General features: G+C 38.7%; 2 protein-coding genes across 4 annotated transcripts in view; one reads left to right on the top strand and one right to left on the bottom strand.

The window, feature by feature from the left end:
* The window catches only part of LOC306859511 (endothelin receptor type B-like), an 11,973-nt gene extending 7,246 nt beyond the window's left edge, over positions 1–4,727 (bottom strand). For both annotated transcript variants that reach the window (XR_013783309.1, XM_079400564.1), the window contains exons 1-3: positions 4,519–4,727; positions 2,010–2,487; positions 343–470 (exon numbers count right to left, since the gene is read on the bottom strand). Coding sequence is in view for 1 of the 2 variants with exons in the window: in XM_079400564.1 (XP_079256690.1) it covers positions 343–470; positions 2,010–2,441 (560 nt within the window). In the remaining variant the exon portion in view is untranslated. The remainder of the gene's footprint in view (positions 1–342; positions 471–2,009; positions 2,488–4,518) is intronic.
* Positions 4,728–13,134: 8,407 nt separating this feature from the next.
* On the top strand, positions 13,135–60,984 carry LOC306859586 (calcitonin gene-related peptide type 1 receptor-like). Of its 2 annotated transcripts, none has more exons than XM_079400688.1 (13): positions 13,135–13,223; positions 21,066–21,154; positions 22,813–22,966; positions 27,525–27,632; positions 28,353–28,465; positions 28,551–28,642; positions 29,167–29,290; positions 37,947–38,106; positions 39,775–39,835; positions 39,940–40,003; positions 51,359–51,577; positions 52,360–52,401; positions 60,495–60,984. In XM_079400688.1, the coding sequence occupies exons 2-13, from the start codon at positions 21,101–21,103 to the stop codon at positions 60,582–60,584; spliced, it is 1,281 nt and encodes a 426-aa protein (XP_079256814.1). In that variant the 5' UTR covers positions 13,135–13,223; positions 21,066–21,100; the 3' UTR covers positions 60,585–60,984. The 2 variants fall into 2 exon arrangements, with proteins under 2 accessions (XP_079256814.1, XP_079256813.1); XM_079400687.1 differs by lacking the exon at positions 60,495–60,984 and adding an exon at positions 54,961–56,195 and having other exon boundaries at positions 13,166–13,223.
* Positions 60,985–65,648: the final 4,664 nt, after the last annotated feature.

The following is a 65,648-nucleotide window of genomic DNA, read 5'->3' as shown; positions in this document are numbered from 1 at the left end:
CTGGTATTTATCACGTCCTGGGGACCAAATGTCCCCACAAGGATAGTAATACCAGTAAATCTTAATCTTGTGGGGACATTTTTTGGTCCCCATGAGGAAACAAGCTTATAAATCATACAGCATAAAGTTTTTTGAAAATCTAAAAATGCAGCATGTTTCCTGTGAGGGCTAAGTTTAGGTGTAGGGTTGGTGTAGGGCAATAGCACATACAGATTGTACAGTATAAAAACCATTACGCCTATGGGATGTCCCCATAAAACATGGAAACCCAACATGTGTGTGTGTGTGTGTGTGTGTGTGTGTGTGTGTGTGTGTGTGTGTGTGTGTGTGTGTGTGTGTTACCTGTCCACACTGAGCGCGCACAGATTGAGAACCGTTATTCCGACTGATGCTTTCTGTAGAAACGGCATGAGTTTGCACAGGAACAGACCGAACACACTGTCATCGAAGGGCCACCGCATCGCCAGCAGCTACAACACACACACACACACACACACACACACACACACACACACACACACACACAGACAGACTGTTAAAGAATATATCACCTGTGTGATATATTTAAAGACAAACAAATGAAGTGTGTGTGTGTGTGTGTGTATGTGTGTGTGACTGAATGTGTGACGAGTGTTGGACTGATAACTGTCCCAAAATAAGTCTGACCCACTTCTAAGAGTGACCCACTTCTGCACGTTTACCTCAGTGTTGTTATTGTTAATTAACTAAAGCTATTAAAAACCACTTTCATTAATTTAAATAAAGCTGAAATATTTTTAAACAGTTTTCAAAATAATAAATTTTTCAAATTTCATATATATGATAAAACATTATTAAACACATTTAAACAAAGTTAATGTTTACTTGAAATATACAATTATACTTATGTTCATATATTTATTTTAAAATAAATGTATTTATACGTTATATATGTTTATATGTGATTTATATATAAGACATTTAAATAAGACTATAAATAGTACAATATAATATATATTACTGATCATTTTGTGATTATATATTAAATATATGATAATATAATAATAATACATAATAAATATTTTCTATAATTAAACAAATACATTTATTTTATACTGTATTCACCTTATTTATATGTCATTTATTATTTATGATTTATTATTATGTATAATTTATATGTAATATTTTGATATCACATATATGCATTTGTATGTATGAACCAAAATCAAATCAGAAATAATTGAACTAAAATTAGTTTAATACTGAAATAAAAATAAAAAAATTAAAACTGAAATAAAAAATAAACCTAAATAGAAGTCTAATAAAAAGTGTATTATTATGATAATAAATATAATAAATATTATTATAATAATAAATGCAAACTTAAACTTAAACTAAAAATGAATTAACAATATTAAAAGACAATTTTTTAAATTATAATATAAACAATAATAATATTTAGAATATTCTAATATATTATAACACCAAACTCCCATTATTTACATGCTATGTCAATCATTTTTTGAGGACAAGACCAAACGCAAGATTGACCCAAAATGATCGCAAATTAACACACACACACACACACACACACACACACACACACACACACACACACACACACACACACACACACACTCACTCACACACACACACACACACACACGTGATGGAGTGATCTTGACGTCTGTGTTCGTCATCTTTGATCACAGGAATAAATTACATTTTACAATATATTCAAATAGAAAACAGTTATTTTAAATAGTAAAAATAAAAAAAAATAAAAATGGACTGTTTTTGCTGTACTTCGGATCAAATAAATGCAGACTTCTTTAAACATGAAAAATCTTGCTGTTCAAAAACTTTTGATTGGTAATGTATATTAACTATAGACTAATAAAACCCAAACCACCATTATTTACATGATTTGTCAATCATTTTTTGAGGATGACACCAAAAGCAAGTTTGTGCCCAAATTATCGCTAATAAACGCGCACACGTGTGATGGAGTGATCTGATTGGTTGGTTACCTTATAGACGTTGATGGGTATATCGATGGCGATGTAGATGAGGTCTCCCAGCGCCAGGCTGGCGATCAGAGCGTTTGGGCCATTCCTCATGGTCTTGTTGAGGTAGATGATCCTCAGCAGCGTGGCGTTTCCCACCATGCCCACCACGAAGATGAGGCAGGACAGGACGGTGTTGATGTATTTGAACAAGCCCTCGATGTAGGTCCTCCTCAGACACGCCGGGGGCAGCGACAGCGGCCGGACACGAACTGACCCGACAGCTCTGGGGTCAGAGGTCACGCGATTTGACCCAGAGGGCGGCGTCGGAGACCGGTGGCCTGAGCTGGGGTCAGCGGAGAGCTGGAAGCCATCGGATGAGTTTGATTGACAGTTTCCTCCACCAATCAGGACACAGGATACGGCGGCCATTAGCAGGATTTTGGGGGGCCGCATTGTTGATCAAAGACTCCTATTGTCAAGAGTTCAGTGGAAAGTGTCTCTACAGGATACAAACAAAGAGAAACTGTTCTGGGTTCGACACAATGCGACTTTATGGGCGGCGTCTGTGAGGCGTTCCCTCAAAAATCACATTTAGAGTCATAGTTACAATGGACGTCAATGGGGCGAGACTTTAAACTTTAACATTTCCCCACAAGACTAGTGTGAACCAATCAATCATCTAAGAACATATACAGCCACTACACTGCAAAAAAATTATTTGTTTTCTAGTATAAATGTCTATGCATTTACTTGGCAAGTAAAATGACTGAAAATATTATCCAAATTTTGTTAGTTTTTGCTTAAAATAGCAAAAATATCTGCCAATGGGGTAAGAAAAATAATCTTAATTCAAAGATATTTTACTTGTTTTAAGCAAAAACTAACAACATTTGGATAATTTCAGAAAACAAGACATACGTAATATCTTAAGTATTTTTACTTGTCAAGTAAATACATCTTAATTCCAAAATTTGTAGATATTTATACTACAAAACAAGACAAAAAAACTAAGGAAGAAGATAATTTATTGCAGTGATAGACATGACAACTTTCGTTTGATATGCAAAAAATACAATAGATGTTTGCGTAGAGAAAAATCCAATCAGTAAAACGGCTAAATTGCTGAAAAGGAAGATTTGGCTGCTTATATAATGAGTGCTGCATTTGCAAGAACTTCAAACAAAAATCGTTTTGTTAATGTTCCCATTAAGATACAAAAACGTTATTCCAGTTCTTTTTAATGTTCCAGACATTTTAATGTTCTCAGAATGTCAAGTTTTAAATGTTACTATTCAACATTCAAAAGTAACATTCCTGTAATGGTTGCAAAATACTAAAATGGAATGTTTTTTTTTTTATATAAATGTCATTTTTTAATGTATTATAAAATGCAAAAACACATTTAGGCTTTTGGTGCTCTTGCTCCATAGCCTTACATTGCCTAATATTTTATCAGTGGCAGCTGATAATATAACTCAGACGATGCACAAAATGTAACAGTTGGTCACACACGTCAGTGATTGTGTCCCAAACGCTTCTCTGGAAACTTAATGGAAAGCCACAAACACACTGTTCACATCAGTTCAGCCGAATCACATCAAACGAACTGATTCACTTTGAACTCCAGCAGCAGGATTCGCTTTAGCACCAGATCTTGTGCGTTTGCTCAGAAACGGAAAGTCAGTCTCTTCTAGATCTACTGAGATCTCTTAATGTCTCAGTTATTTCTCATAGACAGCAATGAGACTGAAATTGCTGAAGTTTCTCCTGATCACAGTAATCTCAGGTCAGTTCATATTAGAGTTTTTGTTATTATTTTGAATTAGATTTTATTTTTAGAATTTGTTTTCATTTTAATTTTAGTTTAAGTTTTCGTTTTAGTGATTTTATTGCACGTTTTTGTAATGTTTCCTTTTTATGTATATATAATTGTAATTACATTTTAGTACATTTTACTAATTTTGTTGCTTTTTTTGTAACTTTTAATTATTTAATAATGTGTGTATATATATGTGTGTATATATAAAGTTTTAGTAAAATTTTAGCTAAAGTTTTAGTCATTTTGCTGCATGTTTTTGTAGTTTCTGTTAATTTTTAAAAGAAAATTGCTTATACATTTTTTTTTTTTTTTTTTTTTTTTTTTTTTTTAGTTATTTAAGTACTTTAAATAAAAAATGAGACATGTTCCCTAAGAAATTATCTGGAATATTTTTTATGATTAATTTTTATATAGTTAACATTCATGTAACGAAAATCGTTTTAGTTATGGTTAGAGTTTCAGATAAAAACCTCATTGTCTCAATCTGTGCTCAAATCTAAAAAAATTCATAAATGATCTGAACTGCTATCCAAATTAATTTTATAGCTCTGTTTATAGCTCTTAAAGGCTGTTTTTATCTTTATTACTTCCATCTGAGACTAAGTTAAATGCTCAAACAAGTAAAAAGCATGTGTAAAGTAGTACAAAACCGTGATGTAGTCAGAAAGCGAGCAGACAGACGTGCTGTGACGCGCACAAACACACACTGACCTTCAGAATGACGCTGATACACTCTTCCGTCTGTCTCTGTCTCTCCTCGTGGACTGAAGCTCTGTGAGCCGAAAGCGTCCCGAATCTTCAGTGACTAAATCCAGAAGAGCAGCCGGATCCGGTCTGACGGAGAGGGTCATGCAGATCTGTGTGAGTGTGTGAGAGAGGAACAGATGAGTTATCTTTGAACACCCTCCTCTCTCTCTCTCTCTCTCTCTCTCTCTCTCTCTCTCTCTCTTATGCGTAGGACATGGCCTTCCTGACTCTGGCTCTGATTTCAGTTTTAAGACACACAGAGACCACCCTACACTCTCATCAGGACCTTATCTAATCAAACAGAATAAACACTTCTGAAGAGTATGTGGTAGTCCATTTTTGTGGACATGATGTTTACCACGTTTTTTTTTTAACCAGTCATAAGTATGGCATCAATTTAATGCTTTTGAAAGAGTCTCTTCTGCTCAGCAGGGCTGCATTTATTTGATCAAGAAATACTGTAAAAAATGAGAAATATTATTAGAATTTAAAACAGTTGTTTTCTATGTGAATATGTGTTAAACTGTAATGTATTTCTGTGATCTGCACGTATATTAGAGTGATTTCTGAAGATCATGTGACACTGAAGACTGGAGTAATGATGCTGAAAATACAGCTGCAGATCACAGAAATAAATTACTGTTTAACACATATTCACATAGAAAACCGCTGTTTTAAATTGTAATAATATTTCACATTTTTACTGTATTTTTGATCAAAGAAACGCAGCCTCGGTGAGCATTATGTTTCAAACACTATTATCTTACTGCCACATCACTAGTGCCCGCTAAACACTGCTCCATTCACATCAGCCCAGTGTAAAAGCTTTAGTTAGATTATTATTAACCTAGTTCTAAATCAAACGCTGATATCCGCAGTGATACTAGTGAATGGACTATAGAGACAGGTCAAAGGTCACTCTGTGCCCAGAGCCAAACCACTGAAAGCAATTACAGGCCTGACCTCATAAACTCTGACCTGCAGGGGGCATCAGCACACACACACACACACACACACTCATGCACACTTATAACAGAGAGAATTTATTAGAGAGAATAGATTGTTCTGGAATCTGCTTTATTAATGCAAGCCTCCATGATTTTAGTATCATTGAGGTGATTTCATATGTTTTTATTCATATTCTGAATGCAGTGTATTGTTGTTGTTGTATGTGAAGCACAGCCAAAGCACAATTTCCAGCTAAGGCTGAGCAATAAATTATAACTAAACGAAACTAAAGTATAATTAAACTAATATTTTAATATTTTCAATTTTATAGAATTATAATTAAAGCTTTAGCAATTTTTTAAATAATTTGTAAAAAAAATAATAATAAATATATATATATATATATATATATATTATTATATTATTAATGTAGTTATTATTATTATTTAAATACGTTAATCTAAATGAAAAATGCTGCTTTGGCAACTAGCTGAAATAAAATAAGTTTTTTTTTATATAATTTTTAAAGTTTCATTTAAAAATGACACTCATTTAAAGTGTCATTTCAAGTAACAAACGTTTTTTTTTTTATTGTTTTAGTTTTAGTCTACTATAATCCTGCCATGACTTTAATAAAACAATCACACATCAAAAGACTTATAAACTGTTTTAGGTTCATTTTAGGTCAAAAAACAAATTGCCTTTTTCTTAATCAGACTGTGTTTGTATCTCAATTACAATCATCTGCTACTGGTAGGAAACACCAAAGAGCGGAAAATGTGTGTGTGTGTGTGTGTGTGTGTGTGTGTGTTCTCATATGGTTAACAACACACGTCACATGACCAGAACAGATGCCCAATATGATGCCAGCATGAAGCTTTGAGGGTCTCTGAACGGAAATAACATGAACAACATATTAAACCAACAAAGACTCAGTTTTACACAATACTCTAAATCTGAACCATGACTTTCAGTGTTCAACATCTATCATAAAACCAGCCGCAATTGATAAAGTGCCTTTTTGTGTTTGATTTAGTGTTTGCATTAATGCTGTTACAGCTTCATATACTGTACCTGATGCTAGATGATGAACAAACATCTGAATGACTGAAGGTGAATCAGCAGAAGTTCTGCATTAGCTCTGTTTATTGTGTTATATCTCTAACCGTGTGAATAAAGCAGCTTTGATCTGAAGTCTGAGAGGAACAGAATAATCAAACCACAAACACGCTAAACGACACCAAACGCTCTGAAGTCACAAACCAATAAAGATTTTCCATATAAACTGTAGTCACTCCGCGCTCACAGAGATATTGAGGTTGTTTACTGCCCGAGGAAATTCACAGATATTATAGATATTTATTAAGTCTGAAGTGTGTTAAACGTTTGAAAACTTGGGTGGCTTTACAGAACAACACGTGTGTGTGTGTGTGTGTGTGTGTGTGTGTGTGTGCTTCATATCATTCAATCTGTTTTGTGTTCATCTGCTTCTCTCATTTGCTCTTTCTACATTGACTATCAAGACAATCAGATACAACAGTAATTTTTATTACAATACTTCAGTGCTATGAGAGACTGGATGCTTTCAACTGGATTCTGACTAGATTCATGTTAAGGACATAAATCTGTCATAAATAAGACAATGATGCTAATTGTTCTCAAATTATATCTGTGATCCATTCAAGCGACAAATTATGTATTGAAGTGTTGAAAATGTGTTTTAGCTTTTTTTTTCTTTCAAAGATTTTTTTGTTGTCCCACTTTATCAAATATGATTGAGAATGTGGGACAGTATGCTTTGGGTAATCTGGGACAGTCTTCAAATGGGGGAAATATGCATTTAGGGACTTTATAATATCTAATGACCAGGGCTATTGGGAAGCCTGGTGGGAAGTCGTGGCCTAATGGTTAAAGAGTCGGACTCATAATCCAAAGGTTGTGGGTTCGAGTCCCCGGCCGGCAGGGATTGTAGGTGGGGGGAGTGAATGTCCAGCGCTCTCTCCACCCTCAATACCACGACTGAGGTGCCCTTGAGCAAGACACCGAACCCCCAACTGCTCCCCGGGCCCCGCTGCATAAATGGATGCCCACTGCTCCGGGTGTATGTTCACGGTGTGTGTGTATGTGTGTGTGTGTTCACTGCTGTGTGTGTGTGTGTGTTCACTGCTGTGTGTGTGCACGTTGGATGGGTTAAATGCAGAGCACGAATTCCGAGTATGGGTCACCATACTTGGCTGAATGTCACTTCACTACACTATTGGTGATATTGTGTTTGGCATGCATAAAGTATGGTGAATATAGGCTTTTTTAGGCCTAATACATATGTCCCAGATTACAAAGTGACCTGTCCCAGATGATCAAATTCAGGCAGATTGATTTTTTTATTTAAATGTTTTGGGCACAAAAACACTAACAGGTGTGGCTCTCCTCTGGGCATAATATCTACATTCTTTCTTCAGGTGTGGTTAGAAAACATCTTAGGGATTACTTATCTGAGTCTAATTTGAACAAAGAAAAGAGAGGTTTAGAGCCAGTAAAAAGCTTCAGACTGGGTTCGCAAGTGAAAATTTGATTTAGATCGGAACTTCGGAGCAGGTTGATGAATCGTTTGATTCAGATCATGTATGGCGAATCTTCTTTTCTGATTTCTTTTTTAATTTATCAGTATAAACCATGAAACTAAGGCACAGTACAGTTATAAAAACAAAACACAGGGAAAAAAATAAAGAAAAAGAAATTAAGTATACACAAGTCCCTTAAGGAAATTGACCATGATTTTATTATAGTAAAAGTGTTGCATGTTTTTTTGGTGTATTGATTACTATTTATATAAATACAGTTTTACTACCAATAGGCGACCATGGCTAAGCTATGGCTAGTGTGAAAAAACGATGGTTCATTTGTGGTTACCATGTAGCCTGACAATGTTTTTTTGTTTGTTTTTGTTTTTTGTAGTAGTAGTAGTAGTAGTAGTAGCTAGTAGTAGTCTAGTAGTAGTAGTAGTAGTAGCTAGTGGTAGTCTAGTAGTAGTAGTAGTAGTAGCTAGTAGTAGTCTAGTAGTAGTAGTAGTAGTAGCTAGTGGTAGTCTAGTAGTAGTCTAGTAGTAGTAGCAGTAGTCTAGTAGTGGTCTAGTGGTAGTAGTAGTAGTAGCTAGTGGTAGTCTAGTAGTAGTAGTAGTAGTAGTAGTAGTAGTAGTAGCAGTAACATAACCATGGCTAATTTGTGGTTGCCATGTACCCTAACTATGTTTTTCTCTCTCTCTCTCTCTGTTTTTTTTTGTAGTAGTAGTAGTAGCTAGCAGTAGTCTAGTAGTAGTAGCAGTAGTAGTAGTAGTAGTAAAACCATGGTTAATTTGTGGTTGCCATGTACCCTAACTATGTTTTTCTCTCTCTCTCTCTCTGTTTTTTTTTTTTTTTTGTAGTAGTAGTAGTAGCTAGCAGTAGTCTAGTAGTAGTAGTAGTAGTAGTAGTAGTAAAACCATGGCGAATTTGTGGTTGCCATGTACCCTAACTATGTTTTCCTCTCTCTCTCTCTCTGTTTTTTTTTTTGTAGTAGTAGTAGCAGCTAGCAGTAGTCTAGTAGTAGTAGTAGTAGTAGTAGTAGTAGTAAAACCATGGTTAATTTGTGGTTGCCATGTACCCTAACTATGTTTTCCTCTCTCTCTCTCTCTGTTTTTTTTTTTGTAGTAGTAGTAGTAGCTAGCAGTAGTCTAGTAGTAGTAGTAGTAGTAGTAGTAGTAAAACCATGGCTAATTTGTGGTTGCCATGTACCCTAACTATGTTTTCCTCTCTCTCTCTCTCTGTTTTTTTTTTTGTAGTAGTAGTAGCAGCTAGCAGTAGTCTAGTAGTAGTAGTAGTAGTAGTAGTAGTAGTAAAACCATGGTTAATTTGTGGTTGCCATGTACCCTAACTATGTTTTTTTCTCTCTCTGTTTTTTTTTTTGTAGTAGTAGTAGTAGCTAGCAGTAGTCTAGTAGTAGTAGTAGTAGTAGTAGTAGTAAAACCATGGCTAATTTGTGGTTGCCATGTACCCTAACTATGTTTTTCTCTCTCTCTCTCTCTGTTTTTTTTTTTTTTGTAGTAGTAGTAGTAGCTAGCAGTAGTCTAGTAGTAGTAGTAGTAGTAAAACCATGGCAAATTTGTGGTTGCCATGTACCCTAACTATGTTTTTCTCTCTCTCTCTCTCTGTTTTTTTTTTGTAGTAGTAGTAGCAGCTAGCAGTAGTCTAGTAGTAGTAGTAGTAGTAGTAGTAGTAAAACCATGGTTAATTTGTGGTTGCCATGTACCCTAACTATGTTTTTCTCTCTCTCTCTCTCTCTGTTTTTTTTTTGTAGTAGTAGTAGCAGCTAGCAGTAGTCTAGTAGTAGTAGTAGTAGTAGTAGTAGTAAAACCATGGTTAATTTGTGGTTGCCATGTACCCTAACTATGTTTTTTTCTCTCTCTGTTTTTTTTTTTTGTAGTAGTAGTAGTAGCTAGCAGTAGTCTAGTAGTAGTAGTAGTAGTAGTAGTAGTAGTAGTAGTAAAACCATGGCTAATTTGTGGTTGCCATGTACCCTAACTATGTTTTTCTCTCTCTCTCTCTCTGTTTTTCTTTTTTTGTAGTAGTAGTAGCAGCTAGCAGTAGTCTAGTAGTAGTAGTAGTAGTAGTAGTAGTAGTAGTAAAACCATGGTTAATTTGTGGTTGCCATGTACCCTAACTATGTTTTTCTCTATCTCTCTCTCTGTTTTTGTTTTGTAGTAGTAGTAGTAGCTAGCAGTAGTCTAGTAGTAGCTAGCAGTAGTCTAGTAGTGGTAGTAGTAGTAGTAGTAAAACCATGGTTAATTTGTGGTTGCCATGTAGTTTAACAATGTTTTTCTCTCTCTCTCTATCTTTTTTTTTTGAGTAGTAGTAGTAGCTAGTAGTAGTAGCTAGTAGTAATCTAGTAATAGTCGTAGTCGTAGTAGTAGAAGTAGTAAAACCATGATTAATTTGTGGTTGCCATGTAGCCTAACTATGTTCTCTCTCTCTCTCTCTCTTTTTTTTTTTTTACTAGTAGTAGCTAGCAGTGTTGGGGGTAACGCATTACAAGTAACGCGAGTTACATAATCAGATTACTTTTTCAAGTAACTAGTAAAGTAACGCATTACTTTTTAATTTACAAGAAAATATACTTTCATATTTTTTTTCAAAAAAGTAACACCAGTTACTTTGTTTTCCCATTTATTGACTGACAAGTCTCCTGTCCCCATGCTGAGAGAAATCAGAAGTACAGAGGCGTTGTGTGTGAACATGTTACTGTAGATCTAGACTAGATGTGAATGTGCATTCATTCATCTCACTCGCAAAAACAGATTTAGTATTCATCAAAATGAATTAAAACAGTGAAATGCAAACTCAGAATATGACGCAAACCTGCAATAATTAAATATGTTAAATAACACAAATGCATGAAATCCCATTTTATTAACCAATGTCTTTGCTGCTGACCTTTGATGATCCAGTTCATCATCAACCATACTAATAAACAAAAATGACTTTAGATAAACTAACAATTGTGCTTCATTGTTTTTTTATTGCTGAAGAGTGTTGAACCTTCTTCTCCTGTGTTCTACTGTACAGACGTGAATTTACTCTTCCTTCAGTCTGAGGTTTATTCATTACACTTTTTGGTGTGAAAGGGCTTTTAAATTTGCTATAAATAGAACTTGTTATATTAATAACAAACAATCAAGCCCTGCTCATATTTAAAAAAGTAAAGCAAAAGTAACGCAAAAGTAACGTAACACATTACTTTCCATAAAAAGTAACTAAGTAATGTAATTAGTTACTTTTTTAGGGAGTAATGCAATATTGTAATGCATTACTTTTAAAAGTAACTTTCCCCAACACTGGTAGCTAGTAGTGGTCTAGTAGTAGTCTAGTAGTAGTAGTAAAACCATGGCTAATTTGTGGTTGCCATGTAGTCTAACTATGTTTTTCTCTCTTTCTCTTTTTTTTTGTAGTAGCTAGTAGTGGTCTAGTAGTAGTCAATGCTTTTGGATTGACAGAACTTTCCAGATCAACTTTGAATAAAGACAAGAGAGATTTTAGAGCCAGATCTACTCAAAATCAGCCAAGGAAACATCTGGAACACTCAAAATACAGCATGAATCAGTAACTAAACCAGACTGAGGTTCTGTTCCAAACCCTAGTGAGCTCCCTTCATGAGCAGCTGCATACTAACTCAAATCAAACCTTGTTAGTGACCTCATTAGTAAAGCTGATGCGATTCAGGTGAACAGATGATTCCAATAGACATCAGAACACACAATAGTCTAACAAGCATAAAAATATAAAACAAAAATAAATAATAAATTAATTAAAACAAAAGTATTGCATACAGCAGTCCATGTTTAATTAGACTGAACTATTTTCAACCAATAATTTACATTTTCTTCCATATTTTGGACCAAATCTACTCGTTCATCACTAAATGCTTACAGTGTTATAATGTTTTAGCTGTAGACCTCTGTAGTGTTCTTAGTGTTTCTTTAAGGGAGACATTGCATAGGGGAAACAAATGAACTAATAGATATCACCACCCTTACACGGTTCATTGATTACATTAAGAATTACAAACATTTTTTGTATTAAGTGTTTTTTGAAATGCTATGTTGAAATATGCAAATGAGGTGTTATCTAATTAAATATATGCTAATTTGCATACATTTCTACAACAAAAATCTCAACATTGGATGAAACCAGGTTCTAAATTCTTTAAAGGTTTTTACAGAGGGGATTTTGGATATCTCTTTTTTTTTGCATTAGAATGTTTTAAAATACTATAGTAATTTATAGTAAATACTGGTGTTTTTGAACCATGCTATAGTAAAATACTTGAATTAATTTGTTGTGATAATTCTATAGTTGCTGTGGTAATATAACCACTATAATAATATAAACAAATGACTTTACCCAATACTGTACTAAGTTTTCTACAACTATAGGGTATATTATACTACAATACACTACAGTTTACTGTAGTAAAAACTTAGGTATACTACAGTATTTATTACAGTTTATCAGTTCACTATAGTTAATACTACAGTATGCTGTAGCATTCATTAACATATGTGGATACTATAATATATACCAAAAACACTTTTGGCAAATTATAGCCTATATGAACAAACCCCTCAGGAAAAACCTTCAGAAGATAGATGTATGTTTGGTGTAAGTAAGTGCTGCTGAAGTGGAGGTTTTTGGCTCAGTGCAGGAGAAAAATCTCATTTTGAGAAAACAGCCAACAGATATGTATTGCAATAGAAATCTACAGACAGAAATAGATAAAGTGGTATATAAGAAACATTGACAGGTGCATGAAAAACAGTGTTTTTGCCTGCAGTGTCTCGCCTTTAAAAAAGTGACCCTGTGGGGATTAGTGGATTACTGCATGTATTTTATGATTATTTGGGTATTTTGAGTGTAACATCACCACCAATAGCCGCGTTTTGACGGCAGGTGGCGCTATTGTACTAACATCACGCGCTACTGAAAACATACTTAAATGCTCCTTTAATTTGTTTCAAACAATTCATTGAAGTGTAATAAATGAAATCCCTGATATTGATAATTATGCAAATGTAATATAATAATGGCAGATGATTGATGTAGCGCTGTATCAGGGGAGGAGACGCGCCGCCTGTAGTCTCCTGAGAGCCGCAGATCTTCAGACGCTCATGAGGACCAAACACACTCAGAACGGTACGAAACTTCACTGCTTTCATTATTTCTCATTTATCATGGCGTTTTCTTTCTATATAGTCTTTCATAGCGTTGTTTCATAAACGTAGCAACTGTGAAATGAGTGCTTGTCAGATCTCTGTCTGTGCTAAACTCGGCGAAAAACTAATAATGATTTAATAACGTGTTGAATGTATTTGGTATTTTGGTACAGAACGATATTCAACAGTTTTTGCATTAATATTAGATGCTTAGATGAGTTTCAGCAAAAACTTACCATGGCAGGACACTTTAAATATCATATAGTAATCATTTTAAAATGTCTTAAGTGTAAAAGTGAATTTATGTTAATGACAAATAATTTAATATCGATTTGAAAGCATTTGTTAATTACTGCAAAAGTGGTTTTTACATTGCAAGGCTACTAATATAATATGCTTATATACAGAGAGAGATTGCATAGTTAAATAAACGGTTATTTTAATATTAATCTGCTTTTATTTCTTTAGTTGGAGATTCCACAAAAAAATACCATGGGTTTTTGGACATGTACCATGTAGGATCATTTAAATATCATTGTATATGAATATGGAAATCAATCAGTATCATGGTATCGCAATGTTAATGTGCTATGGTGCAATCCACAGTACTTATAACAAAGGACTTATATTTCAAATGCAGATTCGGAGACTCTTTCTCTCTAAAAATGCAGTGAATATTGTGACAAATACAGAATGCATTCAACAAAATAAATGTACGTCTGTAAATGGCTTATTGACATGCTGCTGTTATGTGACTGTTATTGTTTTGTGGTCAGTCTGGCTGTGTTGAAGACTCTGTAGTGAACCTCTCAGCCATGTCCACTTTCAAGGGCACTAAAGAGGCATCACAAGTGCCGGAGGGCACAGTGCCCACCCTGTGCTGCTGGGACATGTTGCCCTGCCAGGCAGCTGTTTGGTGTATTAATAGGGTCTGTTAGTTTTACGCCATCGCTTTCACAACCTCGAAAGAGCTGAACTCAATTTGTGAGTTTACTTTGTGGCTTTAATCTAACAAACTAGATTTCTGAAGACGTGCAACTCCCTCGCAATGCAATGTGGTTGCCAAGGTGTTTTTTGTTTAATTCTAGTCGTTAGAAGAATAGAATGTACTTTTTTATCTTAACAATGTGGTTCTGTTCCAAAAGCTAGTTTGCAGACTAGATAGGATGCATTTTAAGGCATCACATGCATTTTTTCCGATTATGGTGCCTTGTTTTGGCCAAATTTAAAGGAAATATTACACATTCCTTCACATAGCAAGGTAATCATGTAATGCACAGCAACTACAGTGGAAAAAAGGAGAGAAATGTTAATTATAAATTCTAATAATAATTTAAATAATTTAGAATTATGATTATAAATAGAATTTGGTCCAAAATATGGAAGAAAATGTAAATTATTGGTTGAAAATAGTTCAGTCTAATTAAACATGGACTGCTGTATGCAATACTTTTGTTTTAATTAATTTATTATTTATTTTTGCTTTATATTTTTATGCTTGTTAGACTATTGTGTGTTCTGATGTCTATTGGAATCATTTGTTCACCTGAATCGCATCAGCTTTACTAATGAGGTCACTAACAAGGTTTGATTTGAGTTAGTATGCAGCTGCTCATGAAGGGAGCTCACTAGGGTTTGGAACAGAACCTCAGTCTGGTTTAGATGCTGATTCATGCTGTATTTTGAGTGTTCCAGATGTGTTTCCTTGGCTGCTGGTCTCCATATAGGGAGATTTCACAGTTGTAACAGGTCAAGGTCTCTCATTTGGCTCAACAGATCACTGTCCTGCAGCTAAACGCCATCCTGGAGAATCAGGAGGGATTTCACTGCAATTCAGAGTCAGACCTTAGACAGGCTCTATAATGGCATATCCTGTGTCTGAGGCTAAATCACTAAATATTGATAATGCAGTGGTGTATATTATATTATTCAAACGAACCGCCGTCGGCCACCAATCAAAACCTGCTAATAATCAATTCTTTTCCATAAGACTCTCAACTTGATGCTCACATAAACCAATCACATTTTAATAATGCAAAAGGTAGGCACCTTTATAGTTTCAGCTCCTTTTAAATTTTGGTTACATAAAATTAAAGTTTAGAATCAAATCTCTGCGTATTTCAAATTGAAATTTGATTCAGATTCGAAAATCAATTTGAATCGAATCAAGAGATTCTAAATGATTCCCCACACTACTACTAATCACTCAGAACACCCTGACAATGCCCTAAGAACCAGAACACTCTGACAACGCCATACCATCCAGAACACCCTGACAACGCCCTAGCAACCACTCAGAACACCCTGACAATGCCCTAACAACCAGAACACCCTGACAATGCCATACCATCCAGAACACCCTGACAACGCCCTAGCAACTACTCAAAACAGCCTAACAATGCCCTACCAATTAGAACACACTGACGACCCCCTAACAACCACTCAGAACACCCTAACAATGCCTTACCAATCAGAGCACACTGACAATGTCCTAACAACCAGAACACACTGAGAACGCCATACCATACAGAACACCCTGATAATGCCCTAGCAACCACTCAAAACACCCTAACAATGCCCTACCAATCAGAGCACACTGACAACGTCCTAACAACCACTCAGAACACCCTAACAACGCCCTACCAATCAGAACACATTGACAACGCCCTAGCAATCACTCAGAACACCCTTAAAAACACCCAACCAATCAGAACACACTGACAACACCATACCATCCAGAACACCCAAACAACGCCCTACCAATCAGAACACACTGACAACGCCGTACCACCCAGAACACCCTGAAAATGCCCTACCACTCAGAACACCCTAACAACGTCCTACCAATCAGAACACACTGACAACACCATACCATCCAGAACACCCTAACAACGCCCTACCAATCAGAACACACTGACACTCTACCAACCACCTACAATGCCCAACCAACCACTCAGAACACCCTGACAATGCCCTAACAACCACCTACAACGCCCTACCAACCAGTCAGAGCACCCTGACAACACCCTACCAACCAGAGCACCCTGACATCGCCCTACCACTGAAAACACCCTAACAACGGCCTACCACTCAAAACACCCTGACAACACCCTTACAACCACATACAACCCCCTACCAACCACTCAGAACACCCTGGTAACACTCAAAACACCCTGACAACACCCTACCACTCAGAACACCCTGACAACACTCTAACAACCACTCAGAGCACCCTGACAACGCCCTAACAACCACTCATAGCACCCTGACAACTCATAGCAACCATCAGCAGTGACAGTGAGTTTTGCACAGAAAAACAGAACTCACATTTTGTACTGAATTTGTACAAATCTGGTTTGTTTTACGTAGAAATTGTTTAAATATTTTATGTGTCAGGTAATGAAGGACAGTGTGTCAGTGTGTGTGTATGTGTGCGTGTGTGTTTGGTCTCTTTCTCTCAGTGGTCTGGTTGTAGTTTACTGGCTCTCCTCCAGTCATACACTGTTATTTTTGGACTCAGCAATGGGAAAATAAGAATGCGTATAATCTTTGACTAAGAGGACGTCTCACACACACACACACACACACACACACACACTGATAGAGTTGTAATCTATCAGTTATTCGTGTAATTAGTGTGAATGTAAAATGATCAGGATTGTGTTTGATGAGGTTTTGGCGTTGGTTCTGCTCTAAAACCTCAACATCATGTTCCTGTTTTCTGGAATCTCTGGATTCGGAGCGATCGGCGCTCGTGAGACACTGAGGTGTTTGGAGGTGATTTGTCGGTTTCGTCTCGTTTGTGCAGGTGCAACAATGGCTTATTTTTGTCCTCATGATACAGAGCAGGATGGAAACTCACAGACAGCACAGGAAGTCAGGCCTCTCTTCTCTTTCTGCTTCCTGTTGCTCCTCAGAACAGAAATAACTTTCTCCATGAGGAACCAGAAGCTTTTAACTTACAGTCTACAGTCAAACACGGTCAGGCTATAAAAATGCACAGATATGGAATAAATTATTTCAATATTTTAAATGAATATTTATTTAAATATATTTAATATTCAAATATTACTATTTAAATATATTTAGCATTCAAATATTACTATTTAAATATATTTAATATTTAAATATAAAAAACATCATGCTAGTGATTCCAAACTCATTACATCTTGCAATATTATTTAATAAAATTTTAGTTAATTTTGAATATTAGCATTTATTTAATGACATTTTATCTTAAACATTCATGCATTTTATTTTATTGCTGTATTTATAAAAGCAATTAGCATAATGCCATGTTACAGTGATTTTATTTACTTTATTTTTAAAGTATATTATTTATATTAATATTATTTAAATCTTAAACAAAATGTAATGCTAGTAATTCCAAACCATTAGTTTCCACGTCTTGTATAAAATAATTGTTTATTTTGAATATTATAATTGTTTTCTATAATTTTGTATTAAACAGTTATGCATTTTGTCATATTGCTGAAATTATATAAGTAATTGGCTTGTGATTCAATTAATTAATTAATTAAAATATAGCTAATTAGGTGTGTGCGTGTGTGTGTATGTATATATATATATATATATATATATATATATATATATATATATATTCAACAAAACATTAGGCTAGTGATTCTGAACACCTGCGGATTTTGTAGTATTATTTAATAAAGTAATTGTTTATTTAGAATGTTATCATTTATTTTGTGTAATTTTATATTAAACATGTATTTTATTACTTTTTCCATTTATGAAAGCAATTAGCTGTAATGGCATATGATACAGTGATTTATTGATTTATTTTTACAAATAAACTGAAAATTTAAATATTAAAAGAAATGTTATGCTAGTGATTTCAAACACCTTTAGTTTGCACATTTTGTATTACTATTTAATAAAATAATTGTTTATGTATTTTATCATATTGCTCCCCGTTTGTGATGATATCATGTGTTACAGTGATTTTACCGCGGGATGGTTCGTGTCATGCCTGTGATGCTGATATAACACTCATCCTCTGGTGGTTTGTGGTGGTAATTAAAGATCCTGGGATGTTTGTCCAGTGGATGTTTCTCATGATGGTGACCTTTGACCTGAAACTCATGGGAAAGCCTGGCTGTGTAATGTTCACAAACACTGGTTTCTCCCCTCGAGACGCTGCAGAGAGCGAACCAACAGGAAACCAAACGCTTCTCAGAGCTCAAATAACACAGACAGTAGCTAACTAACTACTCACTGCTCGTTCTGTCCTGTGGTTTGAGTAGTTTAGTTTGACCCACAGTTATTACAGAAAGCTGCTGATAATAATCCACTCCACGTGTTTCCTTTCTTTCATCGCAAACACACTCAGACAGGAGAAAGAGTGACGTGATTGTTGTTATGAGCGACTGAGAATAGTTTAGTCTGACGAGTTAAAGATATGAAGCTGTTTTATACAGATTTTGTCAACATTTTAGATGAATCTATGTTTAAACCATTGCTGCCCACTGAGGTGTGTTTAATTTAAATTGCTCTTATATAAAATATCATAAGGGATGTTATTTATTAAATAATAATGTTTGTTTTAATAATTAATAATAATCTGTAATAATTAATAATAGTATATAATCATTTGTTGTTGTACATACATTTTTAATTTAAAATATACATTTTGTTAAATAAATATTTTGTGTGTGTGTATCTATAAATATAATATTAGTTATATAAAACTAGTTATGTCATATATAGAATGATACATGTAATTAGTATCGTTAATATTAAATCTAGTAATATACACAAAAGATAAATAAGATTGATCATTCATACATTTTATTTATTGAAGAAAATTATTAAATTAATAATAATAATATTATAATAACTTGTTATATAGTACATATTTAATGCTACATAAAATTAATATTAGATCTATAAATATACAAAATATACAAAAAGATACATTTATAATTCATATAAACATTTTGTTTTTATAGAAACATTATTTTTTTAAATTATAATATTTTATTTATTAATAATTAGTTATTTTATATATGTATGTGTGTGCTAAATATATGCTACATGTATTTAGTACAATTAATGTTGAATTTATTAATGTACATAAAATATACATACTGTATATGATTCATATATACTTCTTTTTTACAGAATTATATACATTTTATGTATGTTATTATGTTTTATTTATAATGGTTTTTTTTTATAAAATGTTTTAAGATAATAACAACACTAATTATAATATTATTTACTATATAATAGTTATGTATTATATATTTAATGGTACATGTATTTCATGTAATTAATATTAGATCTAGCAGAAGCACACATCTACAAAACCATACACTAATTCTCAACCTTTGACTCAGTTTTCAATTTCATAAACACATAATTCTCTATGTAACACAAAAATCTAACAGGAATTAATATTATGCAAAGGTGTTTGCAAATGTTTGCTTTTGAGATGTGTTTGTGATATTTTAAACGCAGTGCTTCATTTTGCAAGAGATATGAGGTATTTTGCATTTTGTGTGCAATTCTTGGATTTGTGTGTAAAGTTGTGTAAAGAGAGAGGCAAAGTTTTGAAAATGAGCAGTTGAAAACAAAAACTGTAATATGCATGAAACTTTAGACTTAATGGGATAGTTCACCCAAAAAATACAATTGTGTCATCATTTACTCAGCCTCAAGTAGTTCCAAACCTGTCTGAATGTCTTTGTTCTGCTGAACACAAAGGAAGATATTTTGAAGAAAGTTTGTAACCAGGCTGTTTTGGGGCACCATTGACTTCTATAGTAGGAACAAAAACAACTATGGAAGTCAATGGTGCCCCAGAACTGCTCAGTTTCCCACATTCTTCAGAATATCTTCCTTTGTGTTCAGCAGAACAAAGACATTCATACAGGTTGAGGCTGAGCACATTTTTGGGTGAACTATCCCATTTCCGGTCGAAAGGGCACGCTGGCGCGTTTGGCTGCCACTCCTCTCTCCTGTTTCGTTTAACTTGTTTCTGTGATTTTTGAGCCAGTGAAGACTGTATATGTCTTTTTATTCTACTGTGATGTGGAACGCTGGATTACTGCTTTTATTTTTAAGTGCTGTTTGTTGGAATTTACTCTCCTGTTGCCTGGCCCAGGACGTACACCACTGACACCGCTGCAAGGCTGAATGGCTCTCAGGTACACCGCTCGCCAGTTGCTGAACCTGAAGGGAAACTCAGTCTTGGAGTATGACATGCGTGCTTTCTGCAGTCGTGTTGGAATACTGCGACCTAAGCGTTACATACATCGCTCGTCAAGGCGTAGTTTGTTATGCTCAACATCTAAACCTGTCGCTTATCCGACATTTCTGCGCAAACCCCAAAGACTCCTGTTTAGACCTACAGGGGTTAATTTTAAGAACTTATCCACACTCAAGCGTGTGGAGGTTGTCTCGGCCTCATCTGCTCCCTCGTGTCTTTTTTACTTCATATTTGTAAAGAGTTTTGAGATGCTACTTTTAAAGGCGCTATATAAAATAAAGTTTATTATTATTATTATTATAAAGCCCCGAATGGTGTTGTTTTGTGAAGAGTTGATCATGAATGTGTTGGTCAGCTCCTGAGGTCTGGTGAGGAGCAGGTTTAATGTGGAAGCGCGTGTTTAATGGAGTGTGGTGTGAATCTGCGGCCGCAGGGCTTTGACCGCAGTGTTTACAGACTCACAGCAGCATCCTCTCCCTGAGTAAACAAGCGTGTTCTCATGAACGTCTCACACTAATGTCACTGATCCTGCACTGAAGCACAAATGTTAAGATGCAGATGTTTGTGTTTGTGCTGCAGACACAGATGCTCTCTAGCGCCAACTTCAGATCATCATGACACCAAACCCCTCAGTCCTGCTGCTGCTCACTACACTGCTGGACACTCACGTGAGTCTCAGCAAATATCATATTATTATTTATCAAACAATAAGCTGTTTAAATGTAGATTTATTAATGATGAGTTATGTTGTACATATTTAAGACTATATGTGACCCTGGAGCACAAAACCAGTCTGAAGTCGCTGGGGTATATTTGTAGCAATAGCCAACAATACATCGTATGGGTCAAAATTATACATTTTTCGTTTATGCCAAAAATCATTAGGATATAAGTAAAGATCATGTTCCATGAAGATATTTTGTAAATTTCCTACTGTAAATATATCAAAACTTAATTTTGATTAGTAATATGCATTGCTAAGAACTTCATTTGAACAACTTTAAAGGAGATTTTCTCAATATTTTGATTTTTTTTCAGATTCCAGATTTTCAAATAGTTGTATCTCAGCCAAATATTGTCCTATCATAGCAAACCATACATCAATGGAAATATTATTTATTCAGCTTTCAGATGATTAATACATTTCAATTTCACAAAATTGACACTTATGACTGGTTTTGTGGTCCATGGTCACATATGTATTTGTATATTTAATAATATTCTAAATTTTTTCTTATTTCTATTATTTCATTTTAAAATGCCCCTATTATGGGTACTAAAAGGTTCATATTTTGGTTTTGGGAGTCCCCAACAACAGGTTGACATGCATGCAAGGTTAAAAAACACTTTCATTGTCTTATAATATGCATTTATTTTTTCCTTACATGCTCAAGGACTCCCAAACGATTTGTTTAACGATTAATTTTTCCAAACCCCTCCTTTGCGTCACGCTAATCTGCGATGATTGGTCGATTGGTCTCATTTTCATTTCATGTAATGCCTGATAAAGCAGTGTTTGTGAGGCAGTGCTGCTTTGTGTACAGCGTTACCGGGGAAAGAGCTCATTTTTTTCTGCTCTAAAAGCGGCACCTAGTGGCAAAAAATGAATTTGCATTTTCATTCAGACCAACAAGTGGGCGGCAATATGCTAATGGCTCATGTTGAAGTCAACATGTCTTGGGATTAGTTTTAAAAACGACTCGTTTCAATGATTCAGAGTCGACTCTTTCTTTTGCGAGACAATAACTTTATACACGGTGCACTTTCAGATTTAAAACTGTGCTGGATGTTTTCATTCAGCTGTGTTACACCGCATGAAAGATCATTTTCCAAAATCCATTAGAGGCACTTTAAGTTACACTCGGTATTATAACGAATAAAATCCATTTATGTTATGCAAGGCAAAAGGCATTTCCAGCACGAAATGACCGCTGCTGACGCGAAACACCACATTAAAGACTTTATAAAATGTATATAAACCTTTATTTCCTGGAAAGAGTGTTTCTCTGTATTCTCTGTGATTTCTCTGTAACTCCGCAGCTGGTTGTTTCGTCGGAGACAAGCTCAACCCAGCGGTTAGGTAGAAAAAAATAACCCAGCATTAAAAATGTCCCAGCGCCTGGGTAAAAATATTAAAAACAACCCAATAAAATGACCCAATAGGCTGAATCCAGCATTTGGGTACAAAAAAAAATAATAATAATAATCCAGCATTTTTTGAGTGTAATGATAAAAGCACTCAACAGTATTGAATCAGTTCATGTGCGCTGGTGTTAGTGAGTGAGCTCTGATTGTGAAGTGTGCTGTTTTCTGTGTAATGTCGCAGCTGTGTCGCGGTGAAGACATGTTCGTGGCGGCGGAGCAGGTGAGCGATATCCCAGAATCCTCTGCTGACCTGGGTGTGACGGGCAAGCAGATCCTCTCGGCTCAGTTTGAGTGTTACCTAAAGATCATATACGATCCGCCGCACAGAGACCCGGGTGAGACACACAAATACAGAGCAATAGCGATCATTAAAACATTACATTAATACTTGTGAATACACGATACAAGGATTCTGAAGGCTTTCTTAAGAAGCAGAATTGCATAACATATTAAGTTTTTTTTCAGTGAATGTATTTATTATATTAGCCTAATATATTATTCATTTTTGGCCCCTCAGCATCTTTGTTAAATATATCTTTAAAACAAGATCACACTATCTGTGGTGTTATTGTTAACAAAAACTTAAAAAAAATAGTCGTCATTAATTTAAATAAAGCTGAAATAAAATACAATATAAATAAAAATATATAATAAAAAAATAAAAAAACACATGAACATTAGAAACATTGCCTTGGCAAAAAAACTGAAATAAAATAATATTATTATTATTATTATTTTGTCATTTATTTACTAAAACTTAAACTGAAAAACAAAATTTGGAATAAATAGAAATATTTAAAAAATAAATAAATGGCAAAAGCACACGCAAAAATGTCTAAAACTTAAACTAAAATTAAAAACGAAATTAAAATGCTAATTTAAAATATTCGAAATAACAATGCTAAAATAGCCCTGGCAATATTTGTCCATAAACAAGTCTGATTTATTTTCTTTTAATGGTGTGATATTCTGTTATAGTGTGATATTGTTACGTGTCTGTTTCTGTTTAGTCCCCTTTTGACCTTATTTGGTAGTTCCTGTTCTGGTTTAGTTAATTAGTAATCATCGTTTAGTCCTGTCACCTGTTTTGTGTTAATTATCTAGTTTGCTCCTTTGTTCCCCGGTCTTTATAAGTCCTCAGTTCTCCTTATGTCTTTGTCAAGTCATAAAGTTACGTCGTCTAGAGATTGTGTTCTTGTATTATGAAACTCTTGTGTTATTAAAGATCCGTTTTTCGACCTACCTGCTGGTTCCTGCAGTCCTTCGAGGAGCGTACCATAACAGATATAATGAATTAGTTTAATTTTTATATTTTCTGTTTTTGTTTTCATTTCAGCTAAAGTTTTTTTGAGTGTTTTGAGCAAGTTTTTGTGTTGGTAAATGTCTGAATAGCTTTTATTATTTTTTATTCCAGTTAAACTAAATGAAAATGAGAAATGTTGCCTTGTCGACTAATTGAAGAAAATCTTTTAAGGGTTTACTTTATTTAATTTTATTTTATATTTCAGTTAAAGATTGTTTTATTTTAATTAATTTAAATATTTTTTTAAAGTTTAGTTTAATTATAAAACCCCTAAACTGCGTAGCAAAGCAGCTTCAATAAAGACTCAGATTTTCTTCCATTAATATTGATATCTACCTGTAATGTAATTGTTTCCTGTGTTTGTGTCCGGTGGGAATGATAATGGATTCACATCATGATCGTTCAGTCTTTTATGGAGGGACTTGGAGGAAGCTGATAATGGTTTAATGAACATACAGTAATAATTAGTAAGTAACCATAATGGTCAGATTTAAACTCATAATCTAATGGTCTCTTTGTGGCTGGTGTGGAGATAAAACTCCCAGAATCCACTGCAGCGTGGCTGTTCTCTCTTCTGAAAGACAGGAAGTGATCTGTAGCGTCAGAGTTTGTTTCCTGTGATTGTACACTGGAGAGTTATAAGGAAACTCGCCTTAGTCTCGAGTGTTTCTGCTTCATAAACCAGGGTTTATTCTGTTAATGTACTTACAGAAAAACAGCTAAACATAACAGTCTTTGTTCAGTGAATATTTTGTATACATTTTGAATTATAACAATGCATTATTATTAACACTAATCATTATTATTATTATTAGTAGTAGTAGTAGTATTTTCTTACCCCATTGGCAACTTTGTTAAATATGTTTCAAAATAGTAATAATAATAATAATAATAATAATAATTATTATATTATTATTAATTTAATTATTATATATTTTATTTTATTTTGATATATATTATTTATCTTTCTTACCCTATTGACAACTTTGTTAAATGTATGTTTCAAAATAATAATAATATTATTATTAATAATAATAATGATGATTATTATTATTATTATTGCTATTAAATATATATATATATATATATATATATATATATATATATATATAATTACTAAATAATTAATACAATTATACACATAATAATCACTCAAATTAAAACTGCAAAAAAAAATCTAATTTAAATATTATTAATGTTATTAATAATAATGAATGTTATAATAGTCCATCCATCCATTATCTCCCACTTATCCGGAATCGGGTCGCGGGGGCAACAGCCTAAGCAGGGAAACCCAGACTTCCCTCTCTCCGGCCACTTCATCCAGCTCTTCCAGATGGATCCCAAGGCGTTCCCAGGCCAGCCGAGAGACATAGTCTCTCCAATGTGTCCTGGGTCTTCCCCGAGGTCTCTTCCCGGTGGGGCATGCCCGGAACACCTCCCCAGGGAGGCGTCCAGGAGGCATCCTAGCCAGATGCCCGAGCCACCTCATCTGGCTCCTCTCGATGCGGAGGAGCAGCGGCTCTACTCTGAGCTCCTCCCGGATGACTGAACTTCTCACCCTATCTCTAAGGGAGAGTCCAGCCACCCTACGGAGGAAACTCATTTCGGCCGCTTGTATCCGCGATCTCATTCTTTCGGTCACTACCCACAGCTCGTGACCATAGGTGAGCGTGGGAACGTAGATCGACCAGTAAATCGAGAGCCTAGCCTTTCGGCTCAGCTCTTTCTTCACCACGACAGATCGATGCAGCGCCCGCATCACTGCTGACGCCGCACCAATCCGTCTGTCGATCTCCCGCTCCATCATTCCCTCACTCGTGAACAAGACCCCGAGATACTAAAACTCCTCCACTTGGGGAAGGATCTCATCCCTGACCCGGAGTGAGCACTCCACCCTTTTCCGGCTGAGGACCATGGTCTCGGATTTGGAGGTGTTGACCCCCATCCCAGACGCTTCACATTCGGCTGCGAACTGCTCCAGTGAGAGCTGAAGGTCCCGGCCCGATGAAGCCAACAGAACCACATCATCTGCAAATAGCAGGGACCCGATCCTGAGGTTACCAAACCGGACCCCCTCAACACCCTGGCTGCGCCTATAAATTCTGTCCATAAAAGTTATGAACAGAATCGGTGACAAAGGGCAGCCCTGGCGGAGTCCAACCCTCACAGGGAACGAGTCCGACTTACTGCCGACTATGCGGACCAAGCTCTGGCACCGGTTGTACAGGGAGCGAACAGCCCTGATCAAGGTGTCCGACACCCCATACTCTCGGAGCACTCCCCAAAGGAGTCCCCGAGGGACACGGTCGAATGCCTTTTCCAGATCCACAAAACACATGTAGACTGGTTGGTCAAACTCCCATGCACCCTCCAGGACCCTCCTAAGGGTGTAGAGCTGGTCCACCGTTCCACGTCCAGGACGAAAACCACACTGCTCCTCCTGAATCCGAGATTCGACTATCCGACGAACCCTCCTCTCCAGCACCCCTGAATAAACCTTCCCGGGGAGGCTGAGGAGTATGATCCCCCTATAGTTGGAACACACCCTCCGATCCCCTTTCTTAAAGAGGGGGACCACCACCCCGGTCTGCCAATCCAGAGGCACTGCCCCCGATGTCACCGCGATGTTACAAATGCGTGTCAACCAAGAAAGAACACGTCCCTAGAGCTAGCTTCTGCAGCCGAGGATCGGACCGCCAAGGTCCCCGCCTTTGGCTGCCACCCAACTCACACTGTACCCGACCCCCATGGCCCCTCCTATGGGTGGTGAGCCCATTGGAATGGGGACCCATGTCGTTTTTTTGGGCTTTGCCCGGCCGGGCCCCATGGGTATAGGCCCGGCCACCAGGCGCTCGCCATCGAGCCCCACCCCCAGGCCTGGCTTCAGAGGGGGACCCCGGTGACCCGCGTCCGGGCAAGGGAAAACATTTCTCCATGATCTTTCTCTTCATTAGGGGTCTCTTGAACCGCTCTTCGTCTGGCTCCTCACCCAGGACCTATTTGCCATGGGTGACCCTACCCGGGACATAAGCCCCGGACAACATAGCTCTTGGGATCATAATAACACGCAAACCCCTCCACCACAATAAGGTGTCGGCTCCAGGAGAGGTCTATAATAGTATATAATAATATATAAAATAATAAAAATAATATAATATATAATAATTTATAATAAATAAAAATAACACTTTGAGCTTGATATCAAAATCTGTTCTCTGAAAACAAGTCACATTTATTTTGCTTTAATGATGTTTCAGTATTTCACTGGTAAAAAATTCAATATTCTCAAGTCAAGTCACATTTATTTCTATAGTGTTTTATACAATACAGATCGATTCATGATAAACATTAAAGTATCAGTGTTAATGTAGTAAAATTAGTCAATTATGAAACTAATTCATTTGCAGCAGTTAAGCAGCTCCAGAGAAGACAATAGGGTGATTATTCAGATCAGTGAAGATGGTTTTCTTTACTATGGTGTGTGTGTGTGTGTGTTTGTGTGTGTGTGTGTGTGTATCTGTCTGTCTGTCTGTGTGTGTGTGTGTGTGTGTGTGTGTGTGTGTGTGTCTGTGCGTCGCCCCCTGCAGGCCCGTACTGTAACCGCACCTGGGATGGTTGGCTCTGTTGGGGAGACTCCACCCCCGGCACCGCTGTCCAGTTCTGCCCCGCCTACTACAAGGACTTTGATCCAACCGGTGAGCTGATGATGCCTGTCAATCACAGCCATGCAGATCAACCAACAGCAGATCATATAAATGTTATTCCATAATTCATATATACCACCAACATTACATGCAGTGGGGTCCAAAAGTCTGAGATCTTGTTGAAATCTGGGATTTGTTATTTACATTTTTACATTTACCTACATTTAGTCATTTAGCAGATGCTTTTATCCAAAGCGACTTACAAATGAGGACAATAGAAGCAATCAAAACCAACAAAAGAGCAATAATATGCTATGTATATATATATATATGCTTTTTGGTTATTATTTTTTGATTGCTCTTAATTTAACCATTAAAACAGAATTAAAATGGAAAAAAAATATTAAAAAAAAAAATATTAAAAAATAAAATGGATTTCTAGAGCCCTAGAGTGTAATTTTTCAATAAATTGTTGCTAAATTGTATTAGTTTCATGATTCCAACTAATTAGTTGGAATCATTTTTTTTTGGTTTACCAATGAAAATGGAATTTGGGGGAATAATAAAACTGATTTAAAATTACATGTATTTATTTATTTATTTTATTTACTTAAATTAAACTTTTAATGAGTTGTTGTTAAATTATTTCATGATTAAAAACACTTAATTTAACCATTAAAAGATAATTAAAATAATAATAAAAAAGAATCTGGAAAAAAGTGAATGTGGCAAACAATTTTCCCAAATGAAGTGTGTGACATTTCTCGTCAGAGAAAGTGACCAAAGTGTGTGACTCGGACGGTCAGTGGTTTCGTCATCCGGAGAGCAACCGTCTGTGGTCCAACTACACACAGTGCTTAGAGTACACTAAACAGAAACACAAGGTCAGAGCTTCACTTTTACACATGAAATCAGTGATTCTTAATCCTGCCTCCCATCACATGTGTGTGTGTGTGCTTTCTCCTGCAGCTCATGTTAGTTAATTATTATCTGGTGATGGTGGGACAAGGGCTGTCCATCATATCGCTGCTCATCTCCATCTGCATCTTCTCATACTTCAAGTACGTCATGAAGACTGATGATGTTTCTGTCAGTCTGTGATCAATAGAGCAGAATACACGAGACAGTAGTGGATCTTTATGTGATAGTTTTTGAACAAGATTTTTAATTTATTTTTAAAGAAGTCTTTTCTGCTCACCAAGCCTGCATTTATTTGATCAAAAGAACAGCAAAAGCAGTAAAATTTGCAGGGATGCTCAACTGTGTTCAACATTGATGATAATCAGAAATGTTTGTTGAGCAGTAAATCAGTATATTAGAATGATTTCTGAAGATCATGTGACACTGAAGACTGGAGTAATGATGCTGAAAATACAGCTGCACATCACAGAAATAAATTACAGTTTAACACATATTCACATAGAAAACAGTTATTTTTATTTCAAATTTGACTGCTTTTGCTGTATTTTGGATTAAATAAATGCAGGCTTGGTGAGCAGAAGAGACTTCTTTAAGAAGCATTAGAAATCTTACTGTTCAGCAGGTTTTGGCTGGCAGTGTAAGTGATTGGTTGTTGTCTGTGCAGGTGTTTGAGCTGCCAGCGAATCACTCTTCATAAAAACATGTTCACCTCCTTCATCCTGAACTCGTTCGCCACCATTGCCTGGTTCTACTTCGTCACCGGAGATCAGCGGACCAGAACGGATTCGGTAGGTGCATATATATTGTATATGACAGTGTGTATATATATGAGCCTCATGAGCTGTGTCTCATAAACACTTACTGTAACATACTGTGCAGTTTTCCAAACTGAGTCATGGGAGCCACAAAAAACAGAGAGGAGAAAGCATTACAAGTTCAAGTTCAAGTTCAAGTTCCGTTTATTTCTAAAGCACATTTACTAACGGCCGCCAGCCGACCAAAGTGCTGTACAATAATTACAGTATAGATACACAAGAAAGAAACACAATCAATAATCACTTAGAAACAATAAAAACAGGATGAATTACATGTTAAAAGCCGAGACAAACAGATGAGTTTTGAGAGCAGATTTAAACTCAGATAAAGTGGAAGCCATTTTAATTTGGGTCGGGAGATTATTCCAGAGAGTGGGGCCAGCCACTTCAAAGGCTCTATTCCCCTTTTTTTTCAAGCGGGTTCTGGGAATCTGAAGGAGGAATTTGTTTCCCGATCTAAGTCCTCGCTTAGGAGTGTATGGGTGGAGTAAGTCCGTCAGATAAGATGGTGCAAGATTATTTAAAGATTTGTAGACAAGTAATAGAATTTTATATTCAATTCTATACTGAACAGGTAACCAATGTAGAGATCTCAGAAGGGGTGTAACATGATCAAATTTTTTACATCCCTTCAGGAATCTAGCTGCTGCATTTTGAACGACTTGTAAACGGGAAATTTGAGTCTTTGAAACACCATAATATAGAGAGTTGCAGTAATCCAGCCGAGATGTAATAAAGGCATGGATAGCAACCTCTAAAGAGGCATTAGAAAGAAAGGTTTTAATTTTAGAGAGAGATTGAAGATGAAAGAAACTAGAACCTACTACAGAGCTGATTTGTCTGTCAAATTTCAAGCCGTTGTCGATTTCCACACCCAGATTTCGCACTCGGGATGAAATAGCTAAATTTAAGAACTCAAGATTAGGTATATTTTGTGTTCTAGTTTCAGAGGGGCCAAAAACAATAACTTCCGATTTATCTGAATTTAGAAAAAGGAAATTTTTTGAGAGCCATGATTTTACGTCATCCAGACATGCTGATAAACTATTAAGAACATGCTTTTTTTCCGTGGTCAAAGGCAGATAGATTTGCATATCATCAGCGTAACAATGAAAAGAAACGCCGTGTTTCCTAAAGATGGACCCCAAGGGAAGTAGATAGAGAGAAAAGAGAGTAGGTGCAAGAACAGACCCCTGGGGTACACCACAGGTTAGCTTGCGTAAAGAGGAAGAGAAATTTCCTATTTTAATTGAGAAAGTTCTATTTGTTAGGAAAGATTTGAACCAATTTAAAACCGCCCCTCCCAGACCCACATAAGACTCCAAGCGAGAGATGAGAATTGCATGATCAACAGTGTCGAAGGCTGAAGACAGGTCCAGCATAACTAAAATGACAGAATCACCAGAATCAGTGGCCATTAGAATATCATTAAGAACTCTTACAAGGGCAGTTTCAGTACTATGCAGTGATTTAAAGCCTGATTGAAAAGTCTCATAGATGTGATTATTAGTTAAAAACGACTGGAGTTGTAAAGAGACAATTTTTTCCATCACCTTAGAGATGAAAGGTAGAACAGAAACAGGCCGAAAATTTGCTAAAATAGAAGCATCCAGTGAGGGTTTCTTTAGCACAGGGGTGACTGTGGCCATTTTTAAACTATCAGGGATGAACCCTGATTGCAGACATTTATTGAGTAGAGATACAAGCCCTGATCCTACAGTATCAATTATTTGCTTCAAGTAGCGAGGGTGTATAATATCATGGGGGCTTGGGGAGGGTTTTAGTTTTGTGATTACTTCCTTTAAAGATTGCAGGGAGATAGAATTAAAAGTGGTCCAAGAGGCCGATGGACTCATTAACGTCATCATTTCATCATTGGTCACTTGTATTTGAGCTCTCAGATGAGTAATTTTGTCCCCAAAATGATTCAAGAAATCTTCACATAATGCACTGGTAGGATTCTGGAAAGTCTGTACAGAAGGATTTAGTACCGAGTTTATAACAGAGAAAAGAACTCTAGGAGTTTGATGATGTTTCTCGATCAAATTAGAAAAATAGAGAGATTACAAACGTGTCAAAATTAATGTCTGCACTTAAAAATAAAACAAAGAATATCTGTTTTGTTTAAAAATCATATATATGTTATTTAAATAAAATCTGCTTTGTTAAAAATTATATAAACTAAAACCGTTAAAAAACATGTGCGTTACTTGAAATAAAATAAATGTTAACTGACATAAAATATTTAAAAAAAAACAACAAATTATTTTACTTCAGTTTTGTTTCAGCCATTCTCATGTTTTTTTTTTTTAGTTTAACTCGATTTACTAAAATAACTAAAACTGAAATAACTGACAAAAACAAAAGTTAATTTACTGAAACAAAATCATAAATATTTGTTAAAAAATCATATATATTTTTCTATATTAAATTAAACTAAAACCATAAAAATATTTTTTGTTTCCATTCAGTCGGTCACTCCGAGTGACGTCGGATGACCGGCGAAATTGGGATCTCGCCAGAGAGACCAATCCACTTTGAGTGTAACTAGAAACAATGGACTTTGGCATGCGAACATTGCATTCAGCTGCCGCTGATCACAGCGTGAGTATAAGAGGCAGCAGGTGCACCCATTAATTCATCCTTTCGCTTCGGAGCCGAGTGGCGGTGCATCACTGCTGCTCTCCTATCCTGCGAGTGAGAAAGAGCGAGCGAGTGCAGCAGTGGTCGCGATCCCACAGGAATGAAAAGCGATTTCCTTGAGGACGGTCACACTAGGAGTGTGCGGTTGCCAGCTCCCCTAGGGGTGTAAGAAAATATTGATACACGTGTTGTTTGGCAATACTGAATCGATTCTCCAAGACGGAATATCGATATTTAAAAAAAAAAAAAAAATCATACAAGGTTCATGGCAGTTGTTTTGGCAATTTTCTCCCCTCAGGGGCCTGTAAGTATTCGTCAGGTCTAACTGGCAGTGCTTATAGAGCCTGTGGGGAGGTGACCTCTGCCCTCCACGCCATGGCGTTACTGCAGGTCCACCAGGCCAAAGCCCTGAAAGACCTGCACGAGGGTGGTCACGACCTGGCAGTTCTACATGAGCTGCATGCTGCGACGGACCTCGCACTTCGAGCGACGAAGGTGACCGCACAGTCTCTGGGTCGTGCGATGTCCACGCTAGTGGTCCAGGTGCACCATCTCTGGCTGTGTCTTGCTGACATGAAGGAGCAGGAGAAGGTACAGTTCCTGAATGCTCCCGTGTCAAAGACCGGCCTCTTCGGCGACACTGTCGAGAGCTTTGCCCAGCAGTTCTCGGCAGCACAGAAGCAGACTGAGGCGATCAAACATATCATGCGCCACCCCGGCAGCAGCCTGTCAGCCTGGTCGTTGCCGTGGACGCCCCCCTGCGGCCGTCCCCGCAGCAGCCTTCCACCAGGCAGCATTGTGGAGCCAGTTGCAGGCAGGACGCTCAGCCTGTCCAGGCGCCCGCCAAACCTGGCGCCAGGCGCAAGTGCAAGAGGCCCTGAGACGGGCGACCCAGAGATGGAGAAGACTGCTCGTCGGGAGATGGTGACCGCACCACTCCCTCTCCCGGAGGAGGGCCGGGTGGAGAATCTTTTGTTTCGTTTTGTTTTTGTTCCGCCGCTGGCCCAGCAGCCAGCGGTACCCAAAACATCAATAAAAGAGCGGTTTCCTCAGTCTCTGGGTCTCAAGAGGAGGAGAGTGGTGAACCGTGCATCACGGGATCACTTCCCTCTTCCTCTCTCGCCAGGCAGCAGGTGGTTGCACCCCTCCTGCCCATTCGTGGAACCAGGTAAGGGCGGTAGCACTCGAGCCCCCGCATCAAGTCGTCAAACGCCGGGCTGTCACAAGCCTCAAGCCGGGTTCCTGTGTTTCCTCTCGCACGAGGAGGAATCAGGTGAGTGTTACACTACACACCCAGACCCCGCCCCCTGCCGTTACAGGCCAGGCCATCACAGGCCCCAGGGCGGGTCCCTGTGTTCCACCTCGCTTCCCCTCTGTGGGTAGATCGGTGGCCCCGCTGGTCCCGCTGGCACAGTCTCTCGGAACCTGGCTATCGCTCCCCAGTCTGTCTCGGTGGCTCCTGCGGACCATCAGACTCGGCTATGCGATTCAGTTCGCCCGGCGTCCCCCCAAGTTCAGGGGCATGCGGTTCACTTCAGTCAAGGCTGTCGATGCCTCTGTCTTGCGTGCGGAAATCGCAGTCCTGCTGGCAAAGGACGCGATAGAGCCGGTCCCTCCAGCCATTATGAGGTCGGGGTTTTACAGCCCATACTTCATTGTGCCCAAGAAAATCGGTGGATTACGACTGATCTTGGATCTGCGAGTTTTGAACCGTGCACTTCCCAAGATGCCATTCAAGATATTGATGCAGAAATGCATTTTCGGGTGCGTCTGTCCCCTAGATTGGTTTGCAGCGATCGACCTGAAGGACTTTAAGGTCTCGATTCTCCCGCGACACAGGCCATTCCTGCGGTTCGCGTTCGAGAGTCGGCATATCAGTACAATGTCCTGCCCTTCGGGCTGTCCCTTTCGCCTCGCATCTTCACCAAAGTCGCAAAGTCCCTTGTTCCCCTGAGAGAACGGGGTGTGCGCATCCTCAGCTATCTCAACGACTGGCTCATACTTGCACAGTCTCGAGAGCAGTTGTGCACACACAGGTGCTCAGGCACCTCAGCCAGTTGGGCCTTCGGGTCAACTGGGAAAAGAGCAAACTCGTGCCAACGCAGAGGATCTCTTTTCTCGGCATGGAGTTGGATTCGGTCAACCAGACAGCACGCCTCACCCAGGAACGTGCTCAGTCGGTGCTGAACTGCCTCAAGACTTTATCAGGCAGGACGGTGGTCCCACTGAAACTCTTTCAGAGGCTCCAGGGTCATATGGCTGCAGTTGCGGCCATAGTTCCGCTCGGTCTGCTCCATATGAGACCGTTTCAGCACTGGCTCCTTGGCCGAATCCCGAGGTGGGCGTGGAAACGCGCTACTCACCGGGTTCAGATTACACCGGCCTGCCACAAAACCTTCAGCCTATGATCAGATTCCTCGTTCCTTCGGGCAGGAGTGCCCCTGGAGCAGGTATCCAGGCATGCTGTAGTATTCACAGATGCCTCGGCCACCGGCTGGGGAGCCACGTACAACGGACATGCAGTGTCAGGGGTATGGACGGGTCCCCAACTGCGTTGGCATATCAATTGCCTCGAGCTGCTGACAGTACGCCTTGCCTTGAGCCGCCTCAGAGGGCGCCTTCAGGGCATGGACGTTCTGGTCTGTATGGACAACACTGCGACCGTTGCGTATATCAAATGTCGCAACTCGCCCGCCACCTCCTCCTCTGGAGTCAGAAGCATCTGAGGTCCCGTCGTGCCATCCACATCCCCGGAGTGTTCAATCGGGCAACCGACGAGCTGTCTCAAGCAGCACTTCCAGGAGATTGGAGACTCCATGCCCAGGCGGTCCAGCTGATTTGGAATCGGTTCGGAGTTGCTCAGGTAGACCTGTTTGCATCTCCGGACACCACCCTCTACCAGTGGTTCTACTCCCTAACCAAGGCAACGCTCGGCACGGATGCACTGGCACACAGCTGGCCACAGGGCCTGTGCAGATATGCGTTCCCCACAGTGAGCCTACTAGCACAGACACTGTGCAAGATCAGGGAGGACGAGGAGCAGGACCTCCATATTGGCCCAACAGGACCTGGCTCCCAGAACTCATGCTCCTCGCGACAGCCCCTCCCTGGCCGATTCCTCTGAGGAAGGATCTGCTTTCTCAGAGACAGGGCACCCTCTGGCAGGGACTCCACGTGTGGTCCCTGGATGGGACGCGGAGGTTCTATGTGACCTACCCCAGGAGGTAGCACTCACTATCGCTTCAGCACGTGCACCGTCCACAAGACGGGCCTATGCTCTGAAGTGGAACCTGTTCGTTGAAAGCCGTGCTTTCCTTTTTGCAACAAGGGTTGGAGCGTAGGCTTTCCCCCTCCGCCCTTAATGTTTATATTGCTGCTATTTCTGCCGTAGAGGGGAGGTCGGTGGGGAAGCACGATCTGGTTGTCAGGTTTCTTAGGGGGGCCAGGAGGTTAAATCCTCCTAGGCCTCCCTCCCTACCTTCTTGGGATTTGGCATTGGTGCTAAGAGCCCTACAAACTGCCCCCTTTGAGCCCTTGCAGTCAGTCGAGTTGAAGTTTCGCTCTATGAAAACCCTACTCCTGACTGCGTTGGCCTCGATCAAGAGGGTGGGGGACCTGCAGGCATTTTTGGTCAACGAATTGTGCCTTGAGCTTGGGCCGACTGACTCCAGTGCAACACTGAGGCCCCGGTCCGGCTATGTGCCCAAGGTTCCTACCACTCCCTTCAGGGACCAGGTAGTGAACTTGCAAGCGCTGCCCCTGGAGGAGGCAGACCCAGCCCTAGCTTTGCTCTGTACTGTACGCGCACTGCAACAGTACGTGGATAGAACTCAGAGCTTCAGGACCTTAGAACAGCTCTTTGTCTGTTACGGAGCAGAGTCTCCAAGCAGAGGATGGCCCACTGGATAGTGGATGCCATCACCTTGGACTATGAAGCACAAGGTGTGCCCTATCCGCTCAGGTTGCATGCTCACTCGACTAGGGGTGTCGCATCGTCCTGGGCGCTGGCTCGTGGTGCCTTGCTAGCAGACATCTGTAGAGCTGCGGGTTGGGCAACTCCCAAAACGTTCGCTAGGTTTTATAGCCTACATGTCAAACCAGTTTCCTCCTGTGTTCTCACCTCAAATGGGTAGTGGTACTGAGAGGCCCGGCTCAAAGTCGGCTTGCGGCGTCCTTACGCCTAATTCTCCAGAAAGTTCCTTAATCAGGCAAACCCTGTCGAGTTCTCCAGCACTCCGGCGTCCGGACGTGGCGGAGCGTCCGGTGCCAGGCCTTTCAGCCAATGAATTCTTGAAATCTGTTGTGAGGCTAGTGCCCATATGAGAGACCCTGTCGGGATGCCATATGTGTATTCCACGTTATGCTTAATAGAGCCGTTTTTCCCCTGGCAGACCATGTTCTGCCATCTCTAATGATGCAGCCTAAGCCATCTCAGAGACTTCCATGTGCAATAGGGCCCTACGGGGTTACTTCACATGTCTAAATGTCACTTAACCCCCTCTGGGAGAAGGTGACTCCGCAGTGTGCCTCTTCCAAGCGGAAGGGCACGCTTTCTAGTGTTATCCAAGCCCTACTGTTTGGGTTGCTCAAGGAACAACAGTAGTTGACCTCCTCTGTGTAGAGCCCGGTCCTATCGTCTACCTTATAGGAAGGATCAGGAGGCCTACACAGGGCACTGGAAGGGGCAGCTCCTGTGGCGCTTTGGTAGGGATCCCAATTTCGTCGGTCATCCGACCTGTCTCGGAGAGACAGACTGAATGGGAACGTCTCGGTTACATATGTAACCCTCGTTCCCTGAAGGAGGGAACGAAGACGTCACGTCCCGTCGCCACAGTCGCTGTACCACTGCTGAGCTGCCGGGTCACCGGCTCGGCTCCTCAGCGAAAGCATGAATTAATGCGGTGAACCTGCTGCCTCTTATACTCACGCTGTGATAAGCGGCAGCTGGATGCAGGGAACTCCAGGGATCCTTCAGGGAACGAGGGTTAAATACGTAACCGAGACGTTACTTGAAATAAAATTAAAGACAAAAACAAAACAAAAAAAATCTACTTATTTTACTTCAGTTTTACTTCAGCAAATTCTCATTTTTGTTTAATTTAATAAAGTACCAAAATAACTAAAACTAAGTAAACTAAAACTAATGAATAAAAAGTAATAAAAAAATATATGGACATATTTAAAAAAAAACAAAGTACTTTGCACTCATGTACAGATGTATTAAAATATACTAAAACCTTTGCTAAAATTCAAGTAAAAACAGAAATACATACTGTATACAGATTCCTGTGTTAATTACAAATAAGCTTTCATAAACATTAAAAATATAAAAAAATAAAAAACAGTAAACGTTTCCTAGATAATATATTGTATAGTCATTTTAATGTTTAATATTATAATAATTTCACATTTCAACCATTTGTTTTTGTACAATTACAAAGTAAATATATATACATTATCTGATTTAATAACCTGTCACCATAATTCCTTGTGTATGTGTGTGTAAAAATGCTTGGCAATAAATCTCATTCTGAAAAAAAAAAGGGGAAAAAACAGTCATAAAGGTAATATTTTTTAAATTGAGATTTATACATTATCTGAAAGCTGAAAAAATAAGATAATAAATAATCCATTGATGTATGGTTTGTTAGGATCGGACAATATTTGTCTGAGATACAACTATTTGAAAATCTGGAATCTGAGGGAGCAAAAAAATCTAAATATTGAGAAAATCTCCTTTAAAGTTGTTCAAATGAAGTTCTTAGCAATGCATATTACTAATCAAAAATTACGTTTTGATATATTTACGGTAGGAAATTTACTTAATATCCTAATGATTTTAGCATAAAAGAAAAATGGATAGTTTTGACCCATACAATGTATTGTTAGCTATTGCTACAAATATACCTGTGTTACTCATGACTGCTTTTGTGCTCCAGGGTCACATATGTGTATATTTCATGCTCATGTTGTTGTTGATGCTCAGTCTCAGATCGGCTGTAAGCTGCTGGCCGGTATCATGCAATACACCTCTTGCTCCAACTATTTCTGGATGCTGTGTGAGGGCATCTATCTGCACACGCTCGTCATCGTGGCCGTGTTCGTGGGAGAGCAGCAGCTGGGCTGGTATTATGTCCTCGGCTGGGGTTTGTACTCCGATCTGATGCTGCATCCGAGTCTTCATCAATTCATCTCTGACCGTCTCATGACCAGTGTTGGGTGTAACTATTTACTAAGCAATTAGTTACTGTAATTTAATTACTTTTCCCTTGAAAAAGTAAAGTAAGGGATTGCTCTTATTTTTTTAGTTTAATTACAGTTACTTCTTATGTGAATGAACTTAATACTGTGTATAGACTGTAGAATGTTTATATACAATACAATAGAATACAATAGAATAGTGGATTTAACATCAGGTTAACTTGGTATGAATATTACTGGGATATTGGCTGTTTATCATTACTTAAAAAACACATTTTAATGTCTTATTCTGAAGACCTTATTCTAAATCCTTAATCCTATTCTTAAACTTTACATCTACTTAACTAAGTATTAATAAGCAGTAATTAGGAGTATTATAATGAGGCAAAAGTCATAGTTAATAGTGAGAATTGGACTCTAATCTAAAGTGTGTCCAGAATAATTGATGTAGTTACGTGAAAGAATTAAAAGAAGCGTTTCATGTCTGTCCTTGTGTCATTCATTAACTTTGGTAGAGGATTTAGAAAATAATGAGTAATAAGTAATTAAATAATTTTTGGATAGAGTAATTTGTACAGTAATCGAATTACACTGTTGAAGATGTAATTAGTAACTAGTAATTAATTTCTTTTTAAGAGTAACTTACCCAACACTGATCATGACCTCACTCGCTCTCAGAAATTACTCATTTACGTATATTTCTTATTTTACTTATAGCCAAACTTATATTTCTGTGTCAGTTTTAGATAGTTGCTTATCAATTTATTTGTGTTTATACAGTTTTTTTTATTAACATATTTTATGTTGTGGTGTGTTTTATACATCACATAAGTATTTCTGGGGTTTAGGAGGTTGATTTTACCAAAATATAATTACAATAAGTTTAATAGTATAATAATTTTACCCCCCACACACACATAGACACATACAGATTTTTATTTCAGCTATTAACTGTAAATTTGTGTGTACACTGCCGTTCAAAAGTTTGGGGTCAATAATTGTTTTTTTTCATTTGAAAAATTAATACTTTTATTCATCAGGGATGCATTCAATTGTTCAAAAGTGACAGTAAACACATTTATAATGTTACAAAAGATTTCTATTTAAAAAATAATTGCTGTTCTTTCTATTTCACCTTTCTATTCATCTGTGAATCCTGAAAAATTAAATGCATCACAGTTTCCACAAAAATATTGTGCAGCACAACTGTTTTCAACATTGATAATAATCAGAAATGTTTCTTGAGCAGTAAATCAGTATATTAGAATGATTACTGAAGATCATGTGACACTGAAGACTGGAGTAATGATGCTGAAAATACAGCTGCAGATCACAGAAATAAATTACAGTTTAATAGATATTCACATAGAAAACAGCTGTTTTAAATTCTAATAATATTTCACAAATTTTACAGTTTTTTTTTTCTGTATTTTTGATTAAATAAATAAAGCCTTGATGAGCAGAAGAGACTTCTTTAAAAAAAACATTAAAATCTTATTGATCCCACAGTTTTGAATGGCAGTGCATACATCTTATAATATAATATAATCTTCTGTTGACTTCATAATTTTTGTTATTTCACTGCAAATATATTTGATTCTGTTTTTTTGCAGGTTTCCCAGTGATCCCTGCTGTCCTGCACGCAATGGCCCGTGTACTCTTCCACGATGACAGGTAAACATCACATTTCTGGATTTCACACTTAAAATTGAACTCTAAAGATGTAAATGTTCACTTTTTAACCCTCAAATGCCTAATATTTGACGTTTATACTCCAGGTGTTGGATCATGAACACAAACCTGCTGTACATCATACACAGCCCCATACAAGTCGCTCTGCTGGTGAGCTTCATCATCATCATCAGTTCTGTGGAAAGTTACTTTTAAAAGTAATGCATTACAATATTGCGTTACGCCATTAAAAAGTAACTGAGTTACTTACTTTTGCGTAAATTTTTCTCATTTGGGCTGGGTTTGCTTGTTTGTTTTTAACATAAAAAGTTTTATTTTTGGCAAATGTAAAAGCCCTTTCACACCAAAAGTGAAATGGCTTTTGGTGTGAAAGGGCTTTTCAGCGGCGCCATCTTAGCAAGATGGCGCCGCTGTGTTCGGACGCCGTTAGGTTCGCTCCACTGAGAATTTGCTTCTACCTTCCTTTTTACTTAGTTTTACTTTCTCTTTTTACACATCTCACGTCGGCACTGATCACCTACAACATAGAAACACTTTTGGACATTGGAAACCGCTACACCAACCTGTTTCAGGACACTTTATCCACGAATCCTGCGTGGCCTCTGGAGATTCTTTGGAACGCGGAGATAAACAACACCCCCCCGAGGCGACGGATCAAGAAACACCGCGGGAAGCGCGCTGGAATTCGAGTCAGACTCAGGAAAAGGGCTCACAGTCCTCCTCTCCCAAGCATTCTCCTCGCTAATGTCCAATCCTTGGAGAATAAGATGGACGATCTTAGAGCCAGGATTAGTTTCCAACGGGACATTAGGGACTGTAACATCCTTTGTTTGTCAGAAACGTGGCTTTCGTCCTCGGTCCCGGACACTGCTGTAATGCCGAGTGATAACTTCTCTGTCTTTCGGACGGACAGAACAGCAGAGGCCGGTAAATCCAGGGGTGGAGGAGTATGTTTCATGATCAACAAGAAATGGTGTGACCCCAGGAATATCTCCATTCATTATCTGCCGCCCATTTTATCTGCCCCGGGAGTTTTCATCGATCATTGTTACTGCTGTGTACATTCCACCACAGGCGGACACTGGCTTGGCTTTGTCTAAGCTTCACGATGTGCTCAGCGGCCACATTAACAAACATCCTGACGCTGCCTTCATCATCGCGGGGGACTTTAACAAAGCCAACCTCAAGCAGGTCATGCCGAACTTTTATCAACATGTATCCTGTCCAACTAGAGGACCAAACACACTGGATCATTGCTACACTCAGTTCAAGGATGCCTACAAAGCCCGCTCACTACCGGCTTTTGGCAAATCGGACCATGCCGCCATCTTTCTAACACCGAGATACAAACAAAGGCTCGTTCAGGAACCTCCGGTGCAGAGAGTAGTGACGCGCTGGTCCTCCCACTCAGAGACTATGCTGCAGGCGGCGCTTGATGACGTCGACTGGGACATGTTCCGGGCGAGTTCTTCTGACGTCAGCGAGTTCACGGATGTAGCATTAAGCTTCGTAAACACGCTAACCGAGCTAGCTACAGAAACAATAACGATAAGGACATTCTCCAATCAGAAACCGTGGGTGGACAGAACAATCCGTGCCGCGGTTAACACACGCACCGCCGCTTACAATGAGGCTCTTCTGTCTGGGAATACGAGCGAGTACAAAGCATCGTGCTATGCTCTCCGACGCGCAGTAAGAGCCGCCAAACACAGATACAGAGAGAGAATTGAGTCTCATTTCCAGCTCAACGACTCTCGACGGATGTGGCAGGGACTGAGGACCATCTGTGACTTCGGAAACAAATCCGCGGAGGTGAGAGCAGATCCGTTGCTGGCCGACGAGTTAAACATTTTCTACGGCCGCTTCGATGGCAACGGCGGCGGCGCGTTTCTGCCGACCAGCGCGTCTGGAAGCAACAGGCAGAGCAGCGATGATCCTGTAATCACCGTGTCGGAGGATGAGGTTCGGAGGGCGCTAAAGAAAGTGAACGTCAGGAAAGCAGCCGGACCTGATGGGATAACCGGCCGTGTTCTGAGGTCCTGCGCCGATCAGCTCGCTGGTTTGCTCACTTCTATCTTTAATGAGTCCCTTGCTACCGCCGTGGTTCCCACCTCATTCAAAAAATCCATCATTATCCCTGTGCCAAAGAACAATAAACCCTCTTGCCTGAATGACTATTGCCCAGTTGCCCTCACATCTATAGTCGTGAAGGTTTTTGAGAGACTTGTAAAGAGCCACATTTGCTCCTCCATCCCTGATACTCTGGACCCTCTTCAGTTTGCCTATCGCCCAAACAGATCCACGGACGATGCCATTTCTCACGTTCTCCACTCTTCCCTCACACACTTGGATAGCAACAATGGAAATTATGTAAGGCTGCTATTCATTGACTATAGCTCAGCTTTCAACACTATAGTCCCCATCAAGCTGGCATCTAAACTCACAGACCTCGGCCTAAACTCCTCACTCTGTGACTGGATTCAAGACTTCCTCACCGGCAGACCTCAAGTGGTGAAAGTTGGCCAGTTCACCTCAAACTCCATCACTCTGAACATAGGAGCCCCACAGGGCTGTGTCCTGAGTCCCCTGCTCTACTCTCTCTACACGCATGACTGCGTGTCCTCTCACAGCTCCACATCCATTGTTAAATTCGCTGATGATACTGTGGTTCTGGGCCTCATCTCCAACAACGATGAGACCGCATACTTGGACGAGGTAGAGAAACTCACATCATGGTGCCAGGACAACTGTCTCTCTCTGAATGTGAGCAAAACTAAAGAGCTGATCATGGACTTCAGGAAGAGACAGCAGCAGCCCTACACTCCTCTTATGATCAGTGGGTCCCCTGTGGAGAGGGTGAGCAGCTTCAAGTACCTCGGTGTAAACATCTCCGAGAACCTGACTTGGACTACACACATCCAAACACAGGTAAAGAAAGCCAGGCAAAGACTGTACCATCTGCGACAGCTGAGGAAATTCAGGGTCTCACCAGCAATCCTGAAAACTTTCTATTCAGGGACCATAGAAAGTGTATTGACTCAGTGCATCTCAGTGTGGTATGGAAACAGCTCCAATCAGGACTGCAAAGCACTACAGAGAGTTGTGCGCTTAGCTGAGCGCATCTCAGGGTCTGCTCTCCCCTCTCTGCAGGACATCTACCTCAAACGCTGCAAAAATAGAGCTGTCAAAATCATCAAGGACTCAAATCACCCTGGTAACCATCTATTCACTTTGCTTCCATCTGGTAAACGCTTCCGTAGCCTGATGGCAAAAACTGAGAGACTTAGGAGGAGCTTCTTCCCCCAGGCCATCAGGCTCCTAAACTCTAACTCTGTGTCATAACATCACTTGACTCCATGTAAATATCACCATATCAATAGCTATTCATAATTTTTCTCTACCTCATATTGCTGCTATTATATACCCTGTACAACTTTTTTGCACATTATTTTGCACATTCCTCTTAGTACTATTTAAGTCAACAACATACTGACCTGCACATTTATATTTATATTTTTTATTTTATTCTTTTATTTTTTTTTTTTTTTTTTTTTTTTTTCTACTTTTCTTCTCTTAATATTTGTATACTTTATAATTGCACTGTCCTTGGAGCGGACCTGACCTACATTTCACTGCTGGTTATACTCTGTATAATTGTGTATGTGACAAATAAAACTCTTGAATCTTGAATCTTGAAAAAATGAATGAGCCTCAGGCTGAAGGAAATGTAAATTTACGTCTGTACAGTAGAGGGCGCCACTCAAACAAACCAAGTTTAACACTCTTCAGCAAATAAAAAAACAGAAGTTTATCTAAAGTAATTTTCGCATATTAGTATGGTTGAACTGAGTCATCGAAGGTCAGACATTGGTTAATAAAATAGGGTTAAATACATAAAGGATATTTGTGACCCGTGCTGGTGGGTGAGAATGAGTGTGAATGCACACGGGCTAATTTTGAGCTACACGCAAAAAAGTGAAAAATATAGATTTTAGTCAAATTTGAGGTTTTCACAAAAATTAGTTCATTAAGCCCTCGTCTAGCGATCCCAGTGCTCCAAATAGTAATTAAACATCTCAAATGATCTTTATTTGTACGTTTTCTGAGAGGAGTACTTTTTCTTCGCTCGCTTTACATTTACATTTATTCATTTAGCAGACATTTTTATCCAAAGCGACCCACATGAAAAAAACTGTGGTAATTTCTAGTGTATAAACACTATAGTGTTTTTGAACCATATTATAGTAAAGTACTTGAATTAATTTGATGTGGTAATTCTATAGTTGCTGTGGTGGTAATATAACATCTATAGTAATATAAACAAATGACTTTACCTAATTCTGTACTAAGTTTTCTACAACTATAGGGTATATTATAGTACAACACACTACAGTTTACTGTAGTAAAAACTAAAATATAGTACAGTATATATTACAGATTATCAGTTCACTATAGTTAATACTACAGTATGCTGTAGAATTCCTTAACAAAGTGTCGTAAATACTATAATATATACAGTATAATACACTTAACTATAGTATGGTTCAAAAACATTACTATAGAATTTTTTTCATGACTTACATTTGGGAAATACATCAAGCAATTCATCTTAAAGAGGCAAACAGACACAGGAAGTGCTCATAATACCAAGTTTCAAGAATTGTTTAAATAAGTACAAGCTAGACAGGGAAAGATTAAAGAAAAGAGAAAACAAAGTTGTTGTTTTTTTCAAATAGCGACAAAAGAGATGAGTTTTTAGCTGTCGCTTGAAAATTGTCAGGGAATCAACATTACGGATAGGGGTGGGAAGATCATTGCACCCCCAATGAAAATGTTCTGGAGAGTGATTTTGTGCCTCGCTGTGATGGCATCACGAGGCATCGTTCACAAGTGGATCTCAGACTTCTGGAGGGAATGTAAATTAGTAATAGTGAGTGGAAGTAGGAGGGTGCTGAACCTGTGGCTGTTCTATATGCAAGCATCATTGTCTTGAATTTGATGTGAGCCGCAACCGATAGCCAGTGCAAGGAGATAAAAAGAGGTGTGACGTGGGCTCTTTTGGGCTCGTTGAAGACCAGTCGTGCCGCTGCATTCTGAATCATTTGTAGAGGTTTGATTGTGCATGATGGAAGTCCAGCCAGAAGAGCATTGCAATAGTCCACAACACGTTCTCAATCCCAACTCGTCACATATTGAAGCTTGGTCAGGACCCCTTGCCGTTGTTACGGAAGTATACCAGGAGACAGAGATAATAGTTAGCAGGTTTTATTGAACACACAGAGCAGGATGAGCGGGAGGAATCAGGTGAGTAATGAGGGCAATGATAGTTTGGTGTCTTGATGTAGAGAGTGATGAGAATGGCTTGTTTTACAGATGATGGGTGAGAACTAGTGCCGATATCCGAGACGGGGAGGACCAGAAGACATAGGAGGACAGTGACGAGGAGAACACTCTGGAGGAAACACGGGAGGTAAGTCCAGGAGTAAACACTTTCAGGAGATCACTAGGAAATTTCGATAGCTTCAGGTAGGAGTCCACTAGGTGTCAATGAGACCGGACATAGGAGTGAGGTGCTGTGAGTGCATATGTAGTGGGTGAATTGAATGACTTAACGAGAAACAGGTATGGGTGATCAGAATTCTGGTGATGAGGTGCGCTGGGATTGGCTGGGCTGTGAATCAGGCTGTTCTGTGTCAGTACCCCCCCCCCCCCCCCCCCCCCCCCCCCCATGGCCTGCTCCTGAGGGCCAAGGACCCCGACGTTGTGGTGGTCGACCTCGTCCTCGGGATGTAGAGCGTCCGGGATGTGTGGCATGAAACGTGTCTAGGAGCTTGGGATCAAGGATGTCATTTCTGGGTACCCAGGGACGTTCTTCTGGGCCATACCCCTCCCAGTCCACCAAGTACTCTAAGATACCACCACGGCGTCGGGAGTCCAGGATTTCCTTGACCTTGTAGGCCGTTCCATCATCCAGGATCAACGGAAGTGGGGGGGGGGGGGGTTCCTCAGCCTGATCGGGATCTCTGGGAACAGGAACAGAAGGATGGTGAGGTTTGAGGAGTGACACATGGAAGGTGGGATGAATTCTGTAGTGAGGTGGCAATTCGAGCTGGTAAGTGACAGGATTGATCTGCTTCGTGATGGTGAAGGGACCAATGTATCTGGGACTAAGCTTTCTACAGGGCATGCGCATCCGGATGTCTAGACCATGGGAAGAGAGGGGGCTGGAAACCAAGTACGCACTGGAATGGGGTTAACCCGGTAGCTGGTTGACGAAGGGAGTTCTGAGCGTACTCGGCCCAGCCCAGGAACTGGTTCCAAGAGTTCTGGTGGCCATGACAGAAGGTTCGTAAGAAGCGACCAATTTCCTGGATCTTTCTCTCCATCTGCCCGTTCGACTGCGGATGGTATCTCGAGGAGAGGCTGAATGACACACCTAGGAGGGAGAAGAATGCTTTCCATACCCGAGAGGTGTATGGGGTCCACAGTCAGATACGATATCTTCTGGGATTCCATAATATCGAAACACGTGGTTAAACAGGAGCTCGGCTGTCTCCATAGCCGTGGGGAGTCCTTTGAGGGGTAGAAGACGACAGGATTTAGAGAAACGGTCTGTAATTACCAATATGCAGGTATTGCTGTCAGAGGGTGGAAGGTCAGTGATGAAATCCACTCCTAGGTGTGACCAGGGACGATTTGGAACGGGCAGCGGGTGGAGCTTGCCAGATGGTAGATGGCGAGGGCTCTTAGAGATGGCGCAGTCTGAACATCCCTGAACGAACCTTCTTACATCTCGGGCCATGTTGGGCCACCAGAAGCAGTCTTTTAGCCGCGAGAGGGTTGCATTGGCTCCTGGGTGGCCAGTGCCCAATGCTGTGTGAACTGAGTGAATGAGAGGGGTACGTTGGGTTCTGGTGACATACTGTCGTCCTGTTGGGCAGCCCAACGGAGTGTTGTCGGAGACATTGGAGGAGGGTACCGAGTTGAGTGACCAGTGAATGGGGCTCAAAATCATCTGCTGAGGTAAGATGGCCTTTGGTTGGTTGTTGTTATCTTCTGGAGCGTGGAGACGGGATAAAGCATATGCCTTGACGTTCTTGGATCCTGGTAGGTATGAAATGGTGAAATTAAAGCAGGTAAAAAACAGAGCCCACCTGGCTTGGCGAGGGTTGAGTCTCTTAGCTTCTCAAAGGTATTCCAAGTTCTTATGGTCGGTAAGTACAGTACAGGGATGTTGGGCACCCTCCAACCAGTGTCTCCATTCCTCCAGGGCCAGTTTTATGGCGAGAAGCTCTCTATTGCCAATGTTGTAGTTCTTCTCTGCCAGACTGAGTTTGCGGGAGAAGAAGGCACATGGATGGAGTCGGGCTGAAGTCCCCTGCTGCTGAGATAAGACAGCTCCCACTCCGGTGGTAGAGGCGTCTACTTCAACGACAAATGGTTTGTTGGGGTTGGGATGAACGAGGAGTAGAGCACTGATAAAGGTGTTTTTGAGTCTGTTGAAGGCCTCAGTGGCTGCAGCTGTCCAGGACAGTGATTTGTGCTTGTTCTTTGGAAGACTAATAAGTGGACTGGCAATGGTGCTCTAATCCCGAATGAATCTTCGGTAAAAGTTGGAGAAGCCTAGGAAGCGTTGGAGTTCTTTAATTGTGGTAGGAACGGGCCAGTCCTTTATGGCTGTGACCTTCCCCTCATCCATTTGGATGCCATTCTGGTCGATGTTATAACCAAGGAACTGCACTGAGGTCTGATGAAAAGAGCAATTCTCAGCTTTGAGGAAGAGATGGTATTCCCTCAGGCATTTCAGGACCTCCGCAACGTGGTGGCGATGTTCGGCCATGCTCCGGGAGTATACGAGGATATCATCGATATAGACGAGCACAAATTTATGAAGAAACTCCCGGAGTACCTCGTGCATGAAATCCTGGAATACGGAAGGGGCATTGACTAATCCATACCGCATAACGCAGTACTCATAGTGGCCAGTAGGTGTTACGAAGGCGGTCTTCCATTCATCCCCCTCGCGTATCCGGATGAGCTTATACGCGCTCATCCGGTCCAACTTGGTGAACACTCGGGCTCCGCGGAGATGTTCAAGAGCCGCTGGGACGAGGGGAAGAGGATAATGGAACTTAACTGTTATTTTATTTAATGCCCGGTAATCAATACAAGGCCGCAAACCACCATCCTTTCTGGCCACGATGAAAAAACTCGAAGCAGCAGGGGACGTCGAAGGGCGAATGTAACCTTGTTGGAGAGCCTCTTCGATACACTCCTCCATGGCCTTCTGCTCAGGGATGGAGAGTGAGTATATCTTCCCATGGGGCACTGACTCACCAGGAAGCAGATCAATGGCGCAGTCCCATGGCCTGTGCGGAGGCAGCTTGGTAGCTCTCTTCGGGCAAAACACATCACTGAAGGGGGCGTAACAGGAGGGTATGTCAACAGACTGTTTGTCGATGGGACTTTCGATGGAGGTGGAACATACTTGGAGATGTTTGGGAACCGGGCTTGGAGGATGAGGTCTCTGAGGGAAACAGCCTGGGAAACAATTCTCGCCCCACTTCAGGATTTCCCCAGATTTCCAGGAGAGGATGGGATCATGCTGAACCAACCACGGGAGCCCTAAGATGATATCTGCAGTCGAGTCCTCCAGAACCAAAAGATAGATGGTCTCTTCATGCAAAGGTCCAACACTTAGGCGGACGGTTTTATGGCTGAGGGGCTTTCCAGTTATGACGATTACTTGGTATGTGGTCTTGATAGTCGAGGTTGTGAGGTTGAGTTGCCAGCTAAGGGTACCAGAGATGAAGTTCCCTACTGATCCAGAGTCGAGTAAGGCAATGACTGGAAGAGACACATCAAGTGCCGTAATTAAGGCATTGGTGGTGAGTGGTGTGATTTTGGTAGGAGATGGGCTGAGGGCACTCACCAGAAGTCGAGGCGGGCGAACTGGGCAGGTGGAGATCATATGTCCCGAGTCCCCACAATATAGGCACAATCCAAGTCTTAGACGTCTCTGTCTTTCATACTGTGAGAGTCTGGTGGATTTGACTTGCATGGGTTCAGGGAATGGTTCTGGAGGACTGACATTCTCTGGTTGGCGGAGGAGAGGGTAGGAATTTTTCTGACCTAGGTGGTCTTCGATACAGGAATGGATACGGTGGGCCACTCTGATGGAGAGTTGAATGAACTGTTTGAGCCCAATGCTGTCATCGTACGCTGAGAGATGCAACCGCAGTTTGGGCTCCAATCCTTGCTGGAAGGTCATCAGGAGTGAACATTCGTTCCATCCGCTGGCGGCGGCTTCTGAATTTCACTGTATAATCATTAATGGACATTGAACCTTGTTGGAGATGATAGACTTGCTCACCTACGGAGGAATCCCCTACAGGAGTTCCAAAGACTTCCCCGAAATGGGCGATGAAGTTGTTGAGGGATTGTGTGACTCTGCCAGCCTGAGCCCAGATGGGTTCGGCCCATTGGAGAGCTCGCCCCGTTAAGAGCGAAATGATGAAGGCAATCTTGGCTCTTTCAGTAGAATATAACTGCGGCTGCATCTCCAATGCCAGAGAGCACTGTAGCAGAAACCCATTGCATTCCTCCGCCAGACCAGAGAAGGGCGCCAGTTTGGCCACGGGACTGGCAATCACAGGTGACGGCAAAGTAGAAGGAGCGGTACTGGTGGTGACGGAAGTGGTAGCGGTTGCTGTGGTGGTGGCGGAGTTGGTGGCCATAGCAGTGGAGGTGGAAGTAAGAATTCATCGGAGATTGTCCATGAGCTCTTGGAACGGGTCGGGATCACTCACACTGCTGGCAAATTTTTTTATGTTTTTGGTCCGGTCTTCTGTTACGGAAGTATACCAGGACACAGAGATCATAGTTTGCCGGTTTTATTGAACACACACAGCAGGATGAGCGGGAGGAATCAGGTGAGTAATGAGGGCAATGATAGTTTGGTGTCTTGATGTAGAGAGTGATGAGAACGGCTTGTCTTACAGATGATGGGTGAGAACCAGTGCCGATATCCGAGACGGGGAGGACCAGAAGACGTAGGAGGACAATGACGAGGAGAACACTCTGGAGGAAACACAGGAGGTAAGTACAGGAGTAAACACTTTCATGAGATCGCTAGGAAATTTCGATAGCTTCAGGTAGGAGTCCACTAGGTATCAACGAGACCGGACACTGGAGTGAGGTGCTGTGAGTGCTTATGTAGTGGGTGAATTGAATGACTTAACGAGAAACAGGTGTGGGTGATCAGAATTCTGGTAATGAGGTGCGCTGGGATTGGCTGGACTGTGAATCAGGCTGTTCTGTGTCAGCCGTCACTTCTTGATGCTCAAGGTACCCCTTTAGCATCACTTTTCAACGTGTAGGTCCTCCGTTGTTTTCAGTTGTTTGTCTTAATGTAAAGGTTTCCATGCATTTGTAAAAAAAAAAAAATTGAATTTTATATAAATGTATACTTTCATTGGAGCACCTAACCCCACCCCTACCCTAAAGGCCCCGATATACTTCAAACGAAATCGAAGAACAAACTGATATGACGTCATTTCGAACAAAATCAGGCATTTTTGAACATTTCCTCATTGTGACTCATTTTGGCAGCACAGATCACATTTGTGTAATTTAATATTCAATAGCCTCTTTCACACAGCCATTCCGGCAAAATACACGGAAAACACGGTGTCCCGTGATTTGTCCCCGGATCGTCTGATTCTGGTTCATTCACACTGCCAGTGATTTTCCGGAACCTGTGCGTGCAATCACACACAGCCCGTAAAGACACGTGACATTTTATGTGACGTGTGTAATGCGCCGAGAACCGTTTCAATAAACTGGTGAACAATTTCATCTTCAGCGCAGATGGTGAAGAACTCCCTGATCTCTGCTTCATTCCAGTTTATAAATTTTTCGTCGTTAACATTGATCTGCCTTCAAAACACCCGGTAAAAGAGTCGCATGATAACGAGCGTCATCAGCCTTTACGGCATTGGTTCTGGCTTTTGTTCACACAGAGCTCGTTCCGGGACTGAACCCGGCAATATTACTAGGTCCCCAACCCGGGATCGATCCCGGAATTAATCTCTGGACGTGTTTGCGTTCACACAGAAGGCACTCCGACAATTTTCCGGCAATTTTCCAGCAGTGTGAAAGGGGTTAATTAGTCCAGGTTTGCGTTTGCATTTCACTGTTTTGATTCATTGTGAGGAATACTGAATGTGTTTTTGTGCAGGTGAGATGAGTAAATGCATGTTCATATTTAGTCTAGAACTACAGTAAGATCATGTTCACACACAACACTCTGCACTTACTCCTGATTTCTCTCAACATGGCAACCCCAGAGCTGTCAGTCAATACATGACTGGCTCAGATATTTTCTTGCATATTCTAAAGTAATGTGTTACTTTACTAGTTGCTTGAACAAAGTAATCTGTTACTCATAATGCATTGGCCCCCGACACTGATCGTCAGTCTGTATTCTCTCTCTCCATCCGACAGGTGAACCTGTTCTTCCTGCTGAACATCGTGCGGGTGTTGATCACTAAACTGCGGGTCACTCACCGCACCGAGACTAACATCTACATGAAGGCGGTCCGCGCCACCATCATCCTGGTTCCTCTGCTGGGCATTCAGTTCATCCTGGTGCCGCTGCAGCCCAGCGGACGCGTCTCTCTGGCCATCTACGAGTTCTTCATGAACATCTTCACCCATTTCCAGGTAATGGTCAAAAATGCATTACAGATGTGTAAAATCAGCCCGTAAGGACATTAGCATCAGAGTTTTGATTCTGGAGCTAATAAAATTAAGCACTTTAAACTGTATTTTTAATATCACTAGCATAAGTGCTGTTATTGCATTTTAAATGTTTTATTAAACGTTAAAACGTTATTAAACTGTATGACTGTACAGCAGTGTTATTAATATAGTTTTTGATCATATTTTTAGTATTTTTTTTAATATTGCAGTGTACTTGACTTGACCTTCTACTTCCAGCGTGACAAATAAACCAAAAATAATATCAGCACGGATCTTTTAATTATTTATTTTATTGTAATTATTTAATTATTAAAAATCTATAGACATTCTACACATAATTGTAGAATTTTGCCTGTCCATTTTTATTTAAACATTTCCCCTTGTCATTTTAATTTTAGTTAAACGTTTATTAATTTTTTTATGTGTTTAAGCTTATTTCCACCACTGAAAAAAATGGCTTATCTCACAATTCTAACTTTTTTCTCGCAGTTCTGAGTTTATATCTCACAATTTGGATGTTAACTTGTATATAAAATACAAAAAAAAGTCAAGAATTGTGAGATTAAATGTTTTAATAACCTTTTTTACTTTTGTATTGGCACTTTTCAATTCAATTTACTTTCATATTCAGTTAAAGTTTATTTTATTTCAAATTCCAAAAATCTTTCTAATGGTTTTGGTTTTAGTTAGCTATAATAAGCTGGTTTTACAGTGTCTTTTACTGAGCGTTTGTGTTTCTGCAGGGTCTCCTGGTGGCCATACTCTTCTGCTTCTGCAATGGAGAGGTATGACTTAATTATTTCATTAATAATTAATACCTCATTAATCTTAATTAAAGCACTTTAGATGAGCATAAACTCTTGAGGATTGTAGTGGCCTGCTATGCAGTATGTTTATCACTTCCAGCATAAACCAGAAGTAATATTAATAGCGATTTTGTAAATTTTTTCTAGTAATTATTTAATCAGACCATAAATTTTTTTTTACACAAAATTAGATTAAAATGCAAAAGAATAATATATTCCTCTCTGTTTTTATTTACGAAATAACAACTGTATGCATAATTTCATGTGACAGCAATGTCTAACATTACTATCTGAAACATTTCTTGTTGCATACTGTTATAGATATACAGTGGTGGCCAAAATTATTATAACCTAGTGTTTTCAGCAGTTAAAAATGGTTCTAAGTCAGTTCTATCTTCTTCTGCTGTAGTGTGTGAGTAGGAAATATCAGTTTACATTTCTTTCTTTTTTTTCTTTTTTTTTTTTTGTTATCAACATTTTTTCTTTTTATTTTTCATACATAACACAACATAAAAGTTTACATTTCTAAACGTTCATTTTGACATTAATTGTAATAATCCAGGGAGATTTTTTAGATATAATCTGATCATCATCAGTCTGTCTGGAGTGACATGAAGAAACAGAATAAACTGAGACTAAATCCAGAAGAACTGTGTCTCCAAGATGCTTCAAGAAACCTACCTGCAAACCTACCTTGGAGACACAGTTCTTCTGGATTTATTCTGTCTCAGTTTATTCTGTTTCTTCATGTAATTCCAGACAGATTGATGATGATCAGATCAGATCTCTATGTGGAGCACAAAAATATCACTGGATTACTACAATTAATGGCTAAATGAATTTCCTACTGACACACTACAGCAAAATATATAAATAACTGATTTAAAACTATTTTTAGCTGGTTATAAATTGTAAAAAAGTTATAAATTGATTTGCATTTTAATGAGTGAAATAAGTATTTGACCCCTTGGCAAAACATGACTTAGTACTTGGTGGCAAATCCCTTGTTGGCAATCACAGAGGTCAGACGTTTCTTGTAGTTGGTCACCAGGTTTGCACACATCTCAGGAGGGATTTTGTCCCACTCCTCTTTGCAGATCCTCTCCAAGTCATTAAAGTTTCGAGGCTGACATTTGGCAACTCGAACCTTCAGCTCCCTCCACAGATTTTCTATGGGATGAAGGTGTTGAGACTGGCTAGGCCACTCCAGGACCTTAATGTGCTTCTTCTTGAGCTACTCCTTTGTTGCCTTGGCCATGTGTTTTGGGTCATTGTCATGCTGGAATACCCATCCACGACCCATTTTCAATGCCCTGGCCCGGACGGTACATGGCCCCGTCCATCGTCCCTTTGATGCGGTGCAGTTTCCTGTCCCCTTAGCAGAACCCCCCCCCAAAGCATAATGTTTCCACCTCCATGTTTGACGGTGGGGATGGTGTTCTTGGGGACATCCTCCAAACACGGCGAGTTGAGTTGATGCCAAAGAGCTGGATTTTGCGGGCGCTGCAGGATTTCAGTCGTTCACGGCGTAGTGTGTTACCAATTGTTTTCTTGGTGACTATGGTCCCCCTTGAGATCATTGACAAGATCCTCCCGTGTAGTTCTGGGCTGATTCCTCACCGTTCTCATAATCATTGAAACTCCACGAGATAAGATCTTGCATGGAGACCCAGTCCGAGGGAGATTGACGGTTATTTTGTGTTTCTTCCATTTGCAAATAATCGCACCAGCTGTTGTCACCTTCTCACCAAGCTGCTTGTCGATGGTCTTGTAGCCCATTCCAGCCTTGTGTAAGTCTACAATGTTGTCCCTGACATCCTTGGACGGCTCTTTGGTCTTGGCCATGGTGGAGAGTTTGGACTCTGATTGATTGATTTCTTCTGTGGACAGGTGTCTTTTATACAGGTAACAAACTGAGATTAGGAGCAGTCCCTTTAAGAGAGTGCTCCTAATCTCAGCTCCTTAACTGTATAAAAGACACCTGGGAGCCAGAAATCTTGCTGATTGATAGGGGATCAAATACTTATTTGACTCATTAAAATGCAAATCAATTTATAACTTTTTTGAAATGTGTTTGTATTCCATCTCTCACTGTTCAAATAAACCTACCATTAAAATTATAGACTGATCATTTCTTTGTCAATGGGCAAACGCACAAAATCAGCAGGGGATCAAATATTTTTTCCCTACTGTGTATATATATTAGTGCTAGAGAAATATATATATATATCACGATTAATCGCATCCAAAATAAAAGTTTTTGTTTACATAATTTATGTGTGTGTACAGTGTATATTTATTATGTATATGTACTTGCACACACATGCATGTATATATTTAAGAAAAATATGTTACGCTTATATATTAAATATATTTATATATTATATAATTTAAATATATACATGTAACTACATGTAAATATCTTCAAAATATATGCAGTATGTGTGTGTCTTTATATATACATAATAAATTAACACACATAGTGTGCTAGTGTTTTATTCTGAAGAAATGGACAAATAAGCTGTATGATACATGCAGGTGCAGTCGGTGCTGCGGCGTAAGTTTGCGCAGTATTGTGGTCAGTGGAATCGTCGGCGTCTGGTGACCACTGACTCTCACTGTAACTACCACACCAACTCGTCCATCACTGAGACCAGCCGCGTCACCATCGGCGACGAGCACGGCCCCGCCAACACGAGCGGCACCGTGCATGCGTTCAACGACCAGAGCAACGGCAGCGTCCGCCACGGACCCAAGAGCTGCGACATCCTCGAGTCCACGGAAATATGACCGTTTGTCTCATCATGCTCACTAATATCACCAACACTACACAGCACTCCCAGCTAACACACATGTTCTAAGAACGGTTTGCTAACATTCATGTTAAAGCTGCAGTCTGTAAGTTTTGCCTCTTTGTCACCATATCTGTTTGAAACCTGCAATTGCAGTTATTTGCGCAATTATCTTCATCGCATGGGTTGTGCTCCGGCACGGATGAATCCAATGCTTTAAAGGAGTATGTGTGGATACTGTACTAGGAATCACAGTTTCTAGCCTACGACTTGGAATAATTGACCCAAATAAGAATTTTCACTGGATATTGTCATCTGAACAAGTAAAGGCTGGAATACACTACACAACTTTTAAAATCTGAACAGTATTTTAAAACATTAGGCCTCACACACTTACCGACTTTGTAAATAGTGACAAATGAAAACTGGGCATCACACACTACATGACTGAAGATCATACACTACCAGACTTTAAAGTTGTTCCGATCACAAGGAACTCACGCAGAAACGTGCGCCCTGTTGCTAGGAGACGCATGACAAATGAAAACATATGTGTTCTAAAATCGGCTGAAAATATCAGTCTGTGACCATCATACACTACGCGATTTTCTGTGGAATCTGTCAGCTGTAATCTGCAGACTGGCTCTGACTTTCCTCAACTAGCGTCAACTTGTTCAAACTGTAAAATCGGGGCAAAAACCGCGTAGTGTATTCTAGGCTTATGTAACAAGTCTGCCAGTTTTGTTCTGACCAACTGAGGAAAAAAAGCAATAATTTGCGTTACAATGGTGAATTAAATCTAACGATCGGTTAGCTCATATCACTTGAAAACATGCAAATTATTATTATTGTTATACTTTGTTCTCAAATTGTTCATGTTAACAACATCAGCATTGTGTATGTAGTGTATTACCTTTCTGTACAGTCTAATCTCTAATTGTCATACAATTCGAAATTCACATAAAGAAATTCTTTAAACCCAAAAAGCAAATTATTCTTCCTTAGAACTGGTTCTCTTTAAATACAAAACTTGTGTAATCCCACATAGGCTATCTGTAATCAGATGCATATTAAAACTGCAATATAATCTAATTTCAGTCACTTCTGTTTCATAAACCTTTTTGGATTACAATGCACCATTAAAACGATAAACTTAATTATTCCAGCTGCTGTGAGAAAAGGCTATACCAGCAGGATCTTCACGTGCGATATACGTAGCTACTAGCCTGGACTCATTCTTTATGTTTACAGACGTGAAGTAATGACGCAGCGGCATGCTCGAATTTCCCACAAATTCAAATTAGTAAACATTATAACGTTATAAGCTAACGTTGTGAATCGGGCTAAGGTACAAAGATAGTTTTGAACACTGGCTGGTTATATACTTGCTCAAAAATTTATTTTGTATAATTTTTAACCAAAAAAATGTACGGACTGCAGCTTTAATAAGTTACGAAAACGCTATTTCTGAATGTTCTCTAAACATCCAGATTTTAAATATATATATATATATATATATATATATATATATATATATATATATATATATATATATATATATATATAAAAAAAATCCTGGTTATTTGAAAGTTGTGAATGAAACATTTTTTGCAAACGTTATGGGAACGTTACTTTTGAATATTCTCTTAACATTCTGAAACAAGAAGTTTAAACCCAGGTAATGAATTTAACGTTATTAAAAACGTTGTGGGAACATTGTTTTGAAATGTTTCTGAAACATAAACATTTAAAGTCCAGTTTTCATGTCATGATTCTAACATCATTTAAAGATTACAAAAATGTTTCTTACAGCTTTCTACTAACTTTATTTTCACCTAAAATGTTATTTAAATATTTAATTTTTATATTCTATGAACGTTAAAATGTCCAGTTTTCTTGTTGTGATTAACGTTTCTTACAACATTCTGCTAACTATATTTTCACCTGAAATATAACATTATTAGACAGTTTATTATATATTTTTTTTTATATTCTAGGGGCCAGTTTTACTAACAAACCATCTTTTGGTGTTAAAATAGTATTGTCAGGATTTACTAAAGAAGCGCGGAAAAGGTGTGGACATGGTTATTTTTGCCTGACACAAAATTTATGGGAGGAGAGTTTTAAAATAAATCAGCAACTTCTGCGCTTATCAGATTAGGCTACTGGTATTTGTGCCATTATTTAAAGCCCCAAAAAACATGTCTTAAACTGTTTTGCGCTTAAAATATCTGCAATTATATGCAATTGCAGAGAACAGAGAGTGCACGGTAGAAGGGAGAGTATTTGTATTAATTTGTTTTGAATGCCAGACGAACACATTATCCGAACATATCGTTTGCCAAGCTATGTTATTTTTAATTTGCTTCAGGAAATAAAACAGAGTTGACCAGGTCTATCAAAACTTCTTGCAACCCTTCAAGACACTTTCTGCTTTTTTCTTTTTTCATCACTACACAAAAACTAGATGCTGAAATTAAGTGATTTTTCACATGATATGTCTTTTGCTTGTATACTAAAATATCATAAATTGATAATAGCCATAAGTAGTTTATATTTTCCACAATTAGCTCATAAACATGAGGTACATTTTTGTCTGTACCCATATGGTGTAGAGTTGAAACAGTAGCATGGTACAGTTGAGACACCCATTCTTAATGCTCTAAAGCTGGCTAACTATTTATAGCAAATGTAATAAATTACAAAATTACAGTTTTAAATAATTAGTTGATTTATTTGCTTTATTTAATTCAGATTCAGTTAAACAAAACAGGAACAAATATACACTATTTGTACACTATTTACACTACAAAATATATGGCAAATATAGTACAAATGTAAACATAGCAGTAAAAATAACAATATACACACCTATATATTCTATAACCCCACCCCTAAATCTAGGCATCACTCGAAACTTTCTGCATTTTTACATTTTCAATCATTCTGTATGATTTATAACCTTGTTTCATCATGGGGACCTAAACAATATTGCCTTTAGGTGAATTTACTGGTATTACTATACTTGTGGGGACATTTGGTCCCCATAATGTAGGTACTACCAGTACACAAACACACACAGCCTCTGTATGCATTTTATTTTCTATGATTGAACTGTTACTGTATACAGTAACAACCTATAAAGGGTGTCTCAACTGTACCCACTTTGTATATTTCTTAAAATGCTATGTAATCCTTTTAACATTCATGTTAGAAAATATGTCCATTAATAACTTGAAATATCACAAATATAATTTTTAAACAGAATTTGCAGAGCATATGTGTAAATGTGCCTTTTATCTTATTATCATAACACTGTACAACTAAACATCATGTGAAGCAATAGGACACCAATCCGGGTATTACAACACTTTGTCTCAACCGTACCCTTCTGACATGCTTGCACATTTCTCTAGATTATGAAAGACCTTGCATGGCACAATGTCATGAAATATGTCTATTTTTAGAGCACAGAGTAACATTTGCAATGATACATGTCAAGTTCAACAATCATAAAAGAAAAATAAACTATTCATTGTGGAAGGGACACGGTGAAATGAAAATCTCACCTTGGAAAAAAAAACTTTTGCCGATATCTTCGGAGTGGAAAGACGCACACATTTAAAATTTCCCACGATCAAAGAGAACATGCACATGTGTGGAACAAAAATTACGGCTCGGGTTCTTGTGTACGCAAGTCATTTAAGGTGTTTCAACTGTACACGTCTCAAATGTGCTCAGTCTACCCTACCGTGGCTTCTTTCTTTATTTGCGACTACGCTAATTTGCGCTGTGCTTGGTATATTGCGTTGGTCGATATGTTGCGTCTGTGCTATGCGCATTGTTAGTAAATCACCGGCAGAAAATTCCACGCCCATCGGCGCTGTTTTAGAAGTGCGCTCTCACGCTAATTTACCCTGTTTAGTAAAACTGGCCCTAAGAATGTTAAAATGTCAGGATTTGAATGTTACAAAAAATGATCAAATGGAAAGAACCTTCCGAGAATGTTGTTCTAAGAATGTTTTCTCTTAACATTATGAGAAAGTTTACGAAATATTAATGAAGTTATAGAAAACGTATGCCAAACATTACTTACTAAGAACATTTTGTCTTTTTTTTATAAAAAAACTAAAATTGTGAGAATGTTAAAAACGTCCGTCTAAAATGTTTATGAAAAATGTTCCATAAGAAGTGTTGGGGGGTAATGCATTACAAGTAACGCGAGTTATGTAATCAGATTACTTTTTTCAAGTAACTAGTAAAGTAACGCATTACTTTTTAATTTACAAGAAAATATCTGAGTTACTTTTTCAAAAAATTAACGCCAGTTACTTTGTTTTCCCATTTATTGACTGACAAGTCTCCTGTCCCCATGCTGAGAGAAATCAGAAGTACAGAGGCGTTGTGTGTGAACATGTTACTGTAGATCTAGACTAGATGTGAATGTGCATTCATTCATCTCACTCGCAAAAACAGATTTAGCATTCATCAAAATGAATTAAAACTCAGAATATGACGCAAACCTGCAATAATTAAATATGTTAAATAACACAAATGCATGAAATCCCATTTTATTAACCAATGTCTTTGCTGCTGACCTTTGAGGATCCAGTTCATCATCAACCATACTAATAAACAAAAATGACTTTAGATAAACTAACAATTGTGCTTCATTGTTTTTTTTTATTGCTGAAGAGTGTTGAACCTTCTTCTCCTGCGTTCTCCTGTACAGACGTGAATTTACTCTTCCTTCAGCCTGAGGTTTATTCATTACACTTTTTGGTGTGAAAGGGCTTTTAAATTTGCTATAAATTGAACTTCTTGTATTAAAAATAATCAAGCCCTGTTCATACTTAAAAAGTAACGTAACACATTACACACAGTAACGTAATTAGTTACTTTTTAGGGAGTAACGCAATATTGTAGTGTATTACTTTTAAAAGTAACTTTCCCCAACACTGTCCATAAGCAATTTATAAATAATGTAGTTCGTCCTAACATTTGAGAATGTTATTTAAGAGCAGATAACTCTGCTTAACTTTGAGAAAACCAGAAAGTTAGCTAAAGTTCTGAGAACGTTCCTGTTAGCTGGGCTGTACTTATGTAATATACCGTATGACGTGTTAAAGAGTTAATTGTTTTTGTTAATACATGTATTAGTGTTTATTGGTATTTTAAACACTTTGTAGCCTATTTGTACATTTAAACACATCAGTCTGACTGTAAGTTGCTGTTAGCGCCATTTGTTCAGTCTAAACTGTTCACATATTTATATTTCAGTATAAATGGAAGGATTGTGTTCATGTGGAGAAACAAACAGATATTTCCCTTGTCCATCTTCCACCACTCTGTGCCACGGACCGTATGTGAACTAATTAGTGGACTTGATGGTATTATCATCTGATGCTGTAGCAGATTTGAGGTAAACTCATTTTGGATGTGTGTTTATTGTTGCTAAGGTAGTGCACTAGGTAGTGCGCTTGCACATTGAACTGTGTGGAATAGCGGAATATACCGGAACGTTTTGTATGTGTACAGATATGATGCTGTAAATAAGCTGTTGTATAAGCACTTGTGTTTTTAACTGAATGTATCTGTTTCATGATCCCTTCCAGGGGAGTTTTTATGTTTCTGTTTTTATGATTTGCTTTTTGTGGTTATTATAGGAAAACACGAAGAGACATAACATTCCACTTTGACTTGTTAATATTGGAATATCACTATTTGTGTAATGCATGCAGTGAAACTCAATAAAAGTACTTGAACTTTCATTTGAACATTCGTTACTGTACTACAAAAACATTTGAAATCTTTGCTATTGTACTACATGAGGAATTGTGTTCATCTAGCTGCTTCTCCCATTTGCTCTTTTTACATTGATTATCACTCTATGGACTAATACAATCAGATACAACAATAAATATAGCTGCAAGCAGCGATCACCGGGGTTAAAGCACTTTAAGGCCTTTAAGGTGGTTAAACACATCCAAAATGTATGAACAAAATGGTAAACTTTGACTCAATGAGATTTGAAATGTTATAACAGTGATTTTATAATGTTTAAGCATGAATCCATATGTAAACATATGAACAGTACTGTTTTAAAGTGGTCTTTCACTGCCAGTGGTTCTACATTGCAATTTCTCATACAACACTGTGTTTGTAACCTTTATAACTATTATAGTGTTACTTTTTGCCTAATCTCTCTTAAATTTTGCATGCTTGTTTAGAATGAATTTATGCATCATTTTAGACCGTTTTGAGAATTTGTGGGCTTTCTTTTTGTATTAATAGGCCATTTGGTTCACTATATTAAGAACATATTATAAAATGACCGGATTATAGTTGTCCAAATGCAAATGTTAATTTTTTTTTTATAATTATTGACCTAGAGAGTCTAGAGAATAGTACTGCACTGATTTTATTGATTTTGAGTTAAAAACTCAGGGCTAGTTCACAAAAGTAGTTTTTTAAAATAATCTCAAATACTTAAAGAACAGTTTGATTGACAGCAGTGATTCTAGAAGCAAAGTTGTTCAGAATGAGGCGATCTATCATATGATATGAAGATATGGTGTATAAATGAATATATGAACATTTTATTGCAATTAGACATCATAGTTTTTGAAGCCTTTTTAACTTTTATAGCGCCACCTATGGTTCAATCTCCATGAATCTCAGCATGCTTGTTAAGAATCATCTGACATGTTTTCACTAAGTTTCATAAAGTTTTGAGTTTTCGTTTAGGTTTTATAGGCATTTGGGTACATGTAGCAACGCCCCTTTTCTAAATGACCCCGTTATATCTAACCAAAGTACAAAATTCAACATTTTTCTGATAATTATTCATCTAGAGAGACCAGAGATTATTACTGCAGTGGTTTGATCAAGATTGAGCAAAGAACCTAGGACTAGTTCGCAAAAGTAGGATTTAAACATATTTCTGAATAATTAATGAATGATTTGATTGACAGCAATGGTTCTTGAGACAAAGTTGCTCAATATGAGGAGACCTATCAAATGATATGCATATTGTGGGGATGGGTTAAACACCACGTGATTACAGAGCCAAAAAATCTGAATATTTAATGAATGATTTGATTGACAGCATTAGTCCTTGAGGCAAAGTTGCTCAGAATGAGGAGATCTATCAAATGATATGAAGATCTAGTTTTTATGTGAATATACGTACAAGTTCTACAATTTGAGGTCATTTTCTATACAAACATTGTGTTTTTGAAAGCTTTTTTTTTTTACTGTTATAGCGCCACCAATGGCCCGATCTCCATGAAACTTTGCATGGCTGTTAAGAGTCATCTGATACGTTTTCACCAACTTTCGTAAAGTTTCAAGTTTTTGTTTAGGTTTTATAGGCTATTTTTTGGCTATTTATAGGCTATTTTTATAGGCTATTTTTTAGGTTTTATAGGTTATATGTGGCTACGCCCCCTTTTTAAATGAGCTAATTATAGCTAACCAAAGGACAAAATTCTAAATTTTTTCGATAATTATTGAGAGACTAGTTCGCAAAAGTAGGTTTTAAACATATTTCTGAATAATTAATGAATGATTTGATTGACAGCAATGGTTCTAGAGGCAAAGTTGCTCATTGTGAGGAGATCTATCAAATGATATGCATATTGTGGGGATGGGTTAAACACCACGTGATTACAGAGCCAAAAAATCTCATTAGCGCCAGCTAGTGGTCAATTTCTTTCAAAATTCTTACATACCTTTAGGGCCATGGGTCAAACATGCCCACAGAGTTTCGTTCCGATCAGCCACCGTTAACCTTGTCTAGTAGGTGCTCAAACTTCATTGGCCGATGGCGGCCATGTTTTTTTAGATACGTCAATGTTCTCATAGACATTTATGGCACATGGGACAAAGACACTGCATACCAATTTTCAGGTCAATTGGACTAACGGTTGCGTAGTTATAGCCATTTTTATGTTTTATCTTATTGTTTATTTGACCAAAGATTGAGCTCTTACACACGTGTACAGAGTTTGGTGAAGATATCTCATTCTGTTAATGAGTTATAGCCGTTTTAGTAAAAATGGCCCTGCCCCTTATGAACGTTTTGTGTCCCCGTCCCTATGCGACGGTGAATCGAAATTTCTACTTTTTTATATAATTATTGATATTCACTGTCCAGAGAATATTTCTGCAGTGGTTTGGTTCTGATCGGGTGAAAAACCAATGACTAGTTCGCAAAAGTAGGTTTTGAATTTACTTCAAAATGGCAGATTTGCGTTTTTTGTTCACTTCGTTCTTGAACCCCTAATTTCTCAAATATTTATTACAATATATACTGATAAATTCAACGTTCACTTCAATGGTGTGAGACTGGATGCTTTCAACTGATTTCCTGTAGAACTGAACTGTAGTACTCGATCATAATGCACAATGTTTCCATCTAACATGTATTTTGAGCTGCAGCTCGTCAAATTAATTGAGTATTTCACTAGTTAGCAGTAAACCGGTTACCTCACATGAATATGTTCCTAGTATTGGATGTTTCAACTTGGAAATGGAAATATGGATATTTTTGTAAACATAATACTTTTTTCCAGTTATATCAATTAATCTCATTAAACCAGCGAGCTAAGCCAGTAGTAGAACTGTACAGGGTCGTGTAAACATGACTGAGCGAAAAGTGCTGGAAAAGACATACCGGAGTCATTTACACTGGAGCTGCTCCGATTCAAATTCAACTTTGTGACTTCGATCATTCAGTTTAAATGATTCACCAGCAAAAGACAGTTCAATAGAGCCATTCATTTTTGAATTCGCAGATTGCCAATCATTTGATTCAGATTGGGACTTCGGAGTGGGTTGAATCATTTTGAGAACTGAAAGATTTGTGATACGTGCTCAAAATACTGATCTGAAATGTTGGTTTGCAAATTATTATTCAAATCGTTACTTCAGAGAAGTATTTGATTCAGATTGGACCTTTACAGGGGGTTCATGAATCAATTGATTCAGATTTGAACTGAAATGGTTGGGGAATCTTTTGATTCATCGGGACTTCAGAGCGCGTATCTTTTTCTTTCTTTCTTTCTTTCTTTCTTTCTTTCTTTCTTTCTTTCTTTCTTTCTTACTTTTTTGAAACCATTAGGCAGTGCAGTTGTAAAAACAAAATCATGAAAAAAGAAACAAAAAAATATACACAGATACAAATCCTTTAAGAAAATGAACCATGGTTTTATTATAGTAAAAGTGTAGTAACCATGTTTTTTGTTGTTGTTTTTTTTTTGTATAACCACAGTTTTACTACAAATACCATGGTTAGTGTAGCAAAAGCTTGGTTGATTTGTTTTTACCATGGTTTATCTATAATAATTATGCTGTTTTTTCTTTGTAAAACCATAGTTAATTTTTGTAATGGATGTGTTGCAAGGTTAACAAAAAAGTAGTAAATTTACATTTTAGAGGACACATAGGATGAATATAAAGATGCAGTTTTCAGTGGTTTTAGGTTAACAGAGCTTTGGATAGTTTCCATTTATTTGTCTAGATCAACTTTGAATAAAGAAAAGATGTTTAGCGGCAGATTTGTGTTTATGTATGTGAAATTTAGCTAGCAGGAAACACAAATGAATGAAGTTACATTTTTCTATATTCTCTTTTGAGTAGTCAAACAATCCAAAGAAAACATCTTTAAAACCGGAAGAAAAGTCACTTACAAAACGAGACTGGATGAACATTAAATAGCCTAAATCTGATCAAAATGTCTCTGTACACTAACGTCAGTGAATGAATCTTCCTCAGCAACTTAATTACGTAACCAAAAACTAAAACAGTTTATTCTGATAACCTAAAGACAACTTAGAGCCTACAAAATGTTCTCTAGAGAACCTATACACACAGTTCCCTAAAGATGATTTTTTTTTAGGTAGTAGCCTATTTTACCCTACATTCTCTCTATGGTTCCTGAGGAAGCTACACAGATCCTTGTAACATAAATAGACGCAAAAGTCCGTGAAGTTTTCATTTATTTATTTGAAAAGCTTTTCAGGATACTGAGTCATGTACAAATGCATTGTTCATATGAATGCAGAATGAGTCACTCTCAAGATGCGCTTTCCTCATACTCAACACAAGAAGAACGGATCAGTCCATGAACGACATCCAAGCTTCTGTTGAAATGTTCTTCACTGTATTCACCTATTATAGTGCACAACAGACGCACTTTGAGTCACCTATCCATCTAACGTTGCAGCATAGAACATTTTTTTAGAATTTTATTCTACAACCTTGTGGTTAGGTCAGGTTTTCAACCACTAAATGATCTTATCTTTAACACTACGGACTTTTAGCAAATTCTTTTAATGTCTTGATCTTCGGCTCGCTGGATTCAAAGTCCAGAGTGCTAACCATTACACCATGGGACCAATGCACCTACAGCATGAAATAACTCTTTTAGAA

This window comes from Barbus barbus (genome assembly GCF_936440315.1).
Source record: "Barbus barbus genome assembly, chromosome: 40".
In the NCBI taxonomy this organism is placed as follows: domain Eukaryota; kingdom Metazoa; phylum Chordata; class Actinopteri; order Cypriniformes; family Cyprinidae; genus Barbus; species Barbus barbus.
Note: the sequence above shows the minus strand (reverse complement) of the source record. Positions and strands in the feature narration are given on the sequence as shown.

What these genes read in the sequence shown, in the direction of transcription:
- LOC306859586 (XM_079400687.1), top strand. Translation starts at nt 21,101, where the DNA reads ATGACACCAAACCCCTCAGTCCTGCTGCTGCTCACTACACTGCTGGAC. An exon ending in ACACTAAACAGAAACACAAG is followed by an intron (nt 28,466 to 28,550) that starts GTCAGAGCTTCA and finishes TTTCTCCTGCAG; the next exon opens with CTCATGTTAGTTAATTATTA. An exon ending in TCTGCTTCTGCAATGGAGAG is followed by an intron (nt 52,402 to 54,960) that starts GTATGACTTAAT and finishes TGATACATGCAG; the next exon opens with GTGCAGTCGGTGCTGCGGCG.